Raw genomic sequence first — 72,089 nt, 5'->3', positions numbered from 1 at the left:
ATGATAATAGTATAATTAATAGTTATTTTTATTATTTACACGCATAAAAAGTTTAACGACTCATTCCATTCCTTTGTAATGATTCCATTCCATCAAACCATTTCTCAAGGAAAAAAGTTGTTTCAAAAAAAAAAAAAAAAAAAAAAAAAAAAAGTACCTCAGGAAGCTTCCCACGGAATGCAACATCCAAACGAGCATCAAGAGAGTTTTCAAACACAATTTTACCATCTCTAGAAGCCAAAACTACACCTCCAGAGCTGTAAAACAACATTTTTACCATCTCAGTAAAAAAAAAAATTTACAGAAAGATAAAAAAAATTTATAAATTTTTTTTTTTTTTTTACCAGGAAAGAGCATGAGGGTCATCATGAGAAGGGCCAGATGGAAGGTGGATTGTGTCAACAACAACTTCAGGTTCATGAACTTTTGCTTTCTCTGCATATTCTGCTTTTGCATCATCAAGAACTGATTCCACTATATGCAAATCTTCTTTACGACATCTCATTAACACAGATGGTTCTTTCAATCTCAGTAAACCCTGAAAATAATTACTTAAAAGAGTGTTGTGCTATTATTATTATAAGGTAAGAATAAGATTTATTAGTAATAGTTACCTGAACAATGAGACCTTTCAAGAGTCCTGAATAGTTATGATGTTGATGAAACTTGTGATGACTCACATTCAAAAGATCCTTTGATGCTGCCTCTCTCATGGCATTAACCAAGTCATCTTGTGCTTGAAGAACCTTGATCCGAGAAGCATTGAGTTGCATGGAGTATTCACTGGACCAAAAATAGTGAGAAGTAATCAGAGAATGATGTTTAAATCATGTATGAAACGAAATATGAGTAGAAGATTTATGGAAAAGTTTACATTTTCTTTCTAACTTCAACTTGCTTCTGTTTGCGTTCATACTCTTGTCGGATCTTCTTCTTCTCTGCCTCCACTATTTGCAATTTCTCGATGTTAAATTCCTACACAAACCAATGAAAAACGGTTGAAATCTGAATCGCTTGATATTGACTTGATTTGATTTGATTTACTAACTGAAACATCTCAAGAATAGTGACTTATGACTAGAATAATCAACCTAAAAGGATATAAATTCATCTCTTGATAGTGTTAAAAACTATGAACTATGCAAAGCTATATAAATCCTATTTTGGTTCTACTAGCAAATGAACAGGGATTGAATTTCGGAATAGGTAAAAGTAACTTGAGTACTTGATTGAATTGATTCACCTACTTTCAATGTTAACTTCCAGCAATAATCAACAGAATATACTAATAAAACAGTAATGTACATGCCTACCTACCCCTGCACATTTTAGTACAAAATATGGGATTGAAAACTTATTAACTTAGTCCAATAATTTGACTCAGGTTCGTATCGATTTACAGGCTGAAATCATCAAATCCTGCAACAATCAACTAAAAACCCAATAAACGCAGTATTTTGATTACGATGCTAGTTGACACGGTTACGTAACCTTAGAGGCTCACTACAGATCATAAAAGCAAATCTAATGAATCGATTACAATTACATACTCTCAATGTTAACTTCCTGCAACAATCAATCGAATAAACGAAGACAAACTGTGTCTTACATGCCTACCGATCCATATAAATTTACTACAGATCATCAAACTGAAAACCTAATCGAATTGACTATAAGTCCATCTCGATTCACTAGCCGAAACCAGCATAACTAAATTCCTGCAACAATCAACTAAACCCCCGATAAACGCCGTATTTTGATCACGATGTTACTTGCTACAGTCACGCAAAGCTAGATGTTCGGATGTTCGCTATAGATCATAAAAATCGAAGTAAATTGACGAAAATTGACTTGATTAGACTTACTTCTTCGGCGGAAACGGAGATCTCGTTGGCTTTTTCCTCCGCTTCTTGGCGGATGAATCTGACCATCTGCTGAATCTGCTTGGAGACATCCGCATCGTTCATCTTTGGATCTGAACTCGGGGAAAACAGAGAGATTCGTGGGAGATTTTTGGGATGGCTATTGGTAATGAGATTGGGGCAGATTGCAGATCCAACGAGTGGTGATGACAATTCTGTCAATTCGTATTATTTCGTTTTAATCGTCACAACATCACATGAAACTTGTTCCTACTTTTGGACGAGCCCCGATCGGCACTTGTTTATGTTGAAATGACACAAACAGTCCCTCGCCTTGGGATATTTTTGGGAAAATGACTTATAGTGTTTCAAAATTGTTCAAAAAATATCTTTCAAATTTTAGATGTTAAAAACACATCATCCAAGGAAGGTGTTTGTACAAAAAAACACCAACAAACTATACGTATTATTCAAATCTCATCTTAACTTTACTGGCTCTTTCAAGTTAGTAGATGAGTTGACATATTGTTGTTGAGCTGACATATTTAGGTGATGAGTTGGCAAATCTACCCAACAAATGAAAAATCCACCTTGATAATTCAATTCATGGCACAAGCTCATAACTGATGCATACAGCTCTTATTGATTGAACTCTAGCTCAAGCTCATATTTTTCTTCTACTACCCTACCCTCTCTATCTCCGTAAGTTAGACTCATTTGTTGAAGTTATGCTTCTTGTTGGAGCTTTTGATGTTTTCCTCCTTGGGTCAGGTTTCCTATGATTTTTGTTGATTATGTTGTGGACTCTTTCATTGGTTTTGTCTGTGCTTTTATAGTGAAATACAATGAAATAACAGTGAAATACCATTGCATGTTACAACAAACAAAACCAAAATTGACTGTTACTATAAAAATTATCAAATTACCATTGAGATGTAAAGCTTGACAATAATACCTCTAGAATGACATTAATACAACAGATGCATTAAATGACAAACAAAACCAAAGCAAAAATAACCAACTTACCTTGAGAAGTAAAGCTTAACAATAATACTCCTTGAATGACATTAACACATTATATACATTAAACTACAAACAAAACCAACACAAAAATGACCAATTTACCCTTAAGAAGTAAAGCTTGACAATAATACTCATGGAATGACATTAATACAACAGATGCATTAAACTACAAACAGTGAAATACTATTGCCTATTAAAACAAACAAAATCAAAACTCACTTATGCAAAAAATGACCAATTTACCCTTGAGCTACCAGTAGATATATGGTTGCAAAAGTAGGATGTCATTGGAAGTCCATTGAAAGACTTTTAAGATACTAGTAAAAATGTAAAATACAAGTGACTGATAGTGAAGCTCGATCTAAATGAGATGGAAGTAAGTTGTTATCTTGGTCTTTTGTTTATATTTTATCACAAATGGTTGCATTATAGCAGCATACTTTCATTGCTTGTGAGAATAAAATTTTCATGCCTGATGGCAAGGGTATAATATCACAGTTAAAGTCAAGGGACAAAATTGTGTTGGTCAAAATTGTGAAGGGACAAAACTATAAAGTACATTGCCTTAATCTGTCACAATGCATTAATATGTCAGAAATGCAATGCCTCAACATATGTATTTTTGTCTATTATCATCGGTTATACTAATGAGATTTGGATACAATGAGCATTTGGCATGTTCTTGGTTGTTGACTTTAATAACACCAAAGTCAAAACATTTTTTTGAATAAAAGTTGGTCCTTTTTCCAATATATCATTTTGTTACATATTTAGATCATACAAGTATTTTCCATTTTATCATATTCCTTTTTTTATTTTTCATTCTTCTATAGCTTTTGTTTATTTATAACATGTGTCGAATGTTCACATATGAAAGCATGAAAATGCTATATATTGCTCTCAAATCCTTCGACACACCAAATATATAACTCTCACAAAATACCAAAACTATTGTTTGAATGGAACCCCCTAAATTTATGCTTTAATCCTTAAATTATGTGAAATTCCCCTCAAACGTAACATCAAAGATTAGACAAATAATTTGTTCTCTTTGCTCTATGTGATTGCATTTTCCTTAGCTTTTCATATATCTTTGACCGAATTTGTAAACTTTTTAGTCAACTCTTCAACTTGAAAACATGAATAAAAACCAACCAATATAACCACAAAAACTGTAAATTTCATTTTTTTTAAATAGTCAATGAATTTATTTAGTGTTACTTCTTTTTCCAATCGTTTTGCATCATCTGATTTTTTTAGGCATAGATTTCTTTATCGAGTCAAAAGCCTCTAAAACAAATATTATCATTTCCTTTAATATATCAGACACACGAGGATATGTTGTAGTAACCAAGATACAACATTTTCCTATACATTTTGACAAGCTCTTCTAGTTATTTATTTGGCATCTTCCGGAGACGTTACTACCACTTTGCACACAGCCTGGAGTAAAGTATAAACATTCATGCTATATAAACTGTTAAATTGATTTTTAATGTCTTATGGAGGAATAATTGTAATCAATCGTTCACCATATGGCTTAGGGTTCAAACCCAGTAATGAAGAATCAATGGCATTTATACCCTTGACCACAGACAAATACAAGAGTCTGCAGGGGCAATTTGGTCAAAACTACAATAGAACTCACAAACATGTTCATAGATCGATTTGAGTAGAGAAGGGTTGATCGATCGAACCCTAGAGAGCTTTCGTCGCTTCTGTGCTTCACTCCATCCTTAAGTCAATTACGCATTGATAATTTCCCTTGATCCACGTAAGAATGCCATGTCATCTTTATTTTTTCCTAAGTTATTTTTACAGGTAAAAATTTCCCTTTGACCTACAGATGCCGGTTTTTAATGGGTGTGATTTGAACAAAACATAAATTTTGTTGGTATTTTTTGTACAAAGTGATTGCATAGATGGTGTTTTTTGAACATGAAAAACTTGATGTTTTTTAAACGTTTTTGAAACATACTTACTCTTATAAGTCATTTTCCTGAATTTTAATACAAACTACAAAATTACTTTAGTTTCATTTCATGTAACCAAAACTTTAAAGTTGAGAAGTTTTTAATAGATTTTCTCAAACATTAAATTTTTTAGTGGTTATATTATAAATTTGTCAAGTTTTTCTTTCTAAAATGGCATATAGCCGGCTTTGTAAGGATTTCTTATTGAAAATATGCACATAATTAAAATAAGTCAGTGAGATTTTTTATAAACAACTACACATAATATATAATTTAAATAGAAGATAACAAAAAAATAATTACAACGACTAGTTTGCTAACTCATCATAAGATAAGAAATTAATTTAGAAGCTAGTAAAGTTACAAGTATAAAATGAAATTATCTTTAATTTGAACTATAAGATAGTTACTATATAATTATCCCAAGAATTAGGAATAAAAAAGGGTTTAAATATCTAACGTAGCTTATCCCAAATATGAAAATCGACCACTCTTTAACCTAATCGATGCCAAATATGAAAATCTACCACCTTTTCCATCATCTCTCCTCTTGATCTTAGTTTTCTCTCTCTTTCTATCTTGCCATCTATCTCAACATACCCTCCCTCTTAAGCTACGGTTTCAAGTTTTGCCCTAAAGAAAAAAGAATGATCAAGTTGTCTTTCATAGATCATCTTTTTATGGTGTTACCACAATAGAGGATTTCTAGTCGGCCTCTCCAATCATCCAAAAACAAGCCAAAGAGAACCAACCCAATATATATATATATATATATATATATATATATATATATATATATATATATATATATATATATATATATATATATATATATATATATATAGATCCGGTAAGAAATTTTTTTTTGTAGGAAGGTACGAAATTTTTTTTCGACTTATTTTTTTGGCAAAAAAAACAAATGAATCACTAAACGAATCAATAATAACATGATTCAACAAAAAAAATCCCGAAAAAACATTTCGATGATTCATTTTTATGATGATTTTGTTGATATTCACTAAATTGTCATAAAAGTGAATTTTTTTCTTGATTTACCTAAAAATGAATCATGAAGGTGTTTTTTTTGGAATTTTTTCTTGTGAATCATCTTACTTTTGAATCATCTAATGATTCATTTCATTTTTTGCTAAGAAAATATGCATATAAAAAAATTTCTTACCTTCCTACCAAAAATTTCCTTCTTATTTGATCTTGACTATATATATATATATATATATATATATATATATATATATATATATATATATATATATATATATATATATAGAGAGAGAGAGAGAGAGAGAGAGAGAGATCTTCACTTTAGGGTTCTAGTTTGTTGCAAGAAGTCTATGAACTTGTGGTCTTTGTGTAATATGGTTTTTATGTTTTCTTATGTAGCGTGTTTTATAAATTTTAAGTATCATCGTATTCCAACAATGTTATCAGAGACGCTAAGTCATGTTATTTTGCATATAGTAGTAGCTATTTTTTTTAATGAACATAATTTTGAAAGCATGGTTTTTGAGATTCCATGCTTGCTTAAGAAACAATATAATTAATTGTCCCTAATGATGATGAAGTTTATTAAATGGTTGAAATAGTGTTGATGAGTTTTTAGCGACATTTAAATTTGTTGCTAAAGCTGCTAATTATTTTAATCTATATTTTTGTTGTTGTCGTAAAAATATTGAAATACATTTTTAATTACATAAAAACGTTATTTTAAATTGTATGGATCTAATAACACTTTGTCTTGATTAGAACTATGTTTGTGATGTTTTTTTTTTGTGTCTTTTTGGTTATTTTAAAATTGCATTTTTACGATCACCATGTCGGTTTGATTATTAATTTTTAATGTAAATTTCATTTAAATTGTAATGTAATAGATTAGTTAGGAAATTATACTAGAATGGTAAATATAATAAATAAATAAAAAAGATCAAAGACTAATAAACTTGGGGAGGGGGGGGTGGCATGAAGATCGGAGTATCAAAGAGTTTCATCGGTCATTCAGAGTTGAGGACGAAGCAAGCAGAGACCGAAGATCCATGTGGTTGTTTTTTCCGAGAAATGACCATGTTTTTTTTTTCCGTATGTTGGGTCACAGGAAAAACATATTGGATTGAGACAAATGTTACCATTATTTTTACATGTGTGTTGTGTTCATTTTACTTTGTTGTATTGTTGCTTAAAATGAGTCACCATCCATCTTTTAAAGATAATAATATATCTTAGTTACCATCGTACAACGAGTGAGGTGACAAACGGACAACAAGTTGCACCGCTATGCCTTTTTGTATGGTAAAACCAATTCATTTGAATACTACATCCATATATCTAAGGGATATACCATTACTATGCATGATGTGTTTTACTCTTTTAAGAAGCTCTACCGCATCCGCTGCGAGGAAACCAAACGTATCATATGTAAATGGTATGACCACGTGTTGATTTTTTATGCATGATTTCTCATGTTTGGTGAGTTTGCATGTAGCAACTTTTAAAGTAGCATATTCTGCCATGAAACCCCCAACCCTCAAGCCTAAGAGAGAGGATACCCCTGTAAGGTCTACACATGCGTGTTTTCCTCCAACTCATCCAAAAATCAAAACGTCAGTCGGTCTAAGGGTTGACCTTCCTTCTGTCGGGTCAGTCAAGAAATTCACATGTGCCTCTTTCTTGGCGAAAACCCCAACACACTTAAATATGTCAAACAAAACATCCATAATCATATCATGTCTGTATTTGAGCCCCATGAGTTCTTTACAATGAACTTGTTTATTATGCTCTCCAAAAGAGTCCAAACATGCATTACAACACACCAGACATATCTCGTCAACTAGGAATATTACGATCATGAGTCAATATTTGAGGATAATACGATACTCCACAGGAGACATATGTTGGCCAAGCCCATCTATAAAGATAGTTAGAAGAAAATCTTGACCATGTGGTGTACATAAACACTGGAAAACTGCTTTTTGTCGAGTCGTCATTTCGAGTGTATATCCATATCTTGGACAATTTTACTAAAAAGGACACTCGCCAATGTATTTATGAGATTTAGGGGGTGTCCTTAGTACTAAAACTGCTAAGGTCAATATCTGGAGGCTTGTTACAAATAGAAGCCAAGGAATATGCATAATCAGAATCCATATCATATATGTCGCTATCCCGTAAGATGTGGTCTTACAATACCTAAGATTGGGCCCTTAAGGCAACAAAAGCATATGAGGTAGCCTCTAATTTCGAGTATAAACCCAAACCACCAAACCTAATGGGTCGGGAAACACTTCGCCACTATATGTCGCCAAAGAAAAGGCCACTACAAACCCCAATGTCATCAATCTCCCCGCGCAACCTATTGTCAAAGAACAACATTGCCTCCTCCACGTGAATGGGCTGACACATCCTTAGCCCAAAGAAAAGTTTAGCAATACTTATACAAGACTGAAGCAGATGGAGCTCACTCTAGGGGTTAGACAATTATGGAAGAAGACACATCAAATTCACAGCGTTTTCGGCTTTCTTTATGGCTAAGTTGCTAATAAAACTAGCATCTCTACTAACAGCTCCCCCAAGAAGTTTCACCCCCAATGACGGCCTCCCAATGCTAACCAGGAATAGCCCCTCACGCAGCTTAATGATGTCCAACGCTTTGGTTTTCTTGATATTCACCTGAAGGCCCAATTTCTGGCCATTAAAAGAGCTCGGTTTTCTTGATATTCAACTAAAGGCCCAATTTCCCCAATCACCTTAATGATGTCCAATGCTTGGTCACCTCTTCCAAATCTCCAATAAGTGTCATCATCAAGGTATCATGCATGGAGAAGAAGTTTGCAATTGTATCTAATATTATGTAAGAGTGGGTACAACACAAGGGCAAAAAGAAGTGGTCCCAAAGGGTCTTCTTAAAAGTTGACAAACGAATTTTACAAACAATATTAAATATTATAAAAGATTTTATAAAAATCATTTTTTAAATGTTTAAAAATATTTTCTTGTAAAAAAGAAAAGTTTATAAAAAAAAATATAAATCTCGTTATATCTATGAAAGACCATACATTTAACTAATAGTTTTTCAGTATAGAGAAGTACTGTAGTTGAAGCGTCGATTAGTCCTTAGCCAAAATGATGTGATATTCGTGATAACTCAAGACGGATATCACGTAGTTTTATATGGTTGATTTACTATCCAAGCTTGTGACCTTTTTCAATACTTTGAAAGGTGAAAAACCTTGAACTTAACTTCCTAGCTTTCCAAATGGAATAATGCCTAGGGAAAACTTAAGCATCGCCATATCTTCCACTTTAGTTCAATTTTCATTTTTCGTTGACGTATTGTTTTTGCCTTTCTTGAGCAATCTTCATAGGTTCACTATTTCCTTGATCTTGTTTTTATGTTTGGCAAATAAAAAAAACTTATAATTAGTTTTTTTAGAAACAACAAATATATTATAAAATAAAATACCCAAGCTTAGCAAGTAACTAAGCAAGGGCAAAAGAAAAGTTACAAAGTGGATCAACACAAAAGAAGATATACTTTCCAATATGTTCAATTACAAGAAAGTCTTTTACCCCTATGTTTGTACCACACAAAAGCTAATGACATAACATCATCAACAATCTTTGAAGGAGAAGACGATATGTTATTGAAATCTTGTTGTTCATAGCTCTCCAGACGCACCATAGAAAACAGTAGAGAATGGAAATAACTATTTGTCGTTTCCTTGGACAATTTCCCCATGTAGCTGCAAAGTCCGGAAACTCCTTCACACATTCGAATTGTCTAAGATGGACCACTGGAATATCCAGTCACGGGCTTTAATCACCACATCACAACCTGTAAGGATGTGGTAGGGTCTCATCTACTACACCACAAAGACCACACAAGAGGGAAGAAGTGTGGATACCCCTCTCCATGTAGAGTAACAGCCACCAGTATTCTACCAAGACTAGCCTTCCAAATGAAGCACGATACTTTTATGGGAACTATTTTGCACCAGATTATTGATGCATTACCTCTTACGATGAGTTTGGAATCGATATGTTGTCTTGTTGCCTGCATTGTGAAGATACCAGCGGGTGACAAAGTGAAAGTGTAGGAGTTTGGATTATAGTTATTGATCACACATTCGGGTCGTTTATTTAGACTTATAACCTTTCAACTAAATTATTGAACTTTTTTCTTTCAATTTTTACCCTAAAAATAACAAAAAAATATCCAAATTAGCATACAAAACTCAGCAACATGATTATCTAAACAACGACATCTGCAGTTTCGGATTTCCACCCCACCTGATATTATGTGCTTGCTTTTATATTATTATGATTTTCATTTTGAACGTTTAGTTGAAGTTGCAATATGTTTTTTCTAGGAAATTGTGTACGAACTTTTTCAATCAGTTAGACATGATAACTTTTAGTTACAAATTAACTACTGGTTTCTAATTGCTAGTGATTGTGAATACAAACATCGTAAAAATCCTCTCTATTAACTCTTTTTTATGAACTAGTTGATCTTCCTTGCCAAAATTGTAACGAAAAAAAGGAATAAGCATGTGAGGGAGAAGTTCAAGTTATTTGTTGACTAAATTTATCACACAGGCGCTAGTATCTTTTTCTATGTTTTTACTTTTTTTTTTCCTATTAATTCATTTAAAATGAACGAGTACATATATACTATATTTTATATTTATATTTTATATTAATTGCGATCGTTTAAATATTTGGAAGTCTGAGAAATTAGTGATAAATAGTGCAAATATGATATAAGGTGTAAGTCATGCATATGTCATGTGAGAAATTCATGTAAGCAATTTCGTTTAACTATTTCAATTGTTGAACCATGACATTAATTATATAGTAAAAATTCGTTAATGCTCCCTCTGCAAATAACAAAACAAATAATTTTTTTATCAAACAAATTAACATCACGATGCTATTACGATTTTCTTTTTGTAATGAGAGAACAAACAACTCTAAAACCAATCATAATCGATCAAACAACTCAATCCAATTATCCAAATAGCCAAAAAAAATGGTAAAATCAAATCAGTCTCAATGAAAACAATGTACACGTACTATACCTTTACTGATCACATATGATCATCGATCATCTATCTAACAGATAAACAGAAACTTGATTATACGCACATTCTTCATCCGGATGGATTCAGTCCAACCCTCGACAAAAGATCAATGAGCTCATCACTTTCTTCATTGTTAAGATCACGATCATGATCATGATCGTGGTTTTCCACAGTATTCCTCCCCACCAGTGACAAAAGATCAACGCTGCCATCGTCGTTTATTAATTCAGAATTCGACAGAGATAGATTTGTATTCAGACGCCGGCGGCGTGTATTCCGGCCAGCAATGTCTTCAAACCCAATTTCGTTCATTTCACGAGTATAGCTTTTGAACTGAATCGGACGTGGTATTCCAGATGCATGGCTAGAGTCAAACCCTAATTGAGGTGACGTCAATCTTGCGCTAAAGTTGTTGTTCTGTGTAGAAGGAGTAGCAGTTCTTGATCTTCTCTGAGTCCCAACGTCAATGTCAAAATTGGGTTCATGGCGAAGAAGCACACATACATTGGAGAAAGGTCTTGAGCAGTTTTTACATAGGTAATTAGGTTCAAATGTCCTCTGATTTCGGGACGACGACGTCGTTCCTTTTTCCGGTTGAGGTGGTGACAAAACGCCGCCCTCCGCTACTACATGAGTTTCTTGGCCACCCAACGCAGTTGTAGAACTGGAGTTGGAAAACGTTCTTGGGCTGCGGTTTCTGAATTGGATGGGTCTTTGCCTTCGGCCATCATTGAATCTCCGAATGGTGGTGGCCGCCGCCGTCAACGTTGAGATGGAAACATTCCTAGCATTAGCCACCGGAGCAGATTCATTTTCTTGAAGTGAAGAAGATGAATGTCGTCGTCCCTCATGAACAATGTTTCGATTGCGTTGAGAATTGTTCTTCATGGAAGACTCTCCTTTATCCAAGAAGATTATGTGCTCAATCTTTCGTTTGCCTTTTCTGTCCATCCTCTCAGAATCCCCTTCTTCCATTTTTTTTTTTTTTTTTTTGAGAGAGAGAGAGAGAGAGAGAGAGAGTGTGTTAGACACTATTGCTATATATATAGTGATTAGAATCAGCATCATTCTATTTGATTATTTTTGGAGTAAATTACAGTTTTGGTACGTATCTTTTAGATTCGTCAAATTTAAGAGTAATACCATAAAATATATGAGATTGTTTATTTATTTTTAGTTTTAAATTTAATTAATTTATGCTATTAATAGTAGTATAGTGGAGTAAACCACATGTTTTCGTTTTTGTCCATGTGTTAAATTAATTCAAAAAAGTTTGTTCCAAAAAAAAAAATTCTTTTGCTTTGATCTATACAAATTATAACAAATATTATATTTTTCTAAATAATTCTGAAATTTTTGAAGTTACGTACGTGTTTTTAAATGTTTTTAATATATTGCCGTCGTTTTTAAAAGAAGTGTGTTTTTATATATATTCTGTTCTATGTAATAATATATACTAACAGTCTAATTAACACACTTTTCAACTAATTATCCACCGTTATACAAAGGGCAGCCACGTAGTTAATTAGTTAGTTAGTTTTGTTAAAATGTTAGTTTGTTAATAACTTCAGTACCTATAAATAGGTGTGCGAATGTAATATATCGTTAGTAATGAAACTCAATTACATCGTCACTGTGATCTCTTTTCTGTAATAAGTAATATATCTTAATATATATCAAAGGCCATACGTATACGTACACTTTGTTTTCTTTCAATTCAAGCCTCGCTATGTATAATAGTTGATCTTCTTTTAACTAAGCCTCTATATAAGTTCATCTAGCTTCTTCTTTGGATACAAGAACCATTTATTGAAAAAACCGATGATCACATATAAATAGTCTTCTAAACTCTTGAAACTCAATTACTCAATCAACTTATTGTAAAAACCGAGGATCACACTATAACTAGCATTTAATTATAAATATGCTATTTTTCAAGAAAATAAGTATATATAGTGTATAAACAAGAATAAATTACACATACGAAACATTATTTAATGTTGATCGGATGTGACTTATTATTCACGAGCTTAAAAAACAATTGAAACACTAATTATCAGTGGATATATTGGGTTTTGATTTTCTTTAATTTCCTCAAACCGGTGAATAACCGTTCAGTTTGTTAATTCACAAGTCACGTTTAACAATAATCATCTTCTAAATTCTTGAAATAACATTCCATTGTAGATGCTTCATTAATTCTTGATGTTATTCAGAAATCTTTGTAATAATAGGACAAGAAAATCTAAAAGCATAACCAAACAACTCATTCCAATTATAAGGGTAAACCAAATCAATCTCCTGGACAACAACATTTACATCTATCATCGACAAAAGAGAAAAACACAACACGATATGCATGCATTCATTCTTGAATCTTGATTCTTCAATTGGGTGGTTTCCGTCCAATCTGTAGTGAAAGATCAATTAGAGCGCCATCATCTTCTTCATTCATGTTATGATCTTGATCTTCATCACCATCACGTTCACGGTTTTCCAAACTATTACTCGTCCCTACCCCCGACAAAAGATCAATGCTGTTATCGTTTATTTCTTCTTCTCTTGTTTCAGAAATTGACAGAGATGAAGTAGTTGTAGCTAGACGCCAGTAAGTACTCCGGCCACCGTGATCTTGAATGCCAGAAAAATTGTGAATGTCGTTAACTGCTTGAAAGCCTTCCGTTCTGCTACACCCTCCTCCGCCGTAGATAGGTCGGAGATTGAAATTACTATTGATCTGGCTTTGGAACCCGGTTTGTGGGATTTGTATCTGGCTAAAGTCAAACCAAAACCCTAATTCAGGTTGACTAAGGTAGGGCGACGTCAATGTTGGGTTCATATTCATAGGTGTATTGTACCTAGCGCTAGGGTTGTTGTACTGTGTGGGGCTGGTAGTTGATCTCTGTGTAGGGTTTTGATTTTGTTCACTCTGATCAACGCCATCGACATGGCTCATTTGATGTTGATGCAACAACCAGAAGTTGTACGACATCGTGGAGCAGAATACGCATTTGTGAAGGTTCCGGGACTCTTGATTTGGGGATGACGACACTTTTCCAAGGAAGTAGGGTGGTAGCAAGGCCACTGTTCTATTCAGGCCGCCTAATGCGGGAGCACCGGACCTCCGATCGGAGGACGACGACGTCCCTAATTCTTCCACTTGGGGTTGGGGTGGTGGCCAAACGCCGGCCTCCGCCACCGTCGTTGAGATTGAAACATTGGTATTTTGATCAGGTAAATCCACCGGTGCAGATTGATTTTCAAGAACGGAAGATGATGAACCCTGATGAACAATATTTCGATTGCGTTGTGAATTTTTCTTCGTGGAAGAGTCTTCTTTATCCAAGTCGATTATGTGATCAATCTTTCGTTTGCCTTTTCTGTCCATCTTGTCAGAATCATCTTCTTCCATTTTTTTAGAAAGAGAGAGAGAGTGTGTGTGTATGTGAGAGAAAGTATGTAGATCAGCGAGAGAGAAATGAAGGAGACAGGGAAGGTTGATGAGTTTAAGTACGGTTGATCTTTAGGCAAAGTTCTAATTTGTATTTATTCTTTTAATTAGAAAATAGAAATAAATTGATAACTTTCATTTCAGTTAACACCCTTTTTTTTTTTTTTTTTTGGTTGAGGGTGGCGATACTGGGGATGGAGGGGTTGGTTAATTACACGTAGTGTATGTGGTTTGGGTAAATTGCACATTTGATTCTTAATTTTTTTTTTTTTTTAAATTTGGACCGTCTTTACTCTTATTTTTTTTAGGCATCTAGTCCTATCATACCTGAAATGATTGATATAACCTTTTTTTATACTGTTTATTTGTTTTTCATTTAATTTCTTATTAATACTATCTTAAGGTTTAACAAAAAAAAAAAAGGAAAATTGAGTAAACTAACCACTTTTAATCTTATTTTAATAATAATAACCTTTTTTATTTTTATTTTAAAATAAACACTTGGTCCAAAATTGGTCATTCCGAACCCGATTTTGTTTTCAGTACATTTATGGGTAACGTATCCGACACGGAAATATGGTCCCGCCTATAAATATAATTTAACCCGTTTCAGATTTCTTTTCAATTCAAACTCTGTCATTTTGAATTACCCTACAGAACATTTCAGTCACCATTAAAACTAAAAATGTTTTCTTATAGCGATGATGAGATGCATTTTTTATATGTAAGTTTTCATTATGTTTATAATTATATGTCTTTATTTTAGATTATACGTAAAAACTTGTATAATTTAAGCATTCACATAGGTAGTATTAGTTTTCCTTTGAATTTTATTAGTTTAAACTAAGGTTGTAGAAATCGCTCGACGTATGTTAATCGGTGGACTGAGGTCAAGGGATTCATCGGTTAGGTGAGGATTAATCGGGAGATAAGGGCCCAATTTTTTTCATTATATATTTTTATTTAAAAATACAAAATTATAATAAAGATAAGAGTTTTTTTTTCTTGTGCGTCCTGGGCCTTTAAGAATATTTCATTTTTTAGGATCGGCCCTGATTAAATTTATATGTAGGAATATATGTATGTTACATCAAAAAGTCTCACCAAAAAACATCATTTTCAATAGTCTGGAACAAGTCTAGAATCTGAAAAACATGCCCGGAATAATAATAAGTCCTCCGGAATACAATGAACATTCCGAAATTTGTTCTGGAATTTTGATCTGAACTGCGTTCCAGATTGTTACTCTGGAGTTGTGTCACGGAATTTTGGTTCGAAATTGTTCCAGAATTTAGTATTCAATAATTTCCTTCGGAACATACATGCAAAAATGCCTAATTAAATTTTCTTTTGATTGTAGCACGACAGAACATACGACACGGTTGTTTCTACAACCTGCAGGTCAAAGCTTGGGCACGAAATAATGGCTCGTTTAAATAACTAACCAGTTTCTGGGATCTTGTTTAGGCAATCATGTTTTAGTGATTATGTGAACATGCTGATGCGTATACAATGTCACCCTTTACTCTGTTGTTATCTTATGAGCAAAGAATGTACTACTTTTAATCTAGTTGACCTACAAGAGCTTCTATTTCCGGTTGACAATTATCGGGTTTGCTTTGACAGGAAGGCATTATGTTTGGTCACCGACTTGCGGTTTGGAGAGTATTTCCACCCAGTTCTGATTTTGGAGAGTTCGGACAACGTGTGTTCCCATTTGTGTTGCTTTCACGTTCGGTGAGAGTGGCTGACCTTTTCCACATGGTCAATAACTTACTTCATCAATTAAGTGATGCAACCGCGGTGAGAGACTCTCTTTTGTTTATGCTAGAGCAAGGATTTTGGGGGAAATACCATTGACGGTCGGTTACTAATGAACGTATGACACTCGTCTTTAATTTAAACAAGTTTAACAGGTATATAGTTTTTTACACACATTATATCAAATCATACATATACTTATTAAGTGTAATCGTTGACATAGGTACCCATGGGGTAGATTCATATGGGATTTCACTTACAAATAGCTACATACTGTGTTTGACAAGATTAATGAGCATTTGAACCACAAAGCGCCAAGAATCGGTAGTAGACACACATATACTCTATAGGGATTTGTCTATGCATTTAAGGTATGTCCACTGTTTTCAAAATGTTTTTAAGTAACAAGTATTATAACTTTCTTAAATTATTTACTTGTTTGGCATTTGGATTTTGTAGATTTGGATCATGGAGACATTTCCCAACAGTAGTATAATTGGTTTCCCAATGCCGGGTGTTATCCATCAGGCAGTTGCATACCCTAGGATGAGGCATATGCACGTTGTTGAGTGTAAACGTATTCTTGATGTTACCGATGTATGTAGCTTAGTTCACCTTATAAGTTATAAGTTGCTATGAGAAAATAACTTAAGATTAATCTTTATATATTGTTTTATGTAATGTCCCCCAACGAATTGTTGCAACCTACTCAATAGGAGCATGCTGCTTTGTAGTGGATTGAGAGTGTCCTGTGGATAGATGCTGCAGATTACCCTGATGTTTGAGTTATGCTTTCTTCTTGTGTGTGTCTTAAACAATTTTATTATGACGATGTAGAAAAAACAACTTTATGTTTTCAAACAATGTAAAATATTCTAATTTCATACAAATATCATCATGGGTTTTTAAGGTCAACAATATCATCTTGTTGACTACTATTTTGACTAGTTCAACTAGCTCTCCATCATGTTGTTGACTACTATTTTGACTAGTTCAACTAGCTCTCCATGTGGAATTATATTACTATCATAAATGTAACATCTCAAAAAGTAAGACCAAAAATTTCGATTTGTTTATTAATAAAACCATTATCCAAAAAATATCATAAATCCATAGTGAAATTAGAGTATGTCAATAAACATCCAAAAACATCAGAGTCATGTAAAATGTGGAACAATGTGGTGTGTGCAGTGCAGTCATCCCGAGCTCTTCCCCTTCGAACCAGAAGTACCTGAAACATAAATTGAAAATTGTAAGCACAAAACTTAGTGAGTTCCAGATGTTACAGTTCTCCTCCACTTGAATTAGACTTCGTCCTCGAAGTCCGCTGTCGGAAATAACTCTAGGCAATGCTCCCTCATCTCATCCTCTGGCTCCCAAGTCCATTCTAAGCCTTTGCGGTGTTGCCACTGCACCTTTACCAACTTAACAACCTTATTCCTCAATGTTTTTGTCTTCCTGTCGAGGATCGCTACCAGTCTCTCAATGTAGTTCACACAGTCGTCCACTTGTATATCCTCCAATGGAACCACTGTGGAATCATCTACCAAACACTTTTGTAGCTTAGAGACATGAAACTTGCTATGTATCTGGCTAAGTTCCTCGGGTAGCTCCAAGCAATAAGTAACTCGGGCCAACACCTTGAAAGGACCGATGTACCTAGGGGAAAACGTGCCCCTCTTCCTGAATTGGATGACAACTTTCTAAGGCAACACCTTCAGGAGAACCATATCCCCAACCTGGAACTAAAGGTCTGATCGGCGCTTGTCGGCATAGCTCTTCTGCCGACTTTGAGTTGTCTGAAGTCTACTCCGGACCTGCTGAATCAACTCAGTAGTCTTGAGTACCTATTCGGTACTCCCCATGACTCGTTTACCGACCTCACCTCAGCATATTGGGGTCCTGCACTTCCTCCCGTAGATCGTCTCAAAGGAGGTTAACCAATGATGGAATGATAACTGTTGTTGTACGAAAATTTCGGTAACGGAAGATACGTATTCCAACTCCCACCGAAATCCAATACACACGCCCTGAGCATATCCTCCAAAGTCTGGATAGTCCGCTCACTCTATTTGTCAGTCTGCGGATGGGAAGTCGTGCTGAAGTGTAGACGAGTACCCAACTCCTCATGAAACCTCTGTCAAAACCTGGAAGTAAATCAGACATCCATTTCTGAAACCACTGAAACCGGCACCCCATGTCGTGCCACAACCTCCCTGATATATATGTCGACCAACTTCTCTGTTGAAATACTCTCCTGAATTGGAAAAAATGTGTGCTCTTGGTCAATCGATCCATGATGACCCATATAGAATCCACTATGTTCGTTGTCTGAGGAACTTCATAGTGAAATCCATGGTAATCTCTTCCCATTTCCAAATGAGAATGTCTAATGGTTGCATCTTGTCGTGAGGCCGCTGATGCTCGGCCTTGACTTTCCTACAAGTCAAGAACTTCTCTACATACCAATGTACATCCCGCTTCATACAGTGCCACCAATAATCAGGATGGTGATCTCTATACATCTTCGTCGCCCATGGATAAATAGAGAATCTCGATTTGTGCTCCTCTTCCATCAGGACCTGTTGCGCACCACCTCAATAAGGAACCCACACCATCCGATGCATAATCAATAACCCTTAGCTATCATAATCAAAGGAAGCCACCTGACCCACAATGCACTCACTTTTTTGGTGTTGTTCCTTCATAGGCTCAACTTGTACCTACCGAATTTCCTCCAAGAGTGGAGTAATCACTTTCATCCTCAAATAAATATCCCCGATCGGAGTCGCGACTGCCTTGCGGCTGAGAGCATCGACCACCACATTGGCTTTCCCCGGATGGTAAAGGATCTCACAATCATAATCCTTTACCACATCCAACCATCGGCGTTGCCTCATGTTTAGAGTCGGTTGATCTATCAAATACCTCAGGCTCTTGTGATCCGTGTAAATATTACAACGAACCCCATAGAGGTAATGTCATCAAATCCTGAGGGCGAACACCACCGCCCCCAACTCCAAATTATGTGTTGGGTAATTCTCCTCATGAGGCTTTAGTTGCCTCTAAGCGTAAGCAATAACACGACCCATATGCATCAAAACTGCACCTAAACCTGTGATCGAAGCATCAAAATAAACCACAAAATCCTCAACACCCTCAGGCAGGGTCATAATCAGCACCCGATATAGTCTTTGTCTCAAGGTCTCAAAAGTTGCCTGATGCTTAGGCCCCCAACAAAAAGTGACAGTCTTCTTCGTCAACCGAGTTAGAGGAACCGCTATCTTGGAGAAATCATGAATGAACCTCCTATAGTAACCTGTTAGATTAAGGAAACTCCGAATCTTTGATGGTGACTTCGGAACCTCCCATACCATCACCGCCTCGACCTTGGGCGGATTGACCATAATACTATTTTGGTTGACAAGGTTCCCCAGAAATTGCACCTCGCACAACCAGAACTTACACTTGGAGAAGTTCGCATAAAGTCTCTTCCTCCTCAAGGTCTCCAACACATCCCTCAAATTCTCCTCATGCAAGCCTTGCTTCTTAGAATAGATCAAGATGTCATCAATAAACACAAGAACATACTGATCCAACATCGTCTTGCATACGCGGTTCATGAGGTCCATGAACGTGGTTGGAGCATTCATGAGCCCGAAGGGCATCATCACGAACTCGTAATGACCATAATGAGTCTGAAAGTCCATATTCTGCACATACTTTCTCTGATCCTCATCTGATGATAACCGGAACGAATATCAATCTTGGAAAACCAAGATGCACCCCGAAGTTGGTCAAACAAATCATTAATCCTCAGGAGTAGATAACGGTTTTTCACTGTTAGCTTATTCAACTCCCGATAGTCAATACACATCCGATGCGACCCATCCTTCTTCTTCACAAATAGGATCAGTGCTCCCGATGGAGAACTACTTGGTCGAATGAACCCTTTGTCGAACATCTCTTGCAGCTGTATAGATAACTCCTGCATCTCTGGAGGAGCCAACCGATACGTTGCTCCGGCTATCGGAGTCGCACCCGGAACCAAGTCAATCCTAAAATCCACCTGCCTCTCTGGAGACACTACAGGAAAGTCCTTCAGGAATACATCCTGTTATTCCCAGACAATTGGCACATCATCCACAGTCACCTTACCCTTCTCCCAGATATACATAACAAAGGCAACATATCCAAAACAACCCTGGTGAAGATAGCGCCTGACCCTAGGTGATGAACATAAATTCGACCCGCATTGAGCTGTCTCTCCCTTATTCACATTTTCCTAAGTAACTAAGATTGGGTATTATTAAGAGTTTAGTTACTTAGAATTTATCATTAATACTTTTAATGAAGGGAAAATTATAGTCCTGTCAAACCCGTTCGGCTAACGACCCTCCACCAGTCAAGCAAGCGGTGGGTGAGAGCATTAAGCTGCCATTTTATAGGCAACAACCTTATACCCACCTTATAGACCGGCTTCGTGAATGAGGCGTACTAGTGGTAAGACTTACTTTACTCTTATACATATATATATTATTAACTTATAATATTATAAAGTATAAGGGTTGAATTTTAACTCTTTAAAATTCTAAGGGCTAACTTGGAATTAAAGTATTCATGGGAAAACTTTACAAATTCCAAAACTTGAGGGAAAGTTTTGAAACAATTCAAAACTAATTAATTCCATAACTTATGTGTTTAAAGTAGTTTTAATCCAAAAACTCTTCAAGTTCCATAACTTGAGGACAATTTATGGAAGACTTTAAACTACTAAAAGAATTAACTTTTCTTTATTTTATAACTTATGGAATTAATTAAGGTTACATTTTTTTTAATTTATTATTTAATTATGAGACTCTTGGTCCTCCATAACTTGAGGACAAGTTATGGAGTCATAAAACCATTTAATTAGAACTAGACTCTTCATTTTTGTAACCTTTGCCAACTTTTATGAGTTTTATGAAACTTAAATGTGACTTTTCATATAATTTGAGGACAAGTTACAAAAACACATTTTAGAATCAACTCTTAGATTAATTTGGATTGAAAACAACTATTTCACTCAACTTTCTATTAATCTAAGCAACTCATAAGAACAAGATAATTCAAATCAAAATTTTTCATGTAATTAGTCTAAGCCTTAAACTAATACAAAACATGAATCTATTGACAATTATCTTTGAAATTGGATTAGCATGAACATTACCACATCAAAAACAAGTTTATAAGTCCAAAAACATCTTAGGGTAATGTTCCTAGTCCAATTCCAGCCAAAAAAGTCGAATTTATGCTGTCTGGGGGTCCAACTCGTCGAGTGCATGAACCAACTCGGCGAGTTGGATCGATTTGATCACTTTTTAGGCATGGACTCGCCGAGTCTCCTGATGGACTCGCCGAGTCTGATGATTAGACAGCAACAATTTCGATTTTTTAAGCAGTTTTGCAAGTATAACAAGAAAACAAGCCTAGGCTTTGATACCACTGTTGGGTTTTGAGCATTCTAACACTCCTAAGTGAACATGAAACCCTAAATACATTGGATCTATGTTTTCTCTATTATACATGCAAATAAGAACTTCCAGGGTATTATCCTAATCTAGCATACAAAACAATGAATGTAACAAGATAGAATACATACCTCTTTGATGTAGAAAGTCTTCATGAAGCTTGAGTGCCAAGTGCCCCAAGTGTGACACCTCAAATGGTTCACACAACACCAAATACACTTGGAATAACTTGAGAGAATTCTACACTTCATAAAAATCGGCTAGCCCTTTCTTACGCTATCTAGTGAATAATATGATGCTTATATAGTTAGGGTTACACCATGTAAACCCTAATTGACATGGCCTTTCATTTCCACGATCCATGGGTTCAAAACACCATGGAGCATCCATGGAGAATCATATGGGTTTTAGCCCAACTAGATAATCCATGGAGCATTAGCCCACTATACAAGTATGGATGATTTACACAATCAACCCATATATTTAATAAGTCTTCTTTTGATCACTTAATTAATCCTAGATTAATTCTTGATCAATACTAATTAAATAATCTTATTATTCTTATTATTAATATACTAGAACTTATAATATATTAATAACCATAAGTGTCTTATTTCTCTCATTTTAGTCTATCCAAGTGCATGATGCCATGCAACCCAAATGGACCATGCCGGGTCGGGTCAAGTCTTACCAATTATAGTTATGGACTTAGACATTAATCCAACAATCATATGTTAAATAGGTCATTGTGTGTGTTCGAGTCCTTGCGTGACACTGAATGCCCAAACGGCACCTTCGTCGGACCTACTTACACCAGGTGAGTTCATACCCCTGAATGAACCTTTTAAATGTTTTTACATATTTTATGGAGGGGGGGGAATACAAGTTAAACATGCCAGTTATCATATCAATCACATGTGATTGATAACCTGCATGCACAAGATTTTACGACAGTGTACACTGTTTTACTGAGTAGGACACTATAATGGTTTTCTAAAAGGCTTTCATTCGTTTCAAAACTCTTTCTTATACTGTTTTGTATAAATTCATTCTAAACTGATTTATGAAAGATTTCCAAAGGTTTTCAAACATGTTTTTACAAAAGGATACAAATTGTGATTTTCTCCGAATATAAAGGTTTTTCATCAAAGTTTCTCTTTCACGACGTATACTTTTACTGATTAGATATTGTTGCTTCGCTTATACTTATTTTATACTCCTACTTAGTAACGTTTCCACTTATACTTGTAGTCGCTTATACCGATAGACGCTCTTACTTCACTTATAGTCGTCTCTACTTCGTGATACGCTTATACTTGTTCGACACTCCTACTTCACTTGCGACCGCTTCTACTTCACTTGTTCGACACTCCTACTTCACTTGTGACCGCTTCTACTTCACTTGTTCGACACTCCTACTTCACTTGCGACCGCTTTTACTTCACTTGTTCGACACTCCTACTTCACTTGCGACCGCTCCTACTTCACATATTAGACACTCCTACTTCACAAGAACCACTTCTACTTGATACGCACTCAGTCGTAGTTAGATGTATGTATGTGCTTGTATAGATGCATATAAATAATGATTAAAGGACTTAGGAAGGCTTGTCCGCCCTATTTCCTTTTCTTCGTTGAGATGTGGTCTGGTGGGATCGGATGTCCATCCGAAGGTCGTTTGATTCATTAATTATATATTATGTACACAAGCATAAACATATGGGTTTACTTCAGTCAATTCAGTTAAGAGTCTCTACCTCTAGTTCAACACTTACATTAGAAACCCACTAGTTGGAAGTCTCTACCCACTATTTGGGATACATCTTCAGGACACGGCCTTCTCCGTAGTCTAGTTGGTAACCAGAGTCTCCTGTAGGGAAAGCGGACATTGTGTGTATAGATCTATACGGGATTGACAACCCCGCACCCAGACTGCTAGCTACAGTCCCGGCCTACCAAGCCAACGGGTGACAAATGTCACATCTTATAGACGCTTGTAGGGCGTCTGGAACTCTAGTCGGTATGGTTACGAGTATCCCAGGTTGCCTTATAATTCATGGCCTTAAGGTAATGGTATTTCGCCAGCAATTCACACTGTATGCTGGTAATTCAATTTCAGAGTCACACTGTTTTGACCATACAAGATGTATCTTTTATTTGATACTGTCTGGGGTCTGTCTCCTCTGTTTTGACCTTACAAGACGTATCTCTCATTTGATGTTGTCTGGGGTCTGTATCCACTGTATTCACTGTTTTAGACCTTGTTAGACATATCTTTCATTTGATATTATCTGTAGTCTGTATTCACTGTTTTGGACCTTACCAGCTGTACCTTTCATTTGGTACCTTCTGGGGTCTGTGTCTCTATTTGTTAGATTGAACCAGGCGTGTCGTTCGTTTGATACTCTCCTGGAGTCTATGATTCCTTTGCCTTAGTCAGCAGTCCTCACTGCTGAGGCATATGTTATTTCCCTGTTGTCTCTGGCTTTCTTTAATAATCAAATTCAGTATTTTGATAATGATAACAATTAAGGGAAAACCACTTTTTACCACATAACACTGACCAGTCTTGGTAGAAGGCTGCTTTGATTAAAGAAAATATAGGATTTTCTGGAAAGAACTCTAATACACTGTAAACACTTAAACTATTACTTTATAAAGTTATTTGAATGAAATGTCACTAAATACTTATGAACTCACCAGCATTTGTAAAAATTTTGATACTCGCTTTTCAAATAACTTGTATTCTCAGGTTAGCATTAGACAGGTACATCTCGGAGCTGTTGATGAAGATGGCTTAATGCCTCGCTGTACTTACATATAACTGTCTGTATTACTTGTATTACTTTGAATTGGTGTATTAATGTAACCATGTAAAATTATTACTATTAATGCAATGTCTTGTTGTACTTTGATTACTATAATGCATGTGTTGTGATACTTGACATGACGTCATCCACCCCAGAACGTTTCCGCCGTTCCGGTTTTGGGGTGTGACACATATGGGTCTAATCCTAAGCCCATAATTTCCTCGAATACAATTCAGGTTACCTCAAACACCCCTTGGGACAAACGTGGTCAAAAGCATAAGTCAAAAGTCAAAGTCAACGGTCCAGGTGACCCAACTCACCGAGTTGGTCCTTCAACTCGCGAGTTCTCATCAAACCGCAGACTCGCGAAGAATCAATCCAACTCTTCGATTTCCCGTAAACTCGTCGAGTTTTCCCCCTCCTTTTCATTAGAACCGGGACACCCCAAACCAACTCGCTGAGTTCTCCTATGAACTTGTCGAGCTCTTCAGTAAGCAAATCCACTTAATCTAGTAAACCACTAAATCGTCAAGGCTTCAAATTGTAGATCTGGTCCCTTAAGGTTGTATTGATGAGTAAAGTCTCCAACGTTATTCTTATGCAAGGCTACAAGAAGCTCAAAAGCTCAAAATAAGCTAGAAGAAAGGCTTAATGGATGCATGGATCCCTTAAGACCATAAAGTTGGCACCTTTATGCCAAAAGAGCTCCTTAGGAACCTAGATTTGAAAGGGTTTGTCCAAATGGGACGTCCAACTCCCAACAACCACTCCATTTGGACCAAAACATGCAAAAGAACCCTAAGAAGGAGATCTATGAATTCACAAAGCAAGGTTGAGAGTGTTTAACAGGAAAGTGTCGAAAATGAAGCAAGGATTCGAGATCTAGCAACTCCTTCTTGTATCACCATCTCTCACCAAGCTTCCCTTCCTTCCAATGGCTCCAAACACACCACAAAGCACTCAAAATGGCTTACAACACTCAAAAAAGCCTTAGGGTTTCGAGGTTAGGGTTTAGGACAATGGTGGCTGGAAATGAGGCCAACATATGGGGTTTGCGTTGTTTAAATAGGGTGTTTAACCCTGAAATTTGGGTTTTCCCAAACCACGTCCAACTCGTCGAGTTGGTCTTCAAGAACACGCGCGACCAACACTTCCAACATATCGAATTTCTTCCCCTAAACTCGACGAGTCGGCCTTTAGAAATGATGTTTTATTTCCATAATAGACCTTCTAGATTTCGGATGTTACAGATGATACTTTTATATAATAATTATTTTAGTAGATTAATGATTAAGAAATATAATAGAAACTAAAAAAGAAAATAAAGAAGGGCAATATAGTCTTAACCTAGCAGGGACTAAGCGCCTAACATAATTAAACTATAAGGGTGGTCAGAGCTAAAAACTAAGTTAAAGACCAAACATATAAATTACCCTAAACAACAGGGACTATTAGTGTAATTTACTTTTTTTGTAATGATTGGTATATTATATTTAGAAACCATTTATCGATCCTAATAAATAAAATATCATTTTTGTCACATGTCAATATCTCATTATAAATAAAAGATCGTGTCAATCTCTCATGAGTTATAACATTTATCATTTTATGGTATTTTTGAAATAAATAATATTTATATGTTAACTTATGTTTATTTTTTAATTTTTAAAATTAAAAAAACACATAATAATTATATTTATATATGTTAAATATTTAAATATAATAAATGCTAATCATGATAATTATTTTCTTTCTTCTTTCATTCAAAATTTATTTAGAAAAAATACTTATTATTTACAATTTTTTTTCTAAATCAAAGACCTAAGTATATAATTAACCTAGTATAGTAAGTAACAAATTTATGTTATATGAAAGGCAAGCCCTTTGGGACACCAATCTCTTCTTGTCCCTCTGTCACTTTCCCGCACCAACTGTTCTCTGTATTTCACCTGATTCCACCAAATCGACAAAGAAACGCATAACGATCGATATATCAATTCATTATAATCTTATCTGTGAATTCGGATTCCGATCCATAGAAATCCCCGACCATCATTACTGACGAATCATAATCAGATTTAGCGTTTTCGTCGAAGAAGAAATGCGTAGCCGGGGATCCAACAACCGGCTATCTTCTTCTCGTTCGTTGTTTCAATGGCGAATTTCATCTCTCATTTTATCGATGTTTGCCACCATGGCTGCCTTCTTCGTCGCCTGCCGGTAACTTAGCTCCCTCCCTCCCTCCCTCTCTCTCTCTCTCTCTCTCTCTCTCTCTCTCTCTCTATGCGTACTGTTCAGATTGATTTAGCTTTAATTTGTTTGCGAGCTTGTTTGAGTAATCTTCTTTTTATGTTTCTAGATTGTGGCAGGAGGCAGAATCTAGGGTTTATCTAGTTAAAGAGCTTGATAGGAGAACTGGTCAGGTGATACTTCCTTAATCAACAGTTTCATAACTACGATTTTACAGATAAACTTTCGGATTTCGAAGCGTAAGATTCTAAGTATCGGTTAGAGTCATTTTAAGAATGTTATCCCTGTAATAAGGGCTCCAAGCTGTTCTAATCATATTGAAACACAAGCTTTTGGCAAAAAGTTCATTGTTTTCACAGCAATTGTAGGCTTAAAATTCTGTTGAATTCATCGAGTCTGAACATTTTATCATACTACATAACGCTTCTTGTTGTTGATTTCCTAATTTCTTCTGACATCTTAGACTTCATCTTGTGTCTGCAGGGGGAGTCTGCCATATCTGTTGATGACACATTAAGAATCATAGACTGCAGGTTAGTATTTCTAGCATTTTCAAATCTTTCATCATTTACAGAGAAAAATTCCAGCGAACTAAAATCTGGTTTGGTTTTTATTCATAGGGAACAACAAAAGAAGTTATCTGTGCTTCAAATGGAGCTAAACAAAGCTAAGAAAGAAGGATATGTTTCAAAGCATCTGATAGAAACTAAAGACACAAATGAAAAGAAGAAGAAGAAGCTTTTAGCTGTTGTTGGAATTCTTACAGGATTTGGGAGAAGACACAACAGAGATGCAATCCGTAAGGCATGGATGCCTACTGGTAGAATTCCCTTTCCTTTTGTGAGTTTCATCCTAACTCTTCCTCCTTTCTTCTAAAATATCATTTCATTTAATATTTTAATGCCAAAAAAAAAAAAAAAAGGAAATGACATGAATATAACTACTTTGTGAGGTATATCACAACAAATGATTACATTGAAACTTTTCATATGTAGGAACAACTCTTAAAAAACTGGAACACGAAAAGGGTATAATTATTCGATTTGTTATAGGCAGAAGGTATTTATTTCTCTTACAAATCAACACCAATTTCAAAATATATATATATATATATATATATATATATATATATATATATATATATTTAGTTGTATGTAATTTGACATTTTGACCTGTGTCTTGCAAATTTGCAGCTCGAATCATGGAGATAATTCAGATAAGGATATTAGCAATGAGAACAAAAAGACGAATGACTTCCTTATTCTTGTGTGTTCAAATATCTTCATTAAACTTTTTTTTTTTTTTAATATTTTCAATTATGTTTTTCTACAAATAACAAAAAAAGTATAATTTTTGTAATAACAGAATGATCATGTGGAGACACCCGAAGAACAGCCAAAAAAAACTAAGTTGTTCTTTGTTGATGCATTACAACATTGGGATGCAGAGTTTTATGTGAAAGTCAATGATGACATTTATTTAAATATTGGTACATATTTAAAAAAAAAAAAAAAAAACTATTGTAATTTAATATTTCTCTTTTTATTTATTTATTTATGTTTATAGAATGGATTTTTCATTTATTACGTAGATGCCCTTGGTGCTATTCTTGCAAGTCATGTAAACAAGCCTCGTGCCTATATTGGGTGTATGAAATCCGGTGGTGTTTTCTCCAAACCGTGGGTTTAGTTTTTAATTTTTTTTTTTGGTATTGTTTTTAAAATTATGAATTTTGTTTAGAAATTAATTTTATTATTTTTATTGCCTTTGATAATTTTCAGAAGCGACAGATGGTATGAACCAGAGTGGTGGAAATTTGGAGATGGAAAATCGTAAGCTCCCATAAATATTAAATATTATCTATACTTTTCTATAATTCAATCTAACGCAACTTTTTAATAGAAAACATTATTAATTTTTAGATTAAAAAAATATTAATGTTAAATTAAAGTTTATTTATGCATACAGATATTTCCGACATGCTTCTGGGGAAATATTTGCAATATCACAAGCCTTGGTTCAATTCATCTCAATCAACAAGTTAGCACTTCTTTTTTTAACATATACTTTTGTTTGATTTAAATACAATTAATTCAATAAATTTATCCTTATTATTATTATTATTATTATTAGATCAATACTTCGTACATATGCTCATGATGACGTCAGCGCTGGGTCATGGTTCATCGGACTTGATGTGAAGCATGTTGATGAAGGCAAATTTTGTTGCTCATCTTGGTCTTCAGGTCTTTCATTTCATATTTTCATTTTAACTTAATTTTTGCTAAAAAAAGAAAATTTGAGTCATTCCTTTTTTTTTTTTTTCTTGTTTCTTTATTCTCCCTAACATTTTTTTAAATCTATTTTTCAGGGGCTATATGTGCTGCTTCTTGAGAATTCCTACTCATTATTGTATCGACTTCAATTATGTTATATTTGAGATTCAAAATCCGGAATTTATGTAAACGAACATTATGTTATATTATATTAAATTGAGTAATTTGAGACAAGTTTCATGGTTTTTTTTTTCTTTTTTGTTTGTAGAAGTATTAATTAGAATGGAATTATGAATTAATTACATAAAAGCATTTATTCCGATATTTATGTTTATAAAGCGAGTTAGAAAATAGAAACGATAATATGAGTTGGGTGGTTGGAATGTTGGTAAAATTTCACAAGAAATGAGCTTCTAAGTCACAAGAAAGAAAGACATCAACATTAAAGCAAAAGTTCACATTCACAAATCCATCTTTTTTTAATTTCTATTTATGCTTTCATTTGGGCGGAATATATGTCTTCAAAATCTTTCTTCTTCAGAAGAAAACTATCTTTTTTTTTATATATCTTTTTTGATTATTTTACATACTATATTATATATACACTTGAAATTGAAATGAACAGTTTTTGGTCAGAAGGAGATCAAGATACAAACGCTCCGGTTAAAATAACAAAAGACAAAAATGGTATTGATCTTGTTACACTCCAGAACCCCATAGGGTTTTCCGTACAGGTTACTTTTTTATGTTATTTTTTTCTATTAAAAAGTATTTTAATTGCCAAAAAAGTTATAAATTTGTTATGGTTGTTGGTTATTTAGGTGAGTTTGCATGGAGGTCAAGTTCTTTCTTGGAAAAACGAACGTGGTGAAGAACTGTTGTTTAGAAGTAGTAAGGTGACAATCGAAAATATGTAATATTTTATAGTCCTCTATGAAATTAGTCAATATTGATTTTTTTTTATTATTAATATTTATATGGTATTTTAAACTATATAATATCTTTTAAATCTATTACGGTGTTAGGCAAACTGCAAGCCACCTGCAGCGGTGAGAGGTGGAATTCCCATATGCTTTCCGCAGGTATTTTATGGTTTCTATTTATATATTTATTAATTTTTATATTATATTTTTTCTGTATGATCTTTTTAATTATTTTGTTAACTTTATTTTTCATTACGTAAGTATAAATAGAGAAAAACAGAGTTAAATAGGAAAAACAAACTTTTTTTTAGTATTTTTTAAAATATGTTTTATCCAATTTTGTAAAGTTATGCAATGTAGAATTAGATGGAAAAGTTGTATAAAAAATGAAATGATTATATTATAGAATTCAATACATTCTTTAGAATAAACACATTCTAAAACCTTATTGATATATGTCAATCCATCAAAATATAAACAGTTGCTAAAACCATGTTTAGCCATTAAATGTTAGTGTAAAAAACATTAATTTCATGACTAACATACGTTTGAAGTTTGGAAATCGAGGGTCTCTCGAGCAACACGGTTTTGCACGAAACAAGATATGGGAAATCGACAACAATCCTCCTATGCTCAATCACAACAACTGTAATGGCAACTCTTTTATCGACTTATTGCTCAAACCATCAGAAGAAGATATGAAAATTTGGCCACATAGGTGACATTTTGTTGCTCATTTCCAACTATTTTAAACTTTTATAAGTGATTAAGTATAGACTAATGTTTTAATACTTCGTTTTTAGTTTCGAATTTCGGCTAAGGGTGTTGTTGACTTCGGATGGGGCTTTAAAGTTAATATCGCGCATAAGGAACATCGGTTCCAAGGCATTTAGTTTTTCAATTGCATATCATACGTATTTTTCGGTTTCTGATATCAGTGAAGTAAGGATAGAAGGCTTGGAGACACTTGATTATCTTGATAATTTACATCATAAGGAACGATTTACGGAGCAAGGAGACACTCTCACCTTTGAATCAGAGGTTAAACTCTAATTATTTATGTATCGATAAAAGATTTATGAAAACACAATGTCTTTTAATTCTTTTCAATGCCACATCTTAGTTATATTACTAAAGCATTACAAACACTTATATAAAAGAACTTTTATATATAGTTTTCATAGTCTCACAATAATAATCATATATTTATATAAAATATATGAGAGAATTTCATATACGCCCTTCTTAAACATCAAAATATCATATTTACTCAACTTAATTTCTAAATATCATATTTACCCTTCATAAAATTTCTAAATATCATATTTACCCTTCATAAAATTTCAAAATATCATATATGTCCTTTTTAAATATCAAAATATCATATATGCCCTTCTTAAATATCAAAATATTGTATATATACTTTTTAAACATCAAAATATTAATGGTAATATCGAAAATATCCTCCATCTACAAAATTATAATAATCAACAACAACAAAAACTAAACAATCAAAATATACATTCCTTAGAAAGGGTTGAAGATAAATCTTTTTGTTTGTCAAGAGGACGACATTTCAACAATTTAGAAGTTCACATTTCATTATCTTAGACGTAAGGATAATATGGTTAAAATTTTTAATTATTATAATAATTCTAATGTATAAAAATGATTACAAAATATTAAAAATACTATAAAAAGGATTTGGACAAATATGATATTTTGAAGGTTTGTGAAGGATAAATATGATATTAAGAAATTAAGTTGGCAAAATATGATATTTTGAAGTTTAAGAATAATATATATGAAATTCTCCCTTTATATAAATATATGTACTAGATAAATGAATAGAATAATGTTAACTTGTCAAAAACTCTTAACTTTACTAATAACTTATCCTCTAATTTTTTCAAAACTTAAAAAAGTGTTTTATTATTATTATTATTATTATTTTGAAAAGCTTTCACAAAAAATTATATTTTGGATGTTCAAAAAAGAAAAATTAGAAAACTAAAAAATAAAAAGAAAAAGACATGAAAGCAACGATTTGACACGTGCCGACCAATCACTGACAAACAGGTTCATTTGGTTTTTATTAAAATTAATAAAAGTTAAAAATCAGATTTTCCTTTCACATAAAAAATCAAAGTACATCAAAATTGAAATTTTTATCCACTCTAGATAAAAACTAGTATTGACATATTTATATATCAAATCATAAAATTTGTAATTTGAGAGTTGAATGGTCTTAGTTTGTTTTAGAGAATGAAATATATTCTTATATTTCTTAGAAATTTTAAATAGAATAAAAATTAATTATAAGTGTATTGGTTGGACATTAAGTAACAAAAGTTATAACGAAGGTTAAAGGGTATATATGTGGATGTTAGAATTTTTTTAAAATGATCTCTAACTAACTATCATTATACAGGTGGATCGCGTCTACATTAGTTCTCCTCATATAATCGGTGTTTTTGATCATGGAAAGAAACGAACTTTTCTTATACGTAAGGAAGGTCTTCCTGATGCTGGTACAAATACTTTTTATATAACCTTACTTTATGTTTAATGAACCATGTCTAGATTATAACTATCAGCTAGTAATTAATTTTTCAACTATTAATTAGTTTTCAGCCAGTTTGTCAAACATAACATTTATCATATATCTAATATTATTTAATGACATAATTTTATTGAAACAATGGGTAGTGGTTTGGAACCCATGGGAGAAGAAAGCGAAAACGATAACAGATATGGGAGATGAAGAGTACCGACAAACGATTTGTGTTGATGGTGCTGCGGTTGAGAAGTCAATTACACTAAAACCTGGAGAAGAATGGACAGGTCGTTTAGAGCTCAGTGTCCTCCCTTCGATTTAAGAAAACAATAAAGACATTCAAAATAATAAAATTTAAGAATGGTATGTATTTTCAATTCATTTTTTATTGAATAAAATTTTAGGAACAACTTATTAGATGCTTTAAGTTAATTTACTTTGAAATGATTATAATATACATATACTTATATACACACCTGTATTCACGTCTTTAAGTTATTTATTAACTAAAATATATACAATTAAAAGACACTTCTAAAGCTCATATATATTGTCACTTCTCCTGTAGACCATATAATTACAAGCGAAGAGGTTTAATTGAAATGTTGCATTGTATTAATTGAAGATGGCAAAATTTCAAGTCATGTGACTTGGATAATAATTAAAATAGATAAGTTTAATATCAATCGTGTTCATTTGTATACTATCTTTTTGTCCTTTTTTCATTATTTGAAATATTTAACGTATTAAATATGATTAAAAGATATAATATTTAAATAACAATTTTTATTTTTATTATTACCTGAATATCAACTATCACTATCCATCCATTTTATATTTAGTTAAGTTCAATTACACATGATACATAACACATTAACATGTTATAAATAAAATACAACTTAAATAGAAATTGTTACACCTGTTGTTTGCTCCAAAACATTAACAACTCTTATTTTCACCATCTTTCTTTTTTATTTTATATAAAAAATTCTCAAGTGAATAAAATCGACAAGTCTATAAAAAGAAGCTGTACAACTTTACGATATTACACAAAACATCATCACGTGAAAAAAGTTTGTTGGTATATCTATAATAAAAATGTGCAGTCTATTTATTTATTTATTTATACAAGGACACCTTCACATGAAAAAAAAAACCGCTGAAAATCAGTATGTTTGTGAAAACTACGTGATTGTCGTTCCTTTACACAAAAATATGTTCACATTTACAAAATTAAAATATCAATACAAAAGTTGGCTTTTTTATTAAGTATGCTGTTATTCTTGTAGAATTTTTGTGTGAAGAATCATTAAAAAAAATTAATGGGAAGCTACTCTTTATCAGAGCCAGGTTTCGATCCTGGGACCTGTGGGTTATGGGCCCACCACGCTTCCGCTGCGCCACTCTGATTGTTGTTTACAATTTGCGTTTTATTTTATATAACCTCTAAACACGAAATTATAAAGATCGCTTTATAAAAAATAGAGATTGGAAACTAAACATTTTATATATGAATTAGTAATTAGTTTTGTTTTGTTTATTTCAACTTTTAATGAGTTGGATAGAAAACTTTACTAATGTAATCATTTTGTTTTATAATATTTTGTTATAATTACAATTATATATACTTTTAATCGTATTGATATGATGCTATCTATAATACGAGTTAGCTATAATTATGCTAAAACTATTTATAATTGTAAACATATCCATTTAATAATTAAAGGGTGGATTCCATTAAAAAAAGAAGGGTGGTTGAGAACCAAATTGGATGGTTTGAGGGTTCAGTTGTCTCCTTCGATAGGGCCCTCCTCTCAAATCACCACCATTCGTGTGGAAATAAAAATCACAAGTTTTATATAATTTAAAAGAAGAATTTTACATAAAAATAATATTTTTTTAGTTCCTTTTTATCTAAAGAAAAATAGTTTTAAAATCGATATTTAAAAATAGACATTAAACAATTATACTAAAATGAAAAATTGGGTTATCAAAGAAAATGTAGTTTATGCTCCATTTGGATGGGAAATTACAAGGTTTTTGCTTTCCAAGCTAGTTTTGAAAGAAACACTACTTTTAATGTTTCCCGTGTGGAAGAGCATAAACATGTATGCATTGTGCAAGAACGAGGGTTTTATTGATTTTATGTTGAAATATGTAGAGGTTTATGTTCTGAGGTCATTTTATTAGTGTGTACGTATGTATGTATGTATTGTATTTAGTATAGGCTCATCTCTCTTTGTATGTTGTATAGCCTTTTTATGTAGCCCACTTTGTAAATAGCTGGATATATCAATGAAATTAAGGCATCAACTGATTCATTGCGAAATTGCCTGCGCTCTCATGGTATTAGAGCAATCTTTGATACAAAATCATACATTCTTTTAAATTATGATTCTATCATTTATTATTTTGAGGATAATGTTCACAACTTGTGATTTTGTTTGGTCTTTTTAAAGGAAGAGATAAGTTTGTTAAGTACAAACATATGGTTTTGAGTACTTGTGTTTTCTAAATGCATCTAGTGCGGTTGTTTTGATGCTTAGCATTTAACGAATTTATTCTTATCGCTTGTTAAAAATAAACCTTTGTTATATGGATCAAAACTAGGCGAATATCCGCGCGTTGCGCAAAAACAACTATATAGTTGAAATCGTTACAAATATATGTTTTTTTTTTAAATATAACAATAACATTTTTGTTAAATTTGATATAATAACTCGTATACTAAATTGATATAATATATTGATTATTTTGAATTATATGATAATATATACATCTATTATAAGTATATAATTTCAACCGTTTGAATGATTTCTATCCGCGAGTTACTCATGAATAAAACTAAATATAATATATAGTTTAATATTATTTATAGTTATTGTTATTGTTAATTAATTTTTTAAAATTTATTTGCTTAACGTTTTAATTTCTATCATTATAATTATTTAAAACATCAAACATTGTTTTTTTATTTTAAAGGTAACAATATAATCATTTATATAAAGTTATTTTTAACTATTGTTATTGTAAGTTATTTTAAGTTACTTATTTGAAAACTTTTAATGATTATACAAATATCTTTAGAAAACATTTTAGTTAAATTTATACTGTAATTTAGTTTTTGCATTTAGCACTACAATTTATCACTTCAAACTATTCACAAAATATTCATTGAGTTTTTTAAGTGGAACTAAAATTTATATTTAAGTTGACAGGATAATGTTATATTTAAATTAACAATTTAAATATTTTGTCTAAACTCTTCAAAAATTATAGGTTTAAATTGTTAATAGTTTATATACAACAACGTATTAAATCTAATAAATTAAGAATAATATTTTAAAAGTTAAAGACATTACTTTATAAGTAGAAGTAAAAATATTATTTTAATATTGAGATTTAGTTTATTTATGATTGTACTTTAGGTTTAATATTTATTTAACCTTATTAACCAACGTATAATTATTATTAGAAAGATACTACAATTTATCACTTTTAGCTATTTACAAAATATTCATTGGGTTGTTTAAGTTAAACTAAAATTTATATTTAAGTTAATCCTGTAATTTTATATTTAAATTTGTAATTTAAGTATTTTATATAAATTGTTCAAAAGTTGTAGCTTTAAAATGATAATGGCTTATATCCAACAATATATTAAAACTAATAAATTTAGTATAATATGTTAAAAGTTCAAAAAAAATAACTTTATAAGTAGAAGTAAATATATTTTTTTAATATTAAAATTTAGTTTATATATGATTATACTTTAGGTTTAATATTTATTTAATCTTATTAACAAAATTATAATCATTATTAGAAAGAAATTGAAAAGCCATGAGAGTTTCAAATGAATGTTGTTTGAGGAAGTTAAAAAATGGGGTTTCAAATGCATGAGATTCAAGAAAAAATGCTACCTTTATAAGTATGCATGATTTGTTTTTGCTTAATGTCAAGATTATCCTTGAAAGTTTATTTTTATCATTAATGTTTAATTATGTTTTTATCTTCGCAACTTGTTTCATTTCTTTTCTTCCTTGTGGATAAGAGACGATTTTAAGCTTTGGTAAATTTGTCAGATGCACTTCATGCATCTTTTAGCATATCCACTTTGTACATTTGCATTGCATTTTAGTGTTATATCTCAAGCATTTAGTTATTTTTAAGACATTTTTATATAGTTTTGTGAAATCGTTTTATTTCCACATTTTTGGGTGTTTGTAAGGGTATTTGAAAAATGAATCATGTTAGGAAGTTACGGTGCAAATTTTGGGAAGATTGAACAAAAGCGAAAAAGTCAAAACCTTTCAAAATCAACTGCAAATAAAGAATTACTCGACCGAGTGCACCTTTATCATGACCTCCACTCGACCGAAACACTTAGAAAAATCATAAATGCCTGTTCTGAAGATCCACCGGATCAAATGGAACCCTAATGCAAAATCCACTCGATTGATTAGGAGATTACATGTGGTTTTTGGCTTATAAATATGTAACGCTCGTCTTTCGGGCATTTTCAGTTTAAACCTTATCATATTTCATTTTGGCAAAATTAATCATACGTATGGTGCAAAGTTTCCCTCTATACAGGGTGTACAAGAACAATAGAGGCCGAGTTTTAATGCCCTTTGTAGGGCGTACTTGGTCTCTACACATGACATAATGTTGTAGTGCTTAAACCCTAATTTTTAGGGTTTAGACCCTGTTTAAAGGACCTTAAGTCCTTAAGAGCCTCCCCTATAACACTCATAAAATCATGATAAATTAAAACTTTTTTAAAATCCATCAATTTCATAAATTGTTTACAAACATAGTTTTCAAAACCATTTCAACATCAGAGTTCCCAAATCATAGGTCCAAAACGTAAGGATGTGTACAGTCACGTCTTCGCCTTCCTGCGGTCATCTGAAGTACCCGAAACATAACCCAAAACTATAAGCCAACGCTTAGAGCATCTCCGACCCACTTCCATTTTCTATTTTTCCCCCATTTTCCCAATTCTTCTCCAACCCTCTCCCATTTATTCCCCCATTTTGGGGGATATGAATAGTACTACACCAAATATGGTGTTATACTATTCATTTGGTGTAGTACTATTCATATCCACCAAAATGGGGATGAACATTATGTTGTCGGTTTTAGTCCCTCTGTTTATATATTTATACATTTCTAGTTTATTTTTACCTACTAATTATAATTTAAATGTAATATTTAATACTTATAATATTTTTTATATATTAAATTATATTAATTAATTATAAATATAAAGTTTGTTTTTTGTTCATCAAATTCATACAAAAAGTTAAATACATATTGAAATTTTAAAAAACGATAACGTATTTTACAAAAGCTTATAAGTGTGTTATAAATATAATCTTAGTATTATTGTAATGAAAAAATTATAGATTATATATTTGTTAAAACCAAAATAGTAGAAGGGGTGTATTTGACAATCTATGTAAGTTGGAAGAATGAAATATACTATGAATATACTTTTTTGGGAAAAAATGGGGTAAAAAATGGAGTAGGGTTGGAGATGAAACACTATTTATCACATTTATTACTCTATTTTTGGGGGAAACATGGGAGCGGGTTGGAGATGGTCTTAGTGAGTTCCCCCAAAATACCAACACATAACCAAATAACATAAATATACAATAACAACATGCAATGGGTCCACAGCTAAAAGTTTGGATTACCCCTGAGCCCGCATCATAAGTCTGGCTTACCCTCAAGGCTTACAACTTATGTCTGGCTTGCTCCCCGACCAAATCAATCCTTAAACTAAATACCATCAAGCCCTCAATACGAGTCTAGCATGCCCTACCCGACCCTCAGCTTGTATCTGGAATGATCATGAGCCCTTAGTATGAGTCTGGCATGCCCTACCCAGCCATCGGCTCATATTTGGAATGCTCTAGGGTTTGTTGGCTACTACATAGTGTAGTACAACCTCAACCCAATCCAACACAATATGTCGACATATACCAGAAAATAAACATAAACATATAATTATGCAACAGAGTCACAGGTAGTCCTACAGATCTACCAGTCTAGCATATCATTAATTAGCATAAACATGCATATATATATATATATATATATATATATATATATATATATATATATATATATATATATATATATATATATATATATATCCCCTACTCAACAAATCGACGACTATCAAACCAATGGGCCAGTCTTAATGCCTTCGACCCGCAAGTACAGTAAGGAAAACTCATCTCGCAAAATGGACAGAAGCTGATGAGGTCTCGACTCCAAATCTCAGCTCTCTAACCGACATCTATTTCATCAATTGACCAATTCCATCAAAATCCCACAATACCCTCAAGGTAAAACTTGGTCAAAGTCAACTGGTCAAACCCACTAAGCTAACCGAGTCAACTGAACCGAATCAACCCAACTGAGTCAACCCAGGGTGCGTACGTGGGGCGTACTCCTGAGGTACGCAGCGCATATGCGAGGCCTCGCAACTTGACCCCCATCGGGGTGGTTGACCAAGTACGCCGGGCATACCCTCGCAAGCCAAAAAACCTCATTAAGAGCTTAATGACTTAAGCTCTTATCTCCCAACTTCAGATCCATGGCCAAAATACACTCTAGAGTCATAAAGTTTCCAAATTTATGACTTTACATGCCTATTAAGAGCTTAACTCAAGGTCTTAATCCATTAAGACCTTTATATGATACACAAAACTCAAAATTTGACTTATGTAATATCCTCTTGTATGTATACTAAAAAAACTTAAAAGAAAGTTTATTTGTATTCTTGACAGTTGTTTTTTAGGTGTATTCCTCAAGTCTTTTTTTTAAACAAATTACAAGACTACTCTTGTTAGTTGTTACTTGTCATCAAAATAAAATGTTGAAATAAGACAAAAATAAAAATGAGCATAAGATGTTACAATACACAAATCAATAGAAATAAATTGTTATTTCATCCATTTAACACTAATAAAAATGATATGAAATATGCACCATTTTGCCACTGACTTAGTTTGTAGATTTCATGGTTAATTCTGACAAATTTGTTTGTTATTTGTGTCATTTATAAAAGTTTTGGCAAACATAGTCGGATGGCTTGAGCACATTTGGTATTCAACTTGACCATTTTGCCCTTGGGTTTATTTCAGTTGTGAACTTTAAAGGTTTCCTTGATGATGTATGCGTTTATTTGTTGGATTTCTCAATTGGAAATGTTCAAGAAGCTTAGGTGGTTGGCCTCTTATTTGCTATTATAAACATTAAAAACACCACAGACATAGCCATATGAATACAAAAAAAACACACACATACACATACAAACACTCACACCATTTTGGGTAATGTACTTTATATTTTACCTAATTTAGCAACATACTTACATTTTTTGACCAATCATAGAAACAACCACAAACAAATACATAACCACTCAGATCACACATACACAACAACATACAAAACACACAGATAGATTTGTGCCCTGCCACAAACACACATACACAGATTGAGAGAGAATGGGAGAGAGGGAGTTTTGTTGTGCTTTTAGGGGATGTATTCTACATTATTGTCAACACCAGTTGATTGAGTAGCACTCCCACTTGTGTTTTCTATTTTCATCTTATAGTAGTTATGTCCAAGTGCTTGTTCTAGCAGATTGATGTCTGTGGTCTACTTCAAATGAGATCCCTTCAGCACTTCAACTTCTTTCAATAAATTCATGCAATAAAAATATAATCTTTATTAGACTATAACACATCAAACAAAAAAAAACATAGAATTGTGACTATTGTTTTACCTTGGCAACCAATGGCTCAAGATTTGTAGAAGAAATCTCTAAAGCTGTAAAAACACTCAAAGTAGAAGTGTTTATCTTCATAGTACGTAGTTATCAACAATCTGTGAAGAATTAATTTGTGTAGCAACATGTGAAGAAGAAAAAGCAGAAGCATAAGGATTCATAAGGGATTGACATATTTTTCTTATTCTTTTTAATGTGGCACCCACACTGATATATCATACCAAAAACGTTTATAGTTTTTTGGTTTATGTGGTATTTTTCTATAATTTAAAACAAGATGTCATTTTAGATTATTTGGTATTGACATATTTTTCTTATTCTTTTTAGTGTAACACCCACCCTGATATAAATAAAGTCAAATTCTTTATTTTTCACTTTTCCATCACCATTGAAGATGAATTACATACTGAAAACTTTCTCAACTTCACCGCTTTCATAAACCACAAAATTCAGACGAATTACCTGCATCATATGTATTTTACTCTTAAATAAACAAATAGAACTAAAACTATGATAATCACAATAACTAGGGCTGTAAACGAACTGAACATTCAACAAATTGTTCGTGAACCGTTCGGCGGGAAGTTCGTTTATGTTCGTTTATTTAATAAACGAACGAATATGAACACAATTTTTTGTTCGTTTAGTTAAACGAACAAACATGAACAATGGTCTTGTTCGTTCAATTATGTTCGTGAACGTTCATTTATGTTGTTTGTTTACGTTTGTTTATGTTCATCCATATAAGTTCCTTTTATGTTCATATATGTTTAATTGTATTTGATTACATTACTATATCATATGTTCATTTATGTTCACATATGTTTAAATTATGTTTATTTATCTTTTGTTCATTTATGTTCGTTTGTGTTTTAGGTGCATTTAGAGATAAACGTAACTGCCTTCTATTTTCCTGCTTAACAAGGACTAGATTACTATGTGAATGTGTTGACAACTCCAAAAACAACAGAAATAAGCTCTATTTATAGAGTCTCATGAACAATACAGTAGAATGAACAAAGTTTAAAAGAAGTGTCCATGCAAAGTACACTAGACAAAACATAGTAAATACATAAGATAAAAAATACAAAGTCTTTGTTCTGAAAGAAGGTTGCGGATGACATCTCTGCTTCACGTTGCGGTATCAGTAGCTGCATTGCGGTAGAGAGGGAACTTCGGATGGAGGTTCAAGAGGGTCACTTCTTGCTTCAACAATTTCCCCCTACGTGACCTCTTTAACCTTCTCACTTGTTAAGCTTCAAAAACTTTATCAGCAACCACCATAATTTTCTAACTTCTCCCAACCATTGGATTTTTCGAGTGATCTCGAACTTGACTTCGTCTGTTGTGTGTTTTAATCTCTGCACCAAAGTTAGAGTGACTTCAAGTTGTCTTCGGGTCAGGCGGTGCAAGGCAGTGATAGGGACGAAGTATTTCACATCACTCTTAATCCTCTTGTATTTATTTAATTTGTAAAATCCATAATTATTTTATGTATTATACTAGTACCAAAAAAAATGTTGCATCCATATTTGGATTTATTACATTGTAAACTTGATATCATATATTTTCACACTCTCGAGCTCGAAAGAAGAAGTAATAAACATTGGTTGGGAATACTTGTAAAGAAATTCATGCAAGTTTTCAATTTAGGCTAAAAGCTTTTGTATGTTAAGTTAGTAAAATTTGGTATAATTTAAAAAAACAAAACAATATATATATATATATATATATATATATATATATATATATATATATATATATATATATATATATATATATATATAAGTTTGTTAGAAAACCTATTAACATTAAAAACAACTTTTCAAAAAAATATTTACTTAAGAAAAACATCATTTATCAAAACACAACACAAATTTTGATCATAGAACCGAGTTTGTTAAGCACTAGGATGATATTAGTTTGATTTTTGACTAAAACCAAATTTTAAAGATATTTTTCGAGCTATATAGAAATTATCCTTTTTAAGATATTTTTATATAATTTCAAATCACTGCAATTCGATTTTATAGGTATGTCGGATTCTTGTAATTGAAAAAAAAAATGAAGTTGTTAGTTAACATATATGTTTAAAAAAACCAAAACTATAAAAAAACTGAAAATAAAACAAAAATTTTGAAACCGGAAAATAGAACCATTTTGAGAATACCAACTGTTTTATATTTGCCTTTAAGAAAAAACGATTTTTACAGGTTAATTTGATTTCTTATATATGAAAATCGAGCAAAAAAAAAATCCTAAAGTTTAAACAATCAATGGTTTGATATTTCAAAAGCTAGAAAATGAAATTTTCGGTTCGATTTTGATTTTAGTTAAAAACATATCCATTCCAGCCTTGTTGTTAACAAACTCGGTTCCATGATAAGAAATTACGTTGTATTTTGATAAAAAAAAGATTTTTTTTCTTAAAAATTGATGTTTTATGAAAAAAAAATATGAATGATATTTCTAAAAAGTTTTTGAAATATCACTGTACTAGTGATTTTTCTGAAAAACATTAAGTAGTTGGTTTTTTACATAAGTGGTTAAAGTGTAGTGTTTTTGATAAAATATATTATTTATATATATAATATAATAAAATTTGAGATGTCTTAAAAATGATAAAATCATACATTCTAAGCATTCCATATCAATCTATCTTAACCAAAGGTCAATTGTGAAACAATATTAATAATATTTTATATGTGTAAAGTTTGAACCTTATATAAAAGGGTTTGAGATGATCTTGAGAGTCGACTCATCTCGTCTATGCTACAAGCAAATGCACGACGTTAGATTATTAGATATACTAGACGAATACCCGCGTGTTACGCAGAAACACATATATAGTTGAAGTTTTTACAAATATATGTTTTTTAAAATATAACAATAATGTTGTTGTTAAATTTGATATAATAATTCGTATACTAAATTGATATAATAAATTGATTATTTTAAATTATATGATAATATATAAATCTATTATAACTAAATTATCTCAATCGTTTGAATGACTTCTACTCGCGAGTTACACATGTATAAAATTAAATATAATATATGGTTTAATGTTATTTATAGTTATTGTTATTGTTAATAAAGTTTTTAAAACTTATTTGCTTAATGTTTTAATTTTTATCATTATAATTATTTAAAACATCAAACATTGTTTTTTTGATTTTAAAAGTAACAATATAATCATTTATATATAATTATTTTCAACTATTGTTATTGTAAGTTATTTTAAGCTACTTATTTGAAAACTTTTAATGATTATAAAAATATCTTTAGCAAATATTTTAGTTAAATTGACATTACAATTTAGTTTTTACATTTATCACTACAATTTATCACTTTTAACTATCTACAAAATATTCTTTGGTTTTTTTAAGTGGAACTGAAAAATTGTATTTAAGTTAACAATGAAATGTTATATTTAAATTAACAATTTAAGTATTTTGTCTAAAATGTTCAAAAGTTGTAGCTTTAAACTGATAATTTTTTACATACAACATTTTAAATCTAATAAAGTAAATATAATATGTTAAAAGTTAAAGACATAACTTTATAAGTGAAAGTAAATATATTATTTTAAAACTGAAATTTAGTTTATTTATGATTATACTTTAGAATTGATATTTATTTAACTTTATTAACCAACTTATAATCATTATTAGAAAGACACTACAATTTATCAATTTTAACTATTTACAAAATATTTTTTGGGCTGTTTAAGATAAACATAAATTTATATTTAAGTTGACTCTGTAATGTTTTATTTAAATTAATAATTTAAATATTTTATACAAATTATTCCAAAATTATATCTTTAAAATGATAATCATTTACATCCAACAATATATTAAAACTAATTATTAAGTATAATATATTAAAAGTTAAAAACATAACTTTATAAGTAGAAGTAAATATATTATTTTAATATTAGAATTTAATTTATATATGATTACTCTTTAGGTTTGATATTTATTTAATCTTATTAACCAACTTATAATTATTATTAGAAAGAAATTGAAAAGTCATTGGAGTTTTAAATGAATGTGATAAAATGAAAAATACATGAAAGTTTCGAATATATGAGATTTAAGAAAAAAAGCTATTTTTATAAAATTTATAGATATAAATATAGATAATAATATCATAATCATATGTATTGCAATTAATCTTTTGGTCCATACCATTTTACAAACTATACACACGGTGAACCATCAAAAAAATTTATAAAAAAAAGTTAATACGACTTGAATAGAAATTAATATATGGACTACACATCAATCACTTAGTGCCAATGTGCCATATACATGTATGTACTATTTTCTTTACTTTTTTTCAGTTTTCATGATGAAAACTTGATAAGAACCACTCTTTTACTATCAGGGCAATGATTTCCTTCCAACCAAGTCCTCATGGCAATGAGTACTCCTCAACCTACCCTTTTTGTTTGTCAAATGGTAAAAGTGTTAAAATAAAAAAACTATGGTTAGTAAATTACATGGTATTTTATAAAATACCATTATTATTTTTTTAAAAAAAATACTACAATAAATAGTTGTTCACAAATACGGATACCACTACAACAACCAATAAAAGTAAAAATATTTTTTGAAATAAAGTTCGAGTGTTTTTGTCTTTCCTATGATTATGAATTGTATCTTTTTGTGAACAATAATGTTTAATGGTGGAAAAGTGTTTCTATTTACACATTAAACCTTAAAACAAATAGTAGTAGTTATATCATTTCATATTAATGGAATCGATCTTGAAGCTCCAAATGTATTAAAAAAAAATTCCATTTTAGTTGATTGTTTTTTTACTGTTTTTCCTCCTCCAGATGAAATTCTTGATTCTCCAACTCTTACCCAAAAGTTAAAGAAGAAACAAACAAAAATACAACCAACAAAAAGTAAAAGCTCTGTTTTTTGTGCTGCTGTTTCTAAACCCTTTTACTTTAAATTAAAAATCACCCCTCCCAATTCAGACCCCCTTCACCTTCAACAATCCTCCAATTTTTAAACCCCATTTTCTCTCAACAATCGCTCACTTTTTCTTCACTTGTTTTTTAATATTCACAACCTTTTTACATGTGGGTTTGTTGTGTTCTTCGCCATTTTTGAAAAAAAGTCGACATTTTTCACCTTTCCCTTCAATGGGTTTCGATTTGATTCACTAGGTTTTTATCTTTTTTCAGCTGTATTTATTACTCTGTGAGTTTCGTTCAGAAATTGTTTAAAAAAAATGGAGATTTTCAAGCTCTGTTTAATGGGTTTGCTCTGGTTTGGAGCAAACGCCATTGTTGTTGAAGATGACAAAAGAGCATTATTGGATTTCATGAACAATTTTCCTCACTCACGTTCACTAAATTGGGATTCAAACTCAAGTACTGTGTGTAATCAATGGACTGGAGTCACGTGCAGTGAAGATGGGTCACGTGTTGTTGCTCTCCGGCTTCCCGGAGTTGGGTTTCACGGCGACATTCCGGCGAACACCATTAGCAGACTCTCAGCTTTACAGATCTTAAGCCTCAGATCCAATGGTATTTCTGGCACTTTTCCTTCTGACTTCTATAACCTCAAGAACTTGTCGTTATTATACCTTCAATTTAACCAATTTTCTGGTGAATTACCTCTTGATTTCTCCGTTTGGAAGAATCTAACCATTATTAATCTTTCAAACAACAAATTTAAAGGGTCAATTCCAAGTTCCATTTCGAATTTAACCCATCTTTCTGCTTTAAATCTCGCTAATAACTCACTCATTGGTGAAATCCCTGATTTGGGTATGCAAAATTTGCAAGTTCTCGATCTATCAAACAATAATCTCTCCGGCGTCGTCCCAAAATCACTCCACAAGTTTCCAAAATCAGTGTTTTCCGGCAACAATTTGTCTTTAATCTATTCAACCGATGAAGTCCCAATTGTTATGCCGACGCATAAACCAAATCCCCCCTCTAAAAACGGCGGAAAGCTAAACGAAAAAGCACTTTTAGCCATAATCGTAGCCATTTCTGCCGTCGTTTTCACTGGTTTCGCAATCTTTTGGATAATTTATTGTTTAAAAAAGACGAATCGAGATGGGATTTCTTCAAAACTCGAAAAAGGCAACATGTCACCCGAGAAAGCGATTTCAAGGACCCAAGATGCGAATAACAGATTGGTTTTCTTTGAGGGGTGTAATTATGCATTTGATTTGGAGGATTTGTTGAGAGCTTCTGCTGAGGTTTTGGGGAAGGGTACTTTCGGAATGTCGTATAAGGCGATTCTTGAAGATGGGACTTCGGTTGTGGTGAAAAGATTGAAGGAATTGAGTGTTGGGAAAAGGGAATTTGAGCAGCAAATGGGGATTGTTGGGAGTATTAAACATGAGAATGTGGTTGAATTGAGGGCTTATTATTATTCAAAAGATGAAAAGCTTACTGTTTGTGAGTACTATGGTGAAGGAAGTATTGCTGCAATGTTACATGGTATGTTTTCTTCTCTCTTGAAATTATGTGATTGTGTTCTTGTTCTTGTTCTTGTTTTGATTATGATATTATGATTGCATTTTGATGTTTTGTTAATGCTGATTTTGGTTCTTGATTTTCTTTGAAATGTGCTTGATAAACGTTTTGAGTGTTTGACAAAAGATGTTTATGATTTTCTGATTATTTGGGGTCCAAATGTGATTGTGTTCTTGCTTTAGGGTTGAAATGATTAGATTTCTTGAACTCGTTTGATTGTGTTCTTGTTTTAGTAATGGTTCTTGATTTTTGTAGAAGGGTGCTTGATTAATCGGTTTGATTGTTGGACAAAAATAGTTTATGGTTTTATGATTATTTATTAGAATAATAAAATATCTTTGAACTCATTTAACTATGTGTTTGTTTTAATTATGAAATTATGTTTGCATTATGATACTTTAATTATGGTGATTAGAAGGGTGTCGTAATAATCCAATAATTTTTCTGATTATTTAATGACAAAATAATTAGATTTTAAGCATGTAACATGCATTTGCGTTGAGTTTGATTATGAAGATAAGTATAAAATTACGTGACTATTTTTTATTTTAATAAATTAAATGGATAATTATTTGATTATGATTTTTCAAGTCGAAATAATCCTGTCCATGTTAGAATTTATTGAAACCGAAAGGCTCAAGATCAAACCTCACAAGTCTTATTCAAGAATAAACCATGAAAAAACAATGTTTTTTTGTTTTTTAATTAGTTTTTATTATTAGGTGGAATATTGCATTATCCATGATAGAGAGAAATAAGTTATTGATTGATAAGAATCAATCCATGTGAGAGATAAGGGAATCTTTACTATAAATATTTTGGTCCATTTGTTCTTTCCCTTTGTCGTATATCCACTATTGTCAATTTCAAATATATAAAATTTACCCATTTACCCTCAAAAGTCAAATCATAACCTTTTTTCCTCGTCGACTAATTGTTCTTCAACTTTTATAGGTAAAAGAGGCGAAGACCGGGTTCCATTAACATGGGAAACCCGTCTCCGGGCAGCTATCGGAGCTGCCCGGGGCATTGCCCGAATCCACACTGATTCAGGCGGAAAACTCGTTCACGGCAATATTAAATCATCAAACATTTTTCTAAATTCCCAAAATTATGGATGTGTCTCGGATATCGGTTTATCCACAATCATGTCCCAAATTGCTGCCCCAATTGCTCGGGCAGCCGGTTATCGGGCACCAGAAATTACCGACACCCGGAAAGCCACTCAACCATCGGATGTTTATAGCTTTGGTGTTCTTTTACTTGAACTTTTGACCGGAAAGTCACCGGTGCACACCACTAGCGGCGATGAGGTCATCCATTTGGTCCGGTGGGTCCACTCGGTGGTCCGGGAAGAGTGGACGGGTGAAGTTTTTGATGTTGAATTACTAAAATACCCCAACATTGAGGAGGAGATGGTGGAGATGTTGCAGATTGCGATGTCTTGTGTGGCGAGAGTGGCGGATCAGAGGCCGAAGATGGTGGAGGTGGTTAAAATGGTGGAGGGTGTTAGGCGGACAGGCTTCCCGGAAAGTTCAACACCGCCAAGGCCTGAGGCTTTGGAGATGGAGGCCTCGGGTGTTTGATGAGTCTCCGGTGGCCGGAGTTTCTTTCATTATCTCAATGAATTGGAGTTTGATTACTTCATGGCATCAATGTGTTGTAGTTGTATCTTTGCAAAGTTTTTATGATATTATTTTGTATGCAAGATTTGATTTTAATTTCTACTTTTTTATTTGTTTTGGTTGTTAATTATATTATTATTTTTGTGCATGAGTTGTTTTTATTTTACTCTACATCTTTCACATATTAATATCTGAATTATCGGTATATTAAATGTTAAATTACTGACCTTATTCTATTTCTTTTTACGTATTAAATTTACTGACACAGTCAATTTTTTTTGAATTTATGAGTATGACACGTTACAAAAAACAAGATGATAGTCAATTTAGTGATAAGTCGAATTCTTTTTTGAATAAATGAGTCACTTATCTACGTTAATTTGGATAAAAACTAAGTGGTTTAATATATGTCGTTTGCCATTAATTTAAACAATTATCTTTGTTGAGAAATTAAAATTTTTGGTACAATATTTTCCTTCAACACTAGAATAAAAATAAAAGTTAAAGGTGGTAGCCAAATTGCTCAAAACATGACATAAAAGATGTTACGTATGTAAACAAATATAATAAGTAAAAGAGAATACACAAGATTTTTGAGATTCATATGATTAATATAATCATGCTACATTCACATAGGAACTAAAAAGGGTTTATTATTAATTTCAAAACAATGTTTACAATTATATCAAGATTACATATATAAATTTAGGTTACTTGATTTTGACCCAAAGTAAAGTATTAGATTTTGACCATTAAAGTGTTTATGGGCTGGGCCCAAAAAATTTCTTCCTATTGGGTTGCACCCAGACCATGCAAAGAACGACTTTTCTAACAAAGATTATTTTTTTGTGGGAGTGGAACAAAAAACAATCAGCAATTAGCCTTTACAACCCAACAATATATATCAGTTAGAGGATAATCAACAACGCAACTGCCTTCCAATGCATGCATCTCCCATAAACCTAAAAACTTAAAGTTGTGCAATATCATCTCTCTGGTATGTTTGTCGGAATACACCTACCTTACCCCACACTCACAATCACATGCCCAAGCCTATGTTGATGATTTGTATCACTAATATTATTTAAGTGAAATGGATTAATTATTGACCAATGCAGTCTTGATAAACATTGAACAAGTAAGGGTGGTGCAGAGTGTACACTTGTTTGAATTTATTCAATATTCAAAGTACATTGTCATTTATGGGCTTCAACAGGGTTACTGGGCAGCACTAGGGATTAAAATGTGTCCAAACCCGAACCGGTTGACCCGGAACTGGAAAACCGGAATTGACAGATTATAAAAATCGAGAACCGAACCCGTATACCGGTACTGATTCCGGGTTTCGGACCGGGTAAAGTGGGTATGGAATTGGCTGGAATCGGAAATTCATAATTGGAACCAGATTCGTGTATTAGAGCCGGAAATAACCAAAAATCCGAAAATAGAACCGAAAATTTGAAATTTTGGAGAATCAAATTGAGGTGAGTGACATGTGCCAACCAGTAGAGCTTTTATTGTGTAATTTGAGGCTCTAATTTAGTAAAACTTTTTCTAATTTAGTAGTTTCAAGTCGAGTTTTTCAATTTAGTACATTTTTCTAATTTCGTTTGAGTAGAGATGTGTTCTTATGAATCGTCAACGCCTTGGAAATCCGGTATCGTTTCTTTACTATACTTTTATACAAAATAAATAAAAATGTACTACATGTTTCTTTAATTTTACAACATATGCAATATATTTTTAAACTATAGTTAATTTATGTTTAGGTATGAATTTTTTCAATTAAGATATGATGCTAGAGGTAGACGAGGGTTTACAATGTTGCAGAAATATATTGCGACCATTCGTTTGATGGCTATGAGGGAGTCGCTCGACACCATGGACGACTATATGAGAATGTCCGAAAGAACCGCAAGAGAGAGTTTGTATACATTGTCAAGGGGTGTTGTTGAAACTTTTGGAGACGTGTATTTGCGGAAACCTTCGTTGCATGATTTGCAAGAATTGTATGCGGTGCATGAAGAACGCCATGGGTTTCCCAGAATGATCGGAAGCATTGATTGCACACACTGGAAATGGAAAAATTGTCCGGTAGCATGGAAAGGGCAATACGCAAGTGGTCATCACGGGTCACCTTCGTTAGTTTTAGAGGCTGTCGCTTCTCAAGATTTATGGATTTGACATGCAATTTTTGGGGTTGCGGGTTCCAACAACGACGTCAACGTTCTTGATCAGTCGCCAATATTTGACGATCTTTTGAATGGAAAAGCCCCGGATGCTCCTTTAACGGTGAATGGAAACGAATACAAATATGGGCATTACCTTACAGATGGAATATATCCTTAGTATTCCACATTCGTGAAGGCATTCCGCCACCCGGTTGAAGAATGAGACAATTTTTTAAGAGAAGACAAGAAGGAGCACGTAAGGATGTGGAACGTGCTTTTGGAGTGCTGAAGGCGAAGTGACATATAGTCGAACATGCAGCACGACCATTGGATTTAGAAAGTCTACGATATATCATGTATGCATGTATCATAATGCATAACATGGTAGTAGAAGATAAATGGCGAAATATTGCACACTATATCCCAACGGAGCCCAGACACGTTCATTTTCAACCAGGAACAACAGATTATTTGCATCGCGTTGTTGACATTCATGACGCAAATAAACACAGACAACTTCGAGAGGACTTGACGGATTATATCTTCTATGATAACAATTGTGACAACCCGATATTTCGAGACAATATGATGGATCACAAGTCAAATTTAGATCAAAATTTAACTTTCCTAAAATCTTATTTGGGTTAAATAAAGTAGTAGGAATCGTATCAAGGTTTTCATACATATAAAGAACCCTAAAATCCGAGTTATAACGAAGAAGTTATGACCAACCGAAGATTCTCGGCAAAACCGACAACAACGATTAAACGAAAAATGCGAAGTTTCAATACAATAGTTTTTAGCCTTAAATATCTAAATGAAAGTTGTAGATAACATTAAACCGTAAATGTACATAAAAAGAACGTCCAAATCTGACTTCGAATGAGGAAGTTATGATTTTTCTAAGTTACGGATATATAAATAGACAACTAAAAACTCGAAATAGAAATTGAGAGACTTTTAGCCGACACAAACTAAATGAGAATCGAAGGTCTCAACGATAGAAGCGCAATGGTAAAAAGTCTGACTGAAACGGACGTCAGATGAGGAAGTTATGGAACTTTAACGGACTTTTCCTGTTCCGACCTATTAAAATATAATATTAAAAATAAAGTCAAGATTTGCCGACGAAGTCTAAACAAAAGTTGTAGATCGTAGTCTCACCTTCGCGTGGATATAAAGAACGTTGAAAACGGAGTTCGTATGAGAAAGATATGAATTTTTGAAGTTTACTAAATAATTAAAATATAAATTAAATTCAAAATCCGGTATTATCCGAAGGAGGAGTCATCGGACCAATCCAGGTTACGCCCAGCATACCCTCGTACGCCCAGCGTACTCAGATGCTAGGCTTCGGCTCGTCCACGTCGCTCCGATGCTTCAACCGAGGATGCGGTCATGCCTGACGCTGCGTACGCCCAGCGTACCCTCGTTAGTACGCCCCGCGTACGCGAGGCTTTCAGCCCTTATAAAAGGGATGCGAGGATGCTGGCCATTCTTGCTCAATTCTTCCCTTTCTCGCGCCGAAGCTCTGCGTTTTAACCCTCAGAGTCATCCCAAAGGCCCGGTTTTCATATCTAAGCTGGGAAGGAAGTTTTACGCTCCCGAGATTCCCGATAATCCCGAGAAATCCGCTTGCTTGAGTAGAAGTTCTGCTCGGTTTTCGTCCCGCTTTCTTCAATCTATCAAGTGAGTTCATACCCCTATAATCCACACTTTTAAATGTTTTATAAATGTTTTTATATGCTTTTAAGGGGGAATACAAGTAAAACACACGATAATTTTCGTGTGTTATATAAAGTTTCATTATACACTTTTTATGAACGAAATCATATGTGATTTATAACTATTATAAGGAAACTTTCATATGCAAAATGTATCACGATAACATCATATCTTTTGAAATTAAAAATGTTGTTATATATGTATAAATCAAACACTCTGCTTATACTGTATGTATATGTGTCCATCTTAGACACTATAAAAATTATACTTTTCATAACAAGTGAACATTTTACTAGAGATTACTATATAAACAAGACACACTTAAAGAAAACTATAATAGGTATAGTTTTACGAGAACATCACGAACTTTTACATACTAGAAATACTATTTCAAGGAGATACATTCATATACAAGAACAAACGAACATTTTCATATGTACTTCAAATAGTTTTCTCAAACGTTTTTACATGTTGAAATACTTTTAGAAACTGTCTTACAAACCGTAGGTTTCCTTTTTGAATATGTTATAGTTGTGCTTCAAACAAAGGTTTTCTCACACTTAAACTGTTTTGTCAAACGATTGTCAATTTGATTTATAAACTGACATCAAGTCATAAATTCTTATATATTAAACTTTTCAAAGGTTTTACAAAACTTCTTTTATGCTTTTATATTATAAATTGCATGTCTCTATATGTATAGTTATATAAGAAATGTTTAAAAGACTTAGGAAGGCTATCCACCCTGTTTCCTTTTCCTCGATTTGGATGTGGTCTGATGGGATATTGGGTACTCGTCCGAAAGTCGTTTAAATACTAGTTATATATCATATGTACATATATAGTCATAAATGTTCCATCAGTTAATTCAGTTCCGACACTCTTGGGTAGCAAGGGTGTATAAACCTACTTGGACACTCATCAATTACATTCTAGTAAACTATTATAGGAATAGTTTAGGGGATACAAAACATTATCCCTATTACAAGAAATTACACCAGAGTCAGTTCATTCATGAGTCTAGACTACATGCTATATGAAGGGATACTCTTACAGAGATTCCTCTTACATGGATACATTTATATGGATACTCTTACAGAGATTCCTCTTACATGGATAGATTTATATGGATACTCTTATAGAGATTCCTCTTACATGGATACACTTATAGGGATACTTTTACATAGATACTATGTGGTAAGAAACAATAAGGGACTAACCATTCCTAAAACCGGCTGTTAGCAACAGAGGTAAATGGACATCTACGGATGTCTACGGTTGGTACCATTATAAGTATACTTACGGGACTAACCATTCCGAAACCCACCTGTTAGCAACAGAGGTAATGATCATCTACGGATGTCTACGGTTAATACTTATACTAGGAAGACATTTAAGGAACTAACCATTCCTGCTGTTAGCTACATAGGAAAATGAACATCTACGGATATTCACGGTGAGAACGTTTCGACAGTCGCGATGTCGTGTTTATCCTAATACCAAAGGATAATACTTATATGGCTATATTTTCTCTATTACTTTTATTTTGTGATACATTCACGTAAACGATGAAGTAGACTATATATATTGTTAATAGTAGTCATAAAGGGGAAAACCATCTTTGTTACTTTCAAAACAGTCAGGTCTTGGTTAAAGACTACTTTTAAAACATTCAGGTCTTGGTAGAAGACTACTTTTTATACTAGTAGAAAATATGGGATTTTCTAGGAGTTTTCAAAACATTCAAGTCTTGGTAGAAGACTACTTTTTATACTAGTAGAAAATATGAGATTTTCTAGGAGTTTTCAAAACATATACAAACGATTACATTGAACGATTTCAAATGTTATCATCAAACTTATATGAACAATGACATTAAATACATATGAACTCACCAGCTTAAATGCTGACCTACACTTTCAAAATAACTTGTATTCTCAGGTCACCAGTAGACAGGTACGATGACCAGGTTTTGCGAAGACGAGGCAGTCAAGACTTGTCTTTTATTTTGATTACTTGTTGTAATGTCTTATTTCTATGAAAGAACACACATGTATTAAACTATTACTATTAATGCAATGGACGATGTTGTTGCTTGTTTACTACTTCACATTGTTGTGATACATACATGACGTCCTCCGTCCCAGAATGTTTCCGCCGTTCTCGGTTTTGGGGTGTGACAACAATAACGATAACGAATAGCGTTGTATTTTTTTTTTTGAATATTATGTGTGATTTAGTCTCTATGTTAATTTTAATCTTTAAATTTTTTATATGTTATTTATAATTTTTAAACATTATGTTTATTTATTATGTTATATTTAAAAAATATTTGTCTATATTTAAAAAAAAATCGAAAAAATAAAAAATAAATTATAAAATGGAAAAAAAAGTTGGTGTCATAACAAGATACAACATGATGACCATTTTCCCAATTGGTGTTATAACATCATAGGTGACATGTGATATGACACCAAAATAATGTTATATCTAGCTGCCCACACCTAACCCTTTAAAATGAAGTCGCCAAAACATCTAGGTAGCATCAATTACATGGCGAATGTTTGCTTATAGTGCCGACATGTATATTCTTTTACAAAAGTTGGTGTCAGTCCATCATTTGATCTTACCGACCGCATGTAGCAGCCACATGCTTTTTGTTTTAGGATTACTTGTATATATTAAGGATCTTTTGCAAATCTTATTTTATCAAGATAGAATTGTTTTTGTCTAAACTCTAAAAGTGTAACACAATATATAACAAGAAAGTGATAAATAAACCATGAATGACATTATTATTGTTATTTTTTTATTTTCATAAGTAACATCAATACGATAGAATAAAATTGCAAAACCTATTACTCAAATGGCCGGTGAAGAGCGGATGCAATCTAGGTATACACACATGACCCTTTTTCTAATTGGGCCTATTTTTTTTTTTTTTTTGTTTATACTATGTGACACAACAAATGAATACATGCTAGGTTTGTTCAAGTCCACTCGACAATTTAAGCAGATACATGAGAATTGGGACTGGGAATACAACATAGAAGCGAAGCCAGAAGCGATTGTAATTGTATTCTGTCGATTACCGATCATTCAGCGAATCAACAAGTATGTTAATCGATCAAGCCCAATAAATCACCCTTTGTTAATCCACTAGACACTTACTAATCAGGTAAGTATTACAATTTCATTCAACATTTAATCATCCATGTATCTTGTTTGCTTTTTGTTTTAGAATTCAGAATTCTTTTTGTTCCAAAATGCAAAATTCATAAATTGTCTAGTTTATGTTATTAGAAATTGAATGTTATCTAGAAATTGAATGTATAATGTCTTTATGTTATTAGAAATTCTGAAATTGAATGTTGAATTTGAATAGGTTACCTTTATACTTGAATGAATAGATCATCAAAATCACTTTATCATATTATAATTAATAGTTAGTGTTGAAATTCTAAAATCTGAATGAATGTTGAATGTTAAAAGTTAAAACTAATGAACTTGTAGTGATGAAGTCTAAATAACCATCCGGTATTCGAAAACCTAAAAAAAGAAAACTAGATGAAGAAAAGAGAAAGGTTGACGTTGATGCTCTAGATAAGTTTATCTATAAAATTTATCGTCGTTTTAAAAAAAAAAATTAGTTTATGTAAAATTTATCTAAAGACTTTTTTTTTTTTTTTTTTTTTTTTTCCGGCTTGTCCTGTGCATTTAAATCCTACAGACCGATCATACTCAAATGAAAACAAGACAAATTGTTGTTACATTAATTACAAACTTAACTTTCGAGAAATTATAACATGTATATTGTTTTTTCAGGGTCAATCAAATTTCCTCAAATTCTATAATCTTCAAGATGACTTTTACCGAAAAATAATAAATTTTTAACCCTTTCACATAGAACATTATCAATTCATACGCCAAATGGTCAAATAATGCTACCTTCATCAATTTTACAGATTATATCATTATTTTGCAGATAACAATTTTGGAGATTTGATAAAATTTTAATTATTAAAAAAAAAGGTTAATCCTTTTCTTTAAAAACAATTATTAAATTGGAGTTAATCTAATATTCACGCTCGAATCAATTAAAATTAAAACCAAAATCCATGATTCCGTTCAAAAACAAGTTTTGTGGAATCAAACGATGGGAGCCCACTGAAAGAGAAAAGAATATCTGTTTATAAAACCCCATTTCTATAAACACCGTAGTTTCCTCCGATTATTCAGAATAGTTACAAGTTTAATAGCGACAGGAAGTGGAGGATCTTCAAGGTGATTTGCTCCTCTTTCGATCTTTATCTTCTATTTCGTATCTAATGTAGAATTATTGCTATATTATGTACGCAATTTCATCGTTGTTAGATGTATTCTGATTTATGTTAGGGTTTGTACTTTTGTGAACTTTAGGAATTCCTTGTCCTGATCAGTGATGGCTTCGAAGCGGATCTTGAAAGAACTCAAGGATCTTCAGAAAGATCCTCCCACCTCTTGCAGCGCAGGTATTGCATCGCTATCGATCTGTTTAGATCCTGATTTTAGCGGCTTTGTGAAGTTTTGGATATTGATTCGTGTCCTATATGTTTATATTTGTTATGTACGTAGCTTTATGCTCCCGATTATCCATTTAGGTTGAGAATTAGGGATCCATGGTTTGATCGTTAGGTAAATAAGCTGCTTTTTTATGAAGGTAGGTGAAGGATATTGATGTATAAGTTTGTTGATAAAAGCTGCGGAGTAACTAACTTTTTAGTTCAACTTTGAGGTTTAAAATGATTACAGAATCCAATCACCCTCTTTATGTTTAGTTTCTAGATGAGATCCTCCCAATCCACCTTGATTAGGGTTTATAAATGTAATCAGAGACTTTTCTGGAATGGTGGTTAGAAAATTTTAGTAGCAGGAGTTTGAGTTTTTTTCAATTATTGGATATCCCTAAATTAGCTGTCTCTTTCATGAAAATTGAAATGATGATAACTTGATAAGTAAGCTGTCTCTTTCACTGGGCTGAAAGTTCAGAGGCAAATCACAAGTAGAATGTACAAAACCTGATTTATTAAAGAACAATGAGTGTTAACTATTAAGTAAATAATATGTTCTTAATTGAAAATTTTATGAATGTGAGTTATACATGTGGATCTTTATTGAAATCCCTTAATTGTGTAATGGGATTTTAGGCCCTGTGGCTGAAGACATGTTTCATTGGCAAGCAACCATTATGGGTCCTCCTGATAGTCCTTATTCTGGTGGAGTGTTTCTAGTTACTATTCATTTTCCACCAGATTATCCATTTAAGCCACCTAAGGTAATCATCTTTGTTTTATATCCTCAAATAATTTTGATTTTTCAAGATTTGTCAATTTTCTCTAATAGAGCATGTCTCACTAGACATAACAGAACAGAACAGGTTGTACTGTGCTTGACTTAGAGACGCGCATTGGATAAAACAAAAGTTGCAATTATTGTGATAGAGACTTGTTTTCTGTCTCTATTGTATGTGCAAAAGACGTGAATGCCCTTTTCACCATTGTTACATTTATGTCCTTTGATAGGTAGCTTTCAGGACAAAGGTTTTCCACCCAAACATCAACAGCAATGGAAGCATTTGCCTTGATATTTTGAAGGAACAATGGAGCCCAGCTCTCACCATTTCCAAGGTAAGTGGGGCCCTATTTCATGATATTTTTCTATTTTGTGGGCTCTTTCCATTTTTTGTCACCATCTACCCAATGAATCACAACCAAGCAATAATAGCAATGCATTTTTTTAACCTATAATAGAAACCTACTCACCAATAAAGAATTTTGAGTGTGTTATTATGAGTAAAAAGGGTTCTCACTGATTTTATGAAACAAACTATTTAAATTGTGTTCAATTTGCTAACAAATCACATTTATTGTGTAAGATGGTAATGAACTTAGGGTTTATTTGTTTTGACCTGCTTTTACAAGTTTACCAAATCATTTACCTATTTACACTTTCGGCCCAAGTTTTAAACTTTTCTACAAATTTGGTTTATAGTCTTTTTTACAAAATTGTCTCAAAATTATTCTTTTTTTACAAATTTAAACGACTTTTTGCACAAAATTTTTGTAGACTTCTTTTACAAACTTTAAAAAATAAAAAGAAAACTTTTTTACAACCTTTTTAACTTTTTTATAAATTTTTAGACTTTTTACGCAGTTTTTTAAACTTGTTTTACAATATTTTTTACGGCTTTTAAAAAAAAATTACAACCTTTTTAAACTTTTTTTTACAACCTATGAAGGTTGAAAAAACGTAAGCAAAAGGTTGAAAAATGTTGAAATGTAAGTAAAAGTGTTTAAAAACGATGATTTTTCTAGAGGTTTAGTAAGTTTCAAAAAGTTTTTTACAGTTTACTCTTTTATATAAAAGAGTTAAAAGGTTGTAAAAATAGTTCAAAAATGGTTTAAATCAAGTTTAAAAATAGTTAAAAATGTTTAAATAGTAAAAAAATCGTTTTAAAAAAAGTTGTAAAAATTAGTTAAAGAGTTGTATTTTTTTTTATAAAAGGTTTTGAAATAATTTATAAAATAAGTTATAAAAAGTCTATAAAAAGTTTGTGCAAAGTCTTAATTTTTTTTTTAAATACTGTACTATAATGAATTTGTAAACTTTTTTACAACCCTTTTTTAAACTTTTTTCTATTTAAATTTTTTGACTTTTCACACAATTTTTTAAACTTATTTTACAATATTTTTTTAACAAAAACACTTCTTTTACATCTTTTTTATAAATTTTTAGACTTTTTACACAGTTTTTTTTTTTAAAATTTTTTACAACATTTTTTTTATAACCTTATTTTCAACCATTTAAAACTATTTTATATAACTTTTTAGATTTTTTACAATTTTTTTACAAGCATTTTAAAACTTTTTTACAACCTAGTAAGGTTGAAAAAACATAAGCAAAAGGTTAAAAAATGCTAAAACGTAAGTAAAAATCTTTAAAAAGAATGATTCATAAAAGGGTTTAAAAAGGTTCAAAAACTTTTTTACAACTCACTCTTTTTAAAAAAAAAAGAGTTAAAAGGGTTGTAAAGATAATTTGAATATTTCGTATCATAAAATCATTGATAACTCGAGTAAAGTTGCAAGCATGTTGCAATTGTATGTACAATGCAATTATGAGTTACATATTGCTATTATCAAGCAAGAAAGTGTGATTAAAAATTAAAATAAATGTGTAAGTATATTGTTATTATGGATTAAAAAAAAAATAAAGTAGGTTGACATTTTTTTGTATTATTATTAGGTTTTGCTGTCGATATGCTCATTATTGACAGACCCTAACCCCGATGACCCTTTGGTCCCTGAGATTGCCCATATGTATAAGACCGATAGGAGCAAATATGAGACCACGGCTCGAAGCTGGACCCAAAAGTATGCCATGGGTTAGGTGTCGTGGTGTGGTGTGGGTCAGTTTAATTTATTTCTGGTTTGTTTTTTCTATTTTTGTTGGATTTGAAAAAATTATGAATTGAAAATATGGTAATTAAGTGATTATTGTAAGATATATGGTTAAAAAGGGAAAGCTAACAAAAATCCCATTTATGCTTTTATTTATTATTTATGGAGAAGATATTTATCATTTGTGTGCTAGGGTGGGTGGGAGACTTGCTTATATTGTATGAGTACCACCAACTATACTTTTATCATTTTTCTCTTTTGTGGTTTAGAGATTAAAAAAAAAAAAAGGCAAATTTCAGTTTTTATATTTTAACTTGTCATGTTTGTTTTAAAAGGTCAATTATTATTATTATTTTACATTAAGGGAATGAATTAGAGTAAAATACACGAATCGTCTGCACATTATTTTACATTAAGGGAATGAATTAGAGTAAAATACACGAATCGTCCCTTGTGCAGGTGTCAAAAGACATGTTTAGTCCTTATTTTTAAAAATTAATTCGGACAGTCCCTCACATCATAAAAAGTTATACGCTTTGTCCCTCATTAGTTTGAATTTGCACGCTTCATCCCTTATGGGACATAGAATGACTATAATGCCCTTTTAAATTTATTTTTTATTTATTTTTGACAAATCTGATTATTATTAATTATTAAAAAATATTTTAATCATTTATATACAGTTTCTCTCTCTCTCTCTCTCTCTCTCTCTCTCTCTCTCTCTCTCTCTCTCTCTCTCTCTCTCTCTCTCTCTCTCTCGGTGAGGAACATATCAGCCCACCACCATCGGAGATATGCAAAACCACCGGTACAAACCCCTTTTTACCACCATTACCGACCACCACCTTATTTTTTCTCTGCCTTGTCTTCTTCTCAACTCCGAAAACCACCGGGTGTTGCCTTTCACCTCCGATAACCCCCACCACACCAAATCAGATTATGCCATCAAAAACCAAAATAAATCTGAAATCAAAATCCAAAAATCAAATTCAAAACTTAAGTTACATGCAAAATCTCATATCAAAAAAGGAAATCATAACACCCAATTATAAGCTACAGTCTAAACAATACCTAGATGCTAAATTGAAAAACTCGAAACCCTAGTGCTTCCTGTTTGAGAGTTTAACAAAATCAGAACTAGGAGTTTAGCAGAATCAGAACTGGGTTTTGTAATCCTTGAACACTATCATGAACCATGATCTTCTTGGAGGTTGCAACCATGATCCTCGATTTCACGCACCCACACACACGATGACCAATAAATCGAACAAACTTAGGCCACATTAGCAGCAGGGAAGGCGACAAAAGGACAGGGAAGGCGGCGATGGGCCACTGGTGTTCTTAAGGCAGAGGGGATAACGAAGATAAGGGATGGTAGTTTGGGGTCCGATTTTGGTTCACTGATTTGGGATTTCGCCGGTTTCATGGAGGTAAGTGGCAGCACTGTGTAGAGTGGGTGAAAAAAAAAAGAATTGGAGGTTGAAGGAATTTATGGAAGGGGAAGGGGAAGGGATTATCTATTTTCATTTTTTTAATCTAAAAATATTAAATATAAAGCAAAAGAAAATAAGAAATCAATAAATAAGAGCAAAATAGTCTTTTTATGTCCAGAGGGATGAAGCGTGTAAGTTTTAAACTAACGAGGGACAGTCTGAGTTAATTTTTAAAAATAGGGACTGGACGTGTCTTTTGGCACCTGTATGAGGGACGATTCTTGTAATTTACTCAATGAATTATAATGTGACCGGATGAAAAAATGGGTGATATGGATGCTAAATCAGACAAAAATTGAAAGATCATTATTAGAGAAGGCATCAAGTCCAAATTCTTAATCGCTGTTATGTATGGACGTGTGAGATTTAGGCGGTTTTATCTATTTTCTTAATATACAAAAAAAGATAATTGATTGACTTTTTAAAACAAATGACAAAAACAAATATGACAAGTTCGTTGGGTTAAAATGACATTTTCTCTTACTTAAAATGGTTTTTAAATTTTATTTATTTATTTATTTTCATTTAATCCGTTATTTATTTACTTAAATCAGTTACTTCTGTTTTTTCGTTGGGTTAAAATGACATTTTCTCTTACTTAAAATGTTTTTTAATTTTTATTTATTTATTTATTTTCATTTAATCCGTTATTTATTTACTTAAATCAGTTACTTCTGTTTTTTCGTTTTCTAACCATTTTCGAGGTTAATATAACGAAAACTCAATCTCATGTTTGACAAAAAATAGTGCATTTGTTGTAAAAAAAATGGAAGGTTAATTCTGTTTTTTAATACCTTTTACAATCACATACTCATGCAAAAATATTTATTAATCATGAGTCTGTATACCCTTGTTATATTATTATATTATATTGTTACCTACTGATCTATATCCACCTCCGGCATCATAGATAACATGATGAGGGTCAAACAACTTGATCCATTTGTTTGGAGCTACATCCAATTTGATTCGTAATTTAATGTGTTCTATATTCTATATCCACCTCCGGTTAAAACATAAATATGAGAAGACGAAATTATTATTATTATTATTATTATTATTATTATTATTATTATTATTATTATTATGGAACAGCAGATGAAGTTATTATTTATTAAGTTAAATATATAACAAAACAATTCGTGTTAGTCTATTTTAAAGTTTAAGAATAAAACTTTTCACCATAATGATAATATATTAATTTTTTTGTCCATTTGATGAACTTTTATTTCTTTTTACACAACAACAATAATCTAGGCGCAGTTCAAAAAAGAAAAAAAAAAACAATGGTCTACGCACAGTTCAAAAAAGCTTTTAATTCAAAAGTTATTTCAAGTATAAAATAATTATCTAATTTGACCTAACAATATCATTTTAATTCATATATTTAGAAACACAAATATATAAAATGGTTATCTAATTTGACATATAATAGTATGATTCGTTATATCCTATCAACAAATCTCATTTTAATCCATATATATTTAGAAACACAAAGATATAAAATAGTTATCTAATTGGACCATAATAGTTTGACTCGTTATATCCTCTTAACAAACTCATTTAATCCATATATATTCAGAAACACAAAGATATTAAATAGTTATCAAATTTGACTTATAATAGTTAGGGAAGTGATTTGTACACAACAATTTTCTCCATACACAATAATTCATGTTTTATGGAGTTGTAAAATACAGCACTTTAATGCACAAATTGTTGTGTACGGAATTTTTTTTTGTTGTGTACGAATCAATTCCCATAATAGTTTGATTCTTTATATCCTCTTAACAATCTCATTTAATCTATATATTTAGAAACACAAAGATCTAAAATAGTTATCTAATTTATCTATAATAATTTGATTCCTTATATCCTCTTAACAAACTCATTTTAATCCATATATTTAGAAACACAAAGATATAAAAGGTATGGATATACACTAAATGACTGCATGAAATCATTATCTTTTTTTTATTTATTATTTATTATTTATTATTATTATTATTATTATTATTATTATTTTTTGTGTGTGTCTTTTGGAATCTCAGTTAGATGACATTTCAAACTCCTTTTATCCATCACGTAGTACATTTTGAACTCATTTCATATGACACGTCTTTTTAGTCATTAACCAAGTAATTATAATGAGCCAATGTATGAGGTTGAAAGAATTAAAAATATCCAAAATCCAAACTAAACACATATAAAATCCGACATTTGAGACACATATATTACATATAGAGAATAACCTAGGTGAAATAGTGACAAGTACCATATTTGAATAATATTAATCATATTTTAATACATTTGTTATAATTTCAAATGGATAGGAAGATGAATAGGAAAAAAAAAAAGTAAAAGAATATTTAATTTCTCTTACATACATACATAACATATGGCTTGGAAATAAAATTTTGGGTTAAACCCATCAAACATAGCACACAGAAAAACATGTGTAATGTTGATTTGAGTATAAATGTTAAAAACGTCGCTTTTGGACACAAAAATGCTAACAACCGGAAGATAACAAAAAATAAATAAACATACCAAAACTGAAATACAATTTCGATAAAACAACATAGCAATACATAATTTAGTTGAAAATCATGTAGTAATTTATGTTAATATCTTTAAAAATTAACTATTTTTTATTCAACTACAGAAAATAATAGTAACAGATTTTATATCTTACACACATGTATAACTCTTTTACCGAAAATAACAATATCAACGTTACATTCCGTCGTTTTACTCACCCTCTGAAAGAGGGTATCTATATAAAGCCATTTTCTACAAACACAATCATTTTCCTCCGGTTATTCACGGAATCTTGATAACCAGGGGTGAGGGGATCTTCAAGGTGATTGAATCTGCTTTTTTTTCTTTCGATTATCTCCTCGATCTCTAATGTATATAACGTGAGTAGCTATTACGTCTTCTAATTTGAGTTAGGGTTTGTATAAATTGCTGAAAATCCAGGATTTCCTTGTGGTGTTGAGCGATGGCTTCGAAGCGGATCTTGAAAGAGCTCAAGGATCTTCAGAAAGATCCTCCTACCTCTTGCAGCGCAGGTACATCATAGATATCGATCTGTTAGATCCTGTGTTCGATTTATTTTTCTTTTTATTTTTGGTGAACGTATGTTTTTGATCTTTAATCTTCTGTGTTGAGAGTCTTCTAGCTTTCTGTGGCTCGAATTTTGCTTTGATTTGGTGGAAAAGCTAAATTACAGGTTTTTGCTTCGCGATTCTGTTGAAATTTTGAGGTAGATGGTCTAATATGTCGAGAAAAGTCGTCTGTTTTAGGTGTGAGAGAATCAATTCTTTATCTAGGTTTGCTCGTTTGATGATATATGATATAGATCATGATCAATTTGTGCTTTATCAAGGTTTTCACCTGTGAATCCCCAACGAAATGGATTATCATTATGGGCATACCATGTCATTTAGCTTCTAGATCAGAATCAGATCATCCAAAAACCTTCTTGTCTACCATCTCCATTAAGTCATGTCCCTATTAAGTCCATCAAGTCAAAAAGAAACAACACCTAAATCTCTTCTCTTCTGATCCCTATCATTTCTCTTGTTTCTGTTTAAATCTCCAAGGGTGTATCATCTAATCATCTTTATGTATCTTCTATATATGAAAAAAGAAAATCATCAATTCTTTTTTCTTGATTGCATTCTTACCTTTGTAAATTTAATTTTAGGCCCAGTGGCAGAAGACATGTTTCATTGGCAAGCAACAATCATGGGTCCTCCAGATAGTCCTTATTCTGGTGGAGTCTTTCTTGTTACTATCCATTTCCCTCCGGATTATCCATTTAAGCCACCTAAGGTAACCCTCTCCTTCCACATTTCCTCAAGGGTAAAATGGTCATTTCCATACATTTATGCCCTTTTATAGGTAGCTTTCAGGACGAAGGTTTTCCACCCAAACATCAATAGCAACGGAAGCATTTGTCTTGATATTTTAAAAGAACAGTGGAGCCCAGCTCTAACTATCTCCAAGGTTATTTATTTATTTTTTATCTTTTAAAAAATAAAGTTTAAATAAATATCGGCAGCTAAAGTTTGTAATGATAATGATGATAATTAGGTTTTGCTGTCAATATGCTCCTTGTTGACCGACCCAAACCCGGATGACCCGTTGGTCCCTGAAATAGCGCACATGTACAAAACAGACAGAAACAAGTACGAAACCACAGCAAGAAGCTGGACCCAAAAGTATGCCATGGGCTAATTCGTAATTCTCTCTCAACCCCTTATCAAATTACCAAAAACCCTCCTTTTTTTTTTTTTTTATTTTCGTAAAATCGAATGTATGGAATTTAATGAAATATGCAAACTGTGAAATATATGTGGTTTAATTGTAATTGTAAGATAAACGTGACCTCCTTTCAAGTTTCGAGACTCTCTCTTGTGCTTTTTATTTTCTATCTCTTAAAAAAATAATAAAAGGTTAAACGTGATGAGACATAATATTTCTTTTGATTATAGCAAAGCAAAACGATAACTTTACTTTTGAAGCAGCCTTTCTCGATTTGTAAATTGTAATGTGCTTTGTTCTAAAAAAGGCTAAAAAATAATTGAAGATAAGATTAATTGTAATTGTAAATGCAAGATGAATCGAAAGCGACTTTCTTTTTATAGCACGAGTCAAATATGTTTCACGTATACTGCTTTTTGTAATCGTTAATTTGAATTTAAATGTTTAGTAAATCATTTTTAATTTTAAGATTTCGGTTTTAATGAAAAACAATGAAAATGAACGTGTGAAATGTGGGGAAACAAGAAAGTATAAAGAAATATATGTATGATAATCGGAAGTTACTTAAGTACAAATGGAATTTATAAAAACTATTATAAAACATGGTAACAACTTTTCATGAAATTATAAAGAAACTATTATAAGTTACTTAAGTGCAAAGAAGAAAGTTGTTGGAAACTCATTCAATTCAAGAGATGAATTATGAAATATGAACTGCAAAACACATTAAAAGAAGCCTAAAATTAAAAAAAACAACTAAGAACTTATGATAACACAGACAAAATAGCATTAGTTGATTATGGAAGGTTTGAAATGCTCAAAGGCTCAAAGCCTTGATGAAAAATTGAAAATGCAATGTTTTCGGACATCAAATTTGAATAAATGTTACTAGTATTTGTGTAATTTAATGGCTCCAACTCCAAGTTGGTATTTAATCTTGGGTTTGATGAACAAACTTTGACTTGTATAACACCAACCGAATTCCCAATGTAAGTTGTTATTGGAATTCCAAAGGGAAGCTACCAAGCATTTGTGGAATCAAGTGTACTACTTCTCTTTGGTTTCATGCTTCTCCCTAGTGTCTTTGTAACTACCAATATAAGAATACTTGGATAAAAAGTTCCAAGATTTATTTTTTTGAATCTAACTATTTTAGCTTTAAGAAAATATTATAACAGACAAATTTATAAAACAATTTTAAAATCATTATTGTAACATGAAGAGTTCAACTCCATCCAAACACCCTAGTGGTTTGGATCATATGTCTTTAATTGATGTTTTGGATTTCATCTTTATAGTGACGATAATAGATTAAAATTCATCTCTTCTTGAAACAAAAAAATTAGGAATGTCAGTTGGTATGTGCGATATTCATATTTGATATGCTATTATAAAGTATTGACTTTGCTTTTAAAGGAGTTTGCTTTAACTTAAATCTCTTGTATCTATCCATTTCTGATTATGATAGATTTAGTTTCCTTATTTTATTATTGCTTGTTATCCAAGTATCTTCATCTTCTTGTATAAATATCTGATCTAGTTCTTCAATAATAATCATCTGGGAACACAATTCTTTCCATCAAACCAATTTCCATTTTCTTTATGGTATCAGAACGGGTATCTTGATCCGTTTGAAAACTCGAGAAAACCATAACCGGACCAGCTGAAGTCGGTTCATCCACCAACCCATCCAATGATCCTAACTCTCCGTTCTATATACATCCAAATGATTACCCTCGACAATTACATACTAACGAAACCTTAAACGAAGGCATCTATGCAGATTGGTCTAGAGATATTATTTATTTTCTATTTGCAAAGAACATGACTGACTTCATCAATAGCACCCTGGAACAACCAAAGGAAGGGGCACCAGAGTTGACGGCATGGCAACCCAACGATACAATAACCAAAGGTTGGTTGATCGCTTCCATGGAAAAAAATTAGAGACATTGTAAAATACACACGCACAACAAGAGAAATCTGGGAAGATCTTGAGGACATTTCGAAAAAGAAAGTGCACCACTGAAGATACGGTAACAAAACATGTTTATCTCAGCATACATCACAAAGCTAAGAGGAATCTGGGATGAGATACAACCCTTCTCGTCACAACCTAGATGTATGTGTGGAAAGTGCTCATGTAACATTGGAAGAACACTCACCGAAGACAAGGAGAAAGAACACATCTACGAGTTTGGATCGGTTAGGACCCAAATTCTTAGCAGCAAGCCTATGTTAGCCCTATGGGTTGTTAAAAGACAAACAACATAGAAACATCACCACATCCCGCAAAAAAGTTGTCGAGGAAGCAACCTATCAAATCCGAAGTCGGGTAACCATAGATAAAGTCTTGTCGACAAAAGGAATTTAAAATGTAAGCACTGTGAAAAACATGGCCACAAAATTGATGGGAAACTCGTCAACACAAACCTACAATTGACAGAAGAAAAACTCTAAGATGAAATCGAAGGCTACCGCGGTCAAGCTTTTAGAATAGCCCCATACCCAGTCTTAGTGTTGAATAATACAAAAGACTTTTGATACAATTGAATGATCCACCAAAACTAGAAGTAGGTGAAATTTACTTTGTTTTTCCATGCGTAATCGACTCTGAAGCCACATAACACATCACATGTAACAACTCCATAATTAATGTCCCTAAAGGAATATAATGATGTGGGTACCTATTAGTATTCCATATAGAGATAATGTTGCAGTAAAGGGCGTTGGAAGTGCACAATTGTCAAACGATTTGGATATCAATGACGCCTTAAAATTTCCTATTTTAAGTGCAACTTGTTATCAGTTAGCAAGATTACTTAAAGTCTTAACTGTTTTGTAACCTTTTTCCCAGATATTTTTACTTACATGACTTACACTCGAGGAAGCTAATTGGCATGAGGGAGGTGTAGGAATGGTCTTTATCACATGGAAAAGAATGACAAAAGTTCATTTGATGAAAAACAAGTCTGACACAAGTTCATATTTAATCAATTTTTATAACATGATCTCGACACAATTTAATAAGAGGATTAAAGGGATAAAAAGTGACAGTAGAGGCGAATTTGTCGCCAATGCCATGATAAAGTTCTATGAATAACATGGGATCCTTTTAGAGACATCATCGCACAACCCACAGCAAAACAGAGTTGTGGAAAGAAAGCATTTGCATCTTTTAAAGATTGCAAGAGCCTTACGTTTTCAAGCAAATCTACTTATAAAATTCTGGGGAGAGTGTTCTTTCAACCACTTATATCATAATTAGGCTACCTTCATGAGCAATTGTAACATCTTAAAAATCACGCACAACCCACAACAAAACAGGGTTGTGGAAAGAAAGCATTTACATCTTTTAAAGATTGCGAGAGCCTTACGTTTTCAAGCAAATCTACTTATAAAATTCCGGGGAGAGTGTTCTTTCAACCACCTATATCATAATTAGGCTACCTTTATGAGCAATTGTAACATCTTAAAAATCACACCCAATTTAAACTTTTCAAATCAACCCATTTACTAATAAAAGTGTTTACAAAATCATTGTTTCCAAAATATTATTTAAAACAGAGTCTCCCAAGATCAACAACATAAAAATCAAGATGTGCACGGTCACGCCTTCATCTTGTCACGGTTTTCTAAAGTACCTGAAACCATAACCAAACACTGTAAGCCAAAGCTTAGTGAGTTTCCCCTAAAGTACCATCACACAACACACATATCATATACAAACAAGCGTGTTGGGTCCAATCAGTCATCGGAATGGAATACCCCTAGGTCCATAGCCATCGGTCTAGATTACTCCTGTCCCAATCAATCATCAGACTGGAATGCCAATATACAACAGGTCCACCCATTCATCGGACTGGAATACCAAAATATAGTGGGCCCACTCGGTCATCATACTGGAATACCCTCGGGTCCACTCAACCATCAGGATGGAATACCCTCGGTCTGTTGACTCACGCACAAAGCAGTAAAGTCTCAACCCAACACAATATGTTGACAGATAACAGATACCATCATAATCAACAAATAAATAATCATGCAACCAGAATCACAGGTAGTCCTACAGATCTACCGGCCTACGCATATCAACAACTATCATGTAATCCTACAGATCTATCCTATACTCAACATATCATAATTAAATTTATAACATGATATCAATCCAATGGGTCGACCTTAGTGCCTTCGACCCGTAAGTATAGTGAGGAAAAATCACCTTACAGTATAATAAAAAGTTGAACGATAAAATGCTCCAAATACCGGCTATATAGGTCACCTATTCAACGGATAGTGACCAAGACTCAACTATTGCTCAAATACCTAAAACACCCTTAAGTCCAACTTGGTCAACCTTGGTCAAAATCAAAGTCAAAGTCAACGGGTCAAAAAAGACAACCCAGACCGAGTACGCCCATCGTACTCGGCTCATACGCTCCGCGTACACGCGATCCTGATTGGGGCTCCCTTAGGCATACGCCTGATGTTCGATAGGTTACACCCAACATAATTGATGGGTTAAGAACTTCATTTTGATGACTTATTTGCTTAAGCCACTACATCCAAATCTCAGTCTTAGTCCCAAATAGCATTCCAAACCATAAAGTTTCTAATTTTATGGTTCTAGATGTCTAAATCAAGCCTAACAACAAAACCCTAACTCATCTTAACCATTAAAGATCTTAATGGCTTGCATGAAAGAATATTAGGGGCCAAGATCATATTTTTATGACTCAAGATATGGAAATATGTCTAAAACGAAAGCCCAAACATTCTAAAGCATGCCATACACAAGAAAGGCCATATTTAGGGACAAAAGCTCATATTATCATCATGCAAGCTAGATCTAGCAACTTAATCATCAAGGTATGAACCTTTTCCCTTATGGATATGGATAATGTTGCAAGACTTCTAGATCCTAGCTTGCTTCTAGCTTCTAAGGTTCACAACCACCTTCTTCCTCATTTGGAACACACAAAAACACACTCAAAGGTCTCAAAATGAACTCTTTTCACTTAGGGTTTACTTAGAGTCGTTTCACAGAGGGAAGTTGATGAAGAAATGAGACATGAGGCTATAATGGAGTTTAAATATAGACCAAACCCTAAAAATTAGGGTTTGCACATTCTTTACGTACACCCCGCATACTAGGGCGTGCCCTAGTACGCGTAGCGTACACAACGTACGCTCAGCGTACTACACTTGGACAAAATTACCATTTTGCCACTATGAGCCATTTTGCAATCCTTTTCAATCCCAAGGGCTAAAATGCAATATTATACAAACAAAAGGTTGAAATTGAAATTAACTTGACATCGAGATGTTACAGCAATCAACAACAAAACCCCCTATGAAATACTTTATAATAAAAAACCCCAATATGATCATAAGAGAGTTCATGGTTGCTTAATATATAAATGATAACACAACAGGAAAAATATATGTTTGAAGAAAGGGAGGGCTTGTGTCTTCATAGAATATCCTTAAGGATAAAAATGATATCATGTATACGGTTTACAAGAAAAGAAACTCATAACAACTTCATAATCTCACATCTTTCTCATAATTGACCATTTGACATTTTGGTCAATATTTGACTAAAAGTCAATTCTTTCTAAATTTCAGGTTCTTACACTTAACATCGTACCAATAAATGGTAGTGTTATATTTCTTACTACAAATTACCTTACTCCTTTGCCCCATAAGAATAGGAGGATGCCAGGTAGGCCTTCAACCAATAGGAAAAGTGTAACGACCGAATTTACTTCCGTCAGCGATGTTAGCTTCCGTTAGACGAATATTTATTTTCATAGGATTATTGTTCTTTTAGGTTATAAAAACAAAATAAATTAAATAAAAATGATTTTATTTAATATCTAGAAGGATTAATTAAGAATTTAAAGGTAAATATTTAATTAAATTATTTTATGAAATTATTATTGATAAATATAATTCATTAAAAGGGTATAAATGGTGTTGAAGGGTGATGTGCACGGAAGTACTCACTAATTTTAATATTTATAACCTAACAAACTTAGACTAACTATGCACTTGTAGGCAGTGTACCTAGTCAGATTACAATATAGCTTCAGTAAGTCGAGTGTCGATCACAGGGAACAGTGTTCTTAATTAATCTATTTACTACTAAATTAATCCAATTATTAACAAGCTAAAAGGGATTTTTTTATCTGATTTTGCAAGATCGGACTAACTTAACTCAAATTCAATCAATAATTTAAACAAACCCTTATCTAGTTCGAATCCACTTCGTTCCTATGGCTAGCTAATAATTATGGATTATTAAGTTGGTTGTTATTATATTAGTAATTAGGTCTAAATTTACCAATAGTTAATTAATTCTTGTAAAACTATGTATGGTCATACACAATTAAACACAAAATCAATTATGTTTATGAATATGCTATGTAAGATTTATCATGCAAACACAATTATGGTCATAATCTATGTTCTCTAGCACAACAAAGTTAATTACTTCAATTACTAACTAAGATTTTGGTTGATCATAGCTCTAGCAATTCAATGTTCACTAAA

At 32.4% G+C, this 72,089-nt stretch overlaps 6 protein-coding genes across 6 annotated transcripts in view; 5 read left to right on the top strand and 1 right to left on the bottom strand.

Moving 5' to 3' along the window:
- Nucleotides 1-2,106, bottom strand: part of LOC111890843 (V-type proton ATPase subunit E) — a 2,421-nt gene extending 315 nt beyond the window's left edge. The window contains exons 1-5 of the mRNA XM_023886923.3: nucleotides 1,866-2,106; nucleotides 875-975; nucleotides 615-783; nucleotides 345-538; nucleotides 158-257 (exon numbers count right to left, since the gene is read on the bottom strand). Coding sequence (XP_023742691.1) covers nucleotides 158-257; nucleotides 345-538; nucleotides 615-783; nucleotides 875-975; nucleotides 1,866-1,967 — 666 coding nt within the window. The 5' untranslated portion in view covers nucleotides 1,968-2,106. The remainder of the gene's footprint in view (nucleotides 1-157; nucleotides 258-344; nucleotides 539-614; nucleotides 784-874; nucleotides 976-1,865) is intronic.
- Nucleotides 2,107-26,361: 24,255 nt separating this feature from the next.
- On the top strand, nucleotides 26,362-29,245 carry LOC111890848 (hydroxyproline O-galactosyltransferase HPGT1). Its single transcript, XM_023886928.2, has 12 exons — nucleotides 26,362-26,705; nucleotides 26,845-26,908; nucleotides 27,219-27,268; nucleotides 27,356-27,555; nucleotides 27,731-27,794; nucleotides 27,929-28,001; nucleotides 28,101-28,224; nucleotides 28,327-28,414; nucleotides 28,517-28,567; nucleotides 28,704-28,775; nucleotides 28,869-28,981; nucleotides 29,107-29,245. Exons 1-12 carry the CDS (start codon nucleotides 26,587-26,589, stop codon nucleotides 29,127-29,129), a joined length of 1,041 nt encoding a protein of 346 aa, XP_023742696.1. The 5' UTR covers nucleotides 26,362-26,586; the 3' UTR covers nucleotides 29,130-29,245.
- Nucleotides 29,246-29,361: 116 nt separating this feature from the next.
- LOC111890849 (putative glucose-6-phosphate 1-epimerase) lies at nucleotides 29,362-32,964 on the top strand. The gene is made up of 7 exons (XM_023886931.2): nucleotides 29,362-29,745; nucleotides 29,833-29,907; nucleotides 30,037-30,093; nucleotides 30,489-30,652; nucleotides 30,738-30,975; nucleotides 32,366-32,465; nucleotides 32,644-32,964. Exons 1-7 carry the CDS (start codon nucleotides 29,527-29,529, stop codon nucleotides 32,811-32,813), a joined length of 1,023 nt encoding a protein of 340 aa, XP_023742699.1. The 5' UTR covers nucleotides 29,362-29,526; the 3' UTR covers nucleotides 32,814-32,964.
- Nucleotides 32,965-45,275: 12,311 nt separating this feature from the next.
- LOC111890833 (probable inactive receptor kinase At4g23740) lies at nucleotides 45,276-48,582 on the top strand. Its single transcript, XM_023886909.3, has 2 exons — nucleotides 45,276-46,773; nucleotides 47,764-48,582. Exons 1-2 carry the CDS (start codon nucleotides 45,549-45,551, stop codon nucleotides 48,393-48,395), a joined length of 1,857 nt encoding a protein of 618 aa, XP_023742677.1. The 5' UTR covers nucleotides 45,276-45,548; the 3' UTR covers nucleotides 48,396-48,582.
- A 7,880-nt stretch (nucleotides 48,583-56,462) lies between these two features.
- Nucleotides 56,463-59,950, top strand: LOC111890850 (ubiquitin-conjugating enzyme E2 28). The gene is made up of 5 exons (XM_023886932.3): nucleotides 56,463-56,614; nucleotides 56,750-56,841; nucleotides 57,517-57,644; nucleotides 57,892-57,996; nucleotides 59,615-59,950. Exons 2-5 carry the CDS (start codon nucleotides 56,772-56,774, stop codon nucleotides 59,756-59,758), a joined length of 447 nt encoding a protein of 148 aa, XP_023742700.1. The 5' UTR covers nucleotides 56,463-56,614; nucleotides 56,750-56,771; the 3' UTR covers nucleotides 59,759-59,950.
- A 4,041-nt stretch (nucleotides 59,951-63,991) lies between these two features.
- LOC111890857 (SUMO-conjugating enzyme UBC9) lies at nucleotides 63,992-65,668 on the top strand. Its single transcript, XM_023886937.3, has 5 exons — nucleotides 63,992-64,125; nucleotides 64,245-64,336; nucleotides 64,975-65,102; nucleotides 65,172-65,276; nucleotides 65,364-65,668. The coding sequence occupies exons 2-5, from the start codon at nucleotides 64,267-64,269 to the stop codon at nucleotides 65,505-65,507; spliced, it is 447 nt and encodes a 148-aa protein (XP_023742705.1). The 5' UTR covers nucleotides 63,992-64,125; nucleotides 64,245-64,266; the 3' UTR covers nucleotides 65,508-65,668.
- Nucleotides 65,669-72,089: the final 6,421 nt, after the last annotated feature.

This window comes from Lactuca sativa, chromosome 6 (assembly GCF_002870075.4).
Source record: "Lactuca sativa cultivar Salinas chromosome 6, Lsat_Salinas_v11, whole genome shotgun sequence".
Classification (NCBI taxonomy): Eukaryota; Viridiplantae; Streptophyta; class Magnoliopsida; order Asterales; family Asteraceae; genus Lactuca; species Lactuca sativa.
The sequence above is the reverse complement of the archived record's forward strand: the minus strand, read 5'-3'. Positions and strand labels throughout refer to the sequence as shown.

Coding starts and splice junctions, on each gene's coding strand:
- LOC111890848 (XM_023886928.2), top strand. CDS start 26,587: ATGCGTAGCCGGGGATCCAACAACCGGCTATCTTCTTCTCGTTCGTTG. Junction 26,909..27,218: donor TTGATAGGAGAACTGGTCAG/GTGATACTTCCT, acceptor TTGTGTCTGCAG/GGGGAGTCTGCCATATCTGT. Junction 28,002..28,100: donor CGAATGACTTCCTTATTCTT/GTGTGTTCAAAT, acceptor TTGTAATAACAG/AATGATCATGTGGAGACACC.
- LOC111890849 (XM_023886931.2), top strand. CDS start 29,527: ATGTCTTCAAAATCTTTCTTCTTCAGAAGAAAACTATCTTTTTTTTTA. Junction 30,094..30,488: donor TTCCCATATGCTTTCCGCAG/GTATTTTATGGT, acceptor ATACGTTTGAAG/TTTGGAAATCGAGGGTCTCT. Junction 30,653..30,737: donor ATGAAAATTTGGCCACATAG/GTGACATTTTGT, acceptor CTTCGTTTTTAG/TTTCGAATTTCGGCTAAGGG.
- LOC111890833 (XM_023886909.3), top strand. CDS start 45,549: ATGGAGATTTTCAAGCTCTGTTTAATGGGTTTGCTCTGGTTTGGAGCA. Junction 46,774..47,763: donor TATTGCTGCAATGTTACATG/GTATGTTTTCTT, acceptor CAACTTTTATAG/GTAAAAGAGGCGAAGACCGG.
- LOC111890850 (XM_023886932.3), top strand. CDS start 56,772: ATGGCTTCGAAGCGGATCTTGAAAGAACTCAAGGATCTTCAGAAAGAT. Junction 56,842..57,516: donor TCCCACCTCTTGCAGCGCAG/GTATTGCATCGC, acceptor ATGGGATTTTAG/GCCCTGTGGCTGAAGACATG. Junction 57,645..57,891: donor ATCCATTTAAGCCACCTAAG/GTAATCATCTTT, acceptor GTCCTTTGATAG/GTAGCTTTCAGGACAAAGGT.
- LOC111890857 (XM_023886937.3), top strand. CDS start 64,267: ATGGCTTCGAAGCGGATCTTGAAAGAGCTCAAGGATCTTCAGAAAGAT. Junction 64,337..64,974: donor TCCTACCTCTTGCAGCGCAG/GTACATCATAGA, acceptor ATTTAATTTTAG/GCCCAGTGGCAGAAGACATG. Junction 65,277..65,363: donor CAGCTCTAACTATCTCCAAG/GTTATTTATTTA, acceptor GATGATAATTAG/GTTTTGCTGTCAATATGCTC.